Source organism: Osmia lignaria, unplaced genomic scaffold (genome assembly GCF_051020975.1).
Source record: "Osmia lignaria lignaria isolate PbOS001 unplaced genomic scaffold, iyOsmLign1 scaffold0006, whole genome shotgun sequence".
Taxonomy (NCBI): Eukaryota; Metazoa; Arthropoda; class Insecta; order Hymenoptera; family Megachilidae; genus Osmia; species Osmia lignaria.
Genome location: NW_027478163.1, coordinates 16,987,641 through 17,059,729, shown reverse-complemented (window position 1 = coordinate 17,059,729; position 72,089 = coordinate 16,987,641).

Below are 72,089 nucleotides of genomic sequence, written 5' to 3'. Positions count from 1 at the left end.
CAAGAAGAAGAAATATCTCGAAATATGTCCGTCAGGCCCCTTCCCTTGAGATAAATCTGCAAATATCTCGCAAACGAAGCGAGCTATGGCAGAATGTTAAGAGACGTTTTTTGTAGAGAATTATGTTTCCTACAATTTATGTTCTATGATATTTTTTGATCAGAAGCGTAGTTCTCGAGATATATCGAGATATTTAAAAGTTCCGAAGCCGCACCAACATAATAGGGATACAGAAACACCGTGGCCCCTTTCTTTGAGATAACTCTGCACTAGTGCGAGCTGTAAATGCCACTTCCAGCTTAGCTGTGCAGAAGAAGAACAACAAGAAGAAGAAATATCTCGAAATATGTCCGTCAGGCCCCTTCCCTTGAGATATATCTGCAAATATCTCGGAAACGAAGCGAGCTATGGCAAAATGTTAAGAGACCTTTTTTGTAGAGAATTATGTTTCCTACAATTTATGTTCTATGATATTTTTTGATCAGAAGCGTAGTTTTCGAGATATATCGAGATATTTAAAAGTTCCGAAGCCGCACCAACATAATAGAGATACAGAAACACCGTGGCCCCTTTCTTTGAGATAACTGTGCACTAGTGCGAGCCGCAAATGCCACTTCCAGCTTAGCTGTGCAGAAGAAGAACAACAAGAAGAAGAAATATCTCGAAATATGTCCGTCAGGCCCCTTCCCTTGAGATATATCTGCAAATATCTCGGAAACGAAGCGAGCTATGGCAAAATGTTAAGAGACCGTTTTTGTAGAGAATTAAGTTTCCTACTTTTTATGTTCTATGATATTTTTTGATCAGACGCGTAGTTCTCGAGATATATCAAGATATTTAAAAGTTCCGAAGCCGCACCAACATAATAGAGATACAGAAACACCGTGGCCCCTTTCTTTGAGATAACTCTGCACTATTGCGAGCTGCAAATGCCACTCCCAGCTTAGCTGTGCAGAAGAAGAACAACAAGAAGAAGAAATATCTCGAAATATGTCCGTCAGGCCCCTTCCCTTGAGATAAATCTGCAAATATCTCGGAAACGAAGCGAGCTATGGCAAAATGTTAAGAGACCTTTTTTGTAGAGAATTAAGTTTCCTACTTTTTATGTTCTATGATATTTTTTGATCAGATGCGTAGTTCTCGAGATATATCAAGATATTTAAAAGTTCCGAAGCCGCACCAACATAATAGAGATACAGAAACACCGTGGCCCCTTTCTTTGAGATAACTCTGCACTATTCCGAGCTGTAAATGCCACTTCCCGCTTAGCTGTGCAGAAGAAGAACAACAAGAAGAAGAAATATCTCGAAATATGTCCGTCAGGCCCCTTCCCTTGAGATATATCTGCAAATATCTCGGAAACGAAGCGAGCTATGGCAAAATGTTAAGAGACCGTTTTTGTAGAGAATTATGTTTCCTACAATTTATGTTCTATGATATTTTTTGTTCGGAAGCGTAGTTTTCGAGATATATCGAGATATTTAAAAGTTCCGAAGCCGCACCAACATAATAGAGATACAGAAACACCGTGGCCCCTTTCTTTGAGATAACTGTGCACTAGTGCGAGCCGCAAATGCCACTTCCAGCTTAGCTGTGCAGAAGAAGAACAACAAGAAGAAGAAATATCTCGAAATATGTCCGTCAGGCCCCTTCCCTTGAGATATATCTGCAAATATCTCGGAAACGAAGCGAGCTATGGCAAAATGTTAAGAGACCGTTTTTGTAGAGAATTAAGTTTCCTACTTTTTATGTTCTATGATATTTTTTGATCAGACGCGTAGTTCTCGAGATATATCAAGATATTTAAAAGTTCCGAAGCCGCACCAACATAATAGAGATACAGAAACACCGTGGCCACTTTCTTTGAGATAACTCTGCACTATTGCGAGCTGCACATGCCACTTCCAGCTTAGCTGTGCAGAAGAAGAACAACAAGAAGAAGAAATATCTCGAAATATGTCCGTCAGGCCCCTTCCCTTGAGATATATCTGCAAATATCTCGGAAACGAAGCGAGCTATGGCAAAATGTTAAGAGACTTTTTTGTCGAGAATTATGTTTCCTACAATTTATGTTCTATGATATTTTTTGATCAGAAGCGTAGTTTTCGAGATATATCGAGATATTTAAAAGTTCCGAAGCCGCACCAACATAATAGAGATACAGAAACACCGTGGCCCCTTTCTTTGAGATAACTCTGCACTATTGCGAGCTGGAAATGCCACTTCCAGTTTAGCTGTGCAGAAGAAGAACCACAAGAAGAAGAAATATCTCGAAATATGTCCGTTAGTCCCCTTCCCTTGAGATAAATCTGCAAATATCTCGGAAACGAAGCGAGCTATGGCAAAATGTTAAGAGACCTTTTTTGTAGAGAATTAAGTTTCCTACTTTTTATGTTCTATGATATTTTTTGATCAGATGCGTAGTTCTCGAGATATATCAAGATATTTAAAAGTTCCGAAGCCGCACCAACATAATAGAGATACAGAAACACCGTGGCCCCTTTCTTTGAGATAACTCTGCACTATTGCGAGCTGCAAATGCCACTTCCAGCTTAGCTGTGCAGAAGAAGAACAACAAGAAGAAGAAATATCTCGAAATATGTCCGTCAGGCCCCTTCCCTTGAGATATATCTGCAAATATCTCGGAAACGAAGCGAGCTATGGCAAAATGTTAAGAGACCGTTTTTGTAGAGAATTAAGTCTCCTACTTTTTATGTTCTATGATATTTTTTGATCAGACGCGTAGTTCTCGAGATATATCAAGATATTTAAAAGTTCCGAAGCCGCACCAACATAATAGAGATACAGAAACACCGTGGCCCCTTTCTTTGAGATAACTCTGCACTATTGCGAGCTGCAAATGCCACTTCCAGCTTAGCTGTGCAGAAGAAGAACAACAAGAAGAAGAAATATCTCGAAATATGTCCGTCAGGCCCCTTCTCTTGAGATATATCTGCAAATATCTCGGAAACGAAGCGAGCTATGGCAAAATGTTAAGAGACCGTTTTTGTAGAGAATTAAGTTTCCTACTTTTTATGTTCTATGATATTTTTTGATCAGACGCGTAGTTCTCGAGATATATCAAGATATTTAAAAGTTCCGAAGCCGCACCAACATAATAGAGATACAGAAACACCGTGGCCCCTTTCTTTGAGATAACTCTGCACTATTCCGAGCTGTAAATGCCACTTCCAGGTAAGCTGTGCAGAAGAAGAACAACAAGAAGAAGAAATATCTCGAAATATGTCCGTCAGGCCCCTTCCCTTGAGATATATCTGCAAATATCTCGGAAACGAAGCGAGCTATGGCAAAATGTTAAGAGACCTTTTTTGTAGAGAATTATGTTTCCTACAATTTATGTTCTATGATATTTTTTGATCTGAAGCGTAGTTTTCGAGATATATCGAGATATTTAAAAGTTCCGAAGCCGCACCAACATAATAGAGATACAGAAACACCGTGGCCCCTTTCTTTGAGATAACTCTGCACTATTGCGAGCTGGAAATGCCACTTCCAGTTTAGCTGTGCAGAAGAAGAACAACAAGAAGAAGAAATATCTCGAAATATGTCCGTCAGGCCCCTTCCCTTGAGATAAATCTGCAAATATCTCGGAAACGAAGCGAGCTATGGCAAAATGTTAAGAGACCTTTTTTGTAGAGAATTAAGTTTCCTACTTTTTATGTTCTATGATATTTTTTGATCAGATGCGTAGTTCTCGAGATATATCAAGATATTTAAAAGTTCCGAAGCCGCACCAACATAATAGAGATACAGAAACACCGTGGCCCCTTTCTTTGAGATAACTCTGCACTATTCCGAGCTGTAAATGCCACTTCCAGCTTAGCTGTGCAGAAGAAGAACAACAAGAAGAAGAAATATCTCGAAATATGTCCGTCAGGCCCCTTCCCTTGAGATATATCTGCAAATATCTCGGAAACGAAGCGAGCTATGGCAAAATGTTAAGAGACCTTTTTTGTAGAGAATTATGTTTCCTACAATTTATGTTCTATGATATTTTTTGATCAGAAGCGTAGTTTTCGAGATATATCGAGATATTTAAAAGTTCCGAAGCCGCACCAACATAATAGAGATACAGAAACACCGTGGCCCCTTTCTTTGAGATAACTGTGCACTAGTGCGAGCCGCAAATGCCACTTCCAGCTTAGCTGTGCAGAAGAAGAACAACAAGAAGAAGAAATATCTCGAAATATGTCCGTCAGGCCCCTTCCCTTGAGATATATCTGCAAATATCTCGGAAACGAAGCGAGCTATGGCAAAATGTTAAGAGACCTTTTTTGTCGAGAATTATGTTTCCTACAATTTATGTTCTATGATATTTTTTGATCAGAAGCGTAGTTTTCGAGATATATCGAGATATTTAAAAGTTCCGAAGCCGCACCAACATAATAGAGATACAGAAACACCGTGGCCCCTTTCTTTGAGATAACTCTGCACTATTGCGAGCTGGAAATGCCACTTCCAGTTTAGCTGTGCAGAAGAAGAACAACAAGAAGAAGAAATATCTCGAAATATGTCCGTTAGTCCCCTTCCCTTGAGATAAATCTGCAAATATCTCGGAAACGAAGCGAGCTATGGCAAAATGTTAAGAGACCTTTTTTGTAGAGAATTAAGTTTCCTACTTTTTATGTTCTATGATATTTTTTGATCAGATGCGTAGTTCTCGAGATATATCAAGATATTTAAAAGTTCCGAAGCCGCACCAACATAATAGAGATACAGAAACACCGTGGCCCCTTTCTTTGAGATAACTGTGCACTAGTGCGAGCCGCAAATGCCACTTCCAGCTTAGCTGTGCAGAAGAAGAACAACAAGAAGAAGAAATATCTCGAAATATGTCCGTCAGGCCCCTTCCCTTGAGATATATCTGCAAATATCTCGGAAACGAAGCGAGCTATGGCAAAATGTTAAGAGACCGTTTTTGTAGAGAATTAAGTTTCCTACTTTTTATGTTCTATGATATTTTTTGATCAGACGCGTAGTTCTCGAGATATATCAAGATATTTAAAAGTTCCGAAGCCGCACCAACATAATAGAGATACAGAAACACCGTGGCCCCTTTCTTTGAGATAACTCTGCACTATTGCGAGCTGCAAATGCCACTTCCAGCTTAGCTGTGCAGAAGAAGAACAACAAGAAGAAGAAATATCTCGAAATATGTCCGTCAGGCCCCTTCCCTTGAGATATATCTGCAAATATCTCGGAAACGAAGCGAGCTATGGCAAAATGTTAAGAGACCGTTTTTGTAGAGAATTAAGTTTCCTACTTTTTATGTTCTATGATATTTTTTGATCAGACGCGTAGTTCTCGAGATATATCAAGATATTTAAAAGTTCCGAAGCCGCACCAACATAATAGAGATACAGAAACACCGTGGCCCCTTTCTTTGAGATAACTCTGCACTATTGCGAGCTGCAAATGCCACTTCCAGCTTAGCTGTGCAGAAGAAGAACAACAAGAAGAAGGAATATCTCGAAATATGTCCGTCAGGCCCCTTCCCTTGAGATAAATCTGCAAATATCTCGGAAACGAAGCGAGCTATGGCAAAATGTTAAGAGACGTTTTTTGTAGAGAATTAAGTTTCCTACTTTTTATGTTCTATGATATTTTTTGATCAGATGCGTAGTTCTCGAGATATATCAAGATATTTAAAAGTTCCGAAGCCGCACCAACATAATAGAGATACAGAAACACCGTGGCCCCTTTCTTTGAGATAACTCTGCACTATTCCGAGCTGTAAATGCCACTTCCAGCTTAGCTGTGAAGAAGAAGAACAACAAGAAGAAGAAATATCTCGAAATATGTCCGTCAGGCCCCTTCCCTTGAGATATATCTGCAAATATCTCGGAAACGAAGCGAGCTATGGCAAAATGTTAAGAGACCTTTTTTGTAGAGAATTATGTTTCCTACAATTTATGTTCTATGATATTTTTTGATCAGAAGCGTAGTTTTCGAGATATATCGAGATATTTAAAAGTTCCGAAGCCGCACCAACATAATAGAGATACAGAAACACCGTGGCCCCTTTCTTTGAGATAACTGTGCACTAGTGCGAGCCGCAAATGCCACTTCCAGCTTAGCTGTGCAGAAGAAGAACAACAAGAAGAAGAAATATCTCGAAATATGTCCGTCAGGCCCCTTCCCTTGAGATATATCTGCAAATATCTCGGAAACGAAGCGAGCTATGGCAAAATGTTAAGAGACCGTTTTTGTAGAGAATTAAGTTTCCTACTTTTTATGTTCTATGATATTTTTTGATCAGACGCGTAGTTCTCGAGATATATCAAGATATTTAAAAGTTCCGAAGCCGCACCAACATAATAGAGATACAGAAACACCGTGGCCCCTTTCTTTGAGATAACTCTGCACTATTGCGAGCTGCAAATGCCACTTCCAGCTTAGCTGTGCAGAAGAAGAACAACAAGAAGAAGAAATATCTCGAAATATGTCCGTCAGGCCCCTTCCCTTGTGATATATCAGCAAATATCTCGGAAACGAAGCGAGCTATGGCAAAATGTTAAGAGACCTTTTTTGTCGAGAATTATGTTTCCTACAATTTATGTTCTATGATATTTTTTGATCAGAAGCGTAGTTCTCGAGATATATCGAGATATTTAAAAGTTCCGAAGCCGCACCAACATAATAGGGATACAGAAACACCGTGGCCCCTTTCTTTGAGATAACTCTGCACTAGTGCGAGCCGCAAATGCCACTTCCAGCTTAGCTGTGCAGAAGAAGAACAACAAGAAGAAGAAATATCTCGAAATATGTCCGTCAGGCCCCTTCCCTTGAGATAAATCTGCAAATATCTCGGAAACGAAGCGAGCTATGGCAAAATGTTTACAGACGTTTTTGTAGAGAATTAAGTTTCCTACTTTTTATGTTCTATGATATTTTTTGATCAGATGCGTAGTTCTCGAGATATATCAAGATATTTAAAAGTTCCGAAGCCGCACCAACATAATAGAGATACAGAAACACCGTGGCCCCTTTCTTTGAGATAACTCTGCACTATTCCGAGCTGTAAATGCCACTTCCAGCTTAGCTGTGCAGAAGAAGAACAACAAGAAGAAGAAATATCTCGAAATATGTCCGTCAGGCCCCTTCCCTTGAGATATATCTGCAAATATCTCGGAAACGAAGCGAGCTATGGCAAAATGTTAAGAGACCTTTTTTGTCGAGAATTATGTTTCCTACAATTTATGTTCTATGATATTTTTTGATCAGAAGCGTAGTGGTCGAGATATATCGAGATATTTAAAAGTTCCGAAGCCGCACCAACATAATAGAGATACAGAAACACCGTGGCCCCTTTCTTTGAGATAACTCTGCACTATTGCGCGCTGCAAATGCCACTTCCAGCTTAGCTGTGCAGAAGAAGAACAACAAGAAGAAGAAATATCTCGAAATATGTCCGTCAGGCCCCTTCCCTTGAGATAAATCTGCAAATATCTCGGAAACGAAGCGAGCTATGGCAAAATGTTTACAGACGTTTTTGTAGAGAATTAAGTTTCCTACTTTTTATGTTCTATGATATTTTTTGATCAGATGCGTAGTTCTCGAGATATATCAAGATATTTAAAAGTTCCGAAGCCGCACCAACATAATAGAGATACAGAAACACCGTGGCCCCTTTCTTTGAGATAACTCTGCACTATTCCGAGCTGTAAATGCCACTTCCAGCTTAGCTGTGCAGAAGAAGAACAACAAGAAGAAGAAATATCTCGAAATATGTCCGTCAGGCCCCTTCCCTTGAGATATATCTGCAAATATCTCGGAAACGAAGCGAGCTATGGCAAAATGTTAAGAGACCTTTTTTGTCGAGAATTATGTTTCCTACAATTTATGTTCTATGATATTTTTTGATCAGAAGCGTAGTGGTCGAGATATATCGAGATATTTAAAAGTTCCGAAGCCGCACCAACATAATAGAGATACAGAAACACCGTGGCCCCTTTCTTTGAGATAACTCTGCACTATTGCGCGCTGCAAATGCCACTTCCAGCTTAGCTGTGCAGAAGAAGAACAACAAGAAGAAGAAATATCTCGAAATATGTCCGTCAGGCCCCTTCCCTTGAGATAAATCTGCAAATATCTCGGAAACGAAGCGAGCTATGGCAAAATGTTAAGAGACCTTTTTTGTAGAGAATTAAGTTTCCTACTTTTTATGTTGTATGATATTTTTTGATCAGATGCGTAGTTCTCGAGATATATCAAGATATTTAAAAGTTCCGAAGCCGCACCAACATAATAGAGATACAGAAACACCGTGGCCCCTTTCTTTGAGATAACTCTGCACTATTGCGAGCTGCAAATGCCACTTCCAGCTTAGCTGTGCAGAGGAAGAACAACAAGAAGAAGAAATATCCCGAAATATGTCCGTCAGGCCCCTTCCCTTGAGATATATCTGCAAATATCTCGGAAACGAAGCGAGCTATGGCAAAATGTTAAGAGACCTTTTTTGTCGAGAATTATGTTTCCTACAATTTATGTTCTATGATATTTTTTGATCAGAAGCGTAGTGGTCGAGATATATCGAGATATTTAAAAGTTCCGAAGCCGCACCAACATAATAGAGATACAGAAACACCGTGGCCCCTTTCTTTGAGATAACTGTGCACTAGTGCGAGCCGCAAATGCCACTTCCAGCTTAGCTGTGCAGAAGAAGAACAACAAGAAGAAGAAATATCTCGAAATATGTCCGTCAGGCCCCTTCCCTTGAGATATATCTGCAAATATCTCGGAAACGAAGCGAGCTATGGCAAAATGTTAGGAGACCGTTTTTGTAGAGAATTAAGTTTCCTACTTTTTATGTTCTATGATATTTTTTGATCAGACGCGTAGTTCTCGAGATATATCAAGATATTTAAAAGTTCCGAAGCCGCACCAACATAATAGAGATACAGAAACACCGTGGCCCCTTTCTTTGAGATAACTCTGCACTATTGCGCGCTGCAAATGCCACTTCCAGCTTAGCTGTGCAGAAGAAGAACAACAAGAAGAAGAAATATCTCGAAATATGTCCGTCAGGCCCCTTCCCTTGAGATATATCTGCAAATATCTCGGAAAGGAAGCGAGCTATGGCAAAATGTTAAGAGACCTTTTTTGTCGAGAATTATGTTTCCTACAATTTATGTTCTATGATATTTTTTGATCAGAAGCGTAGTGGTCGAGATATATCGAGATATTTAAAAGTTCCGAAGCCGCACCAACATAATAGAGATACAGAAACACCGTGGCCCCTTTCTTTGAGATAACTGTGCACTAGTGCGAGCCGCAAATGCCACTTCCAGCTTAGCTGTGCAGAAGAAGAACAACAAGAAGAAGAAATATCTCGAAATATGTCCGTCAGGCCCCTTCCCTTGAGATATATCTGCAAATATCTCGGAAACGAAGCGAGCTATGGCAAAATGTTAGGAGACCGTTTTTGTAGAGAATTAAGTTTCCTACTTTTTATGTTCTATGATATTTTTTGATCAGACGCGTAGTTCTCGAGATATATCAAGATATTTAAAAGTTCCGAAGCCGCACCAACATAATAGAGATACAGAAACACCGTGGCCCCTTTCTTTGAGATAACTCTGCACTATTGCGAGCTGCAAATGCCACTTCCAGCTTAGCTGTGCAGAAGAAGAACAACAAGAAGAAGAAATATCTCGAAATATGTCCGTCAGGCCCCTTCCCTTGAGATATATCTGCAAATATCTCGGAAACGAAGCGAGCTATGGCAAAATGTTAAGAGACCTTTTTTGTCGAGAATTATGTTTCCTACAATTTATGTTCTATGATATTTTTTGATCAGAAGCGTAGTTTTCGAGATATATCGAGATATTTAAAAGTTCCGAAGCCGCACCAACATAATAGAGATACAGAAACACCGTGGCCGCTTTCTTTGAGATAACTCTGCACTATTGCGAGCTGGAAATGCCACTTCCAGTTTAGCTGTGCAGAAGAAGAACAACAAGAAGAAGAAATATCTCGAAATATGTCCGTTAGTCCCCTTCCCTTGAGATAAATCTGCAAATATCTCGGAAACGAAGCGAGCTATGGCAAAATGTTAAGAGACCTTTTTTGTAGAGAATTAAGTTTCCTACTTTTTATGTTCTATGATATTTTTTGATCAGATGCGTAGTTCTCGAGATATATCAAGATATTTAAAAGTTCCGAAGCCGCACCAACATAATAGAGATACAGAAACACCGTGGCCCCTTTCTTTGAGATAACTCTGCACTATTCCGAGCTGTGAATGCCACTTCCAGCTTAGCTGTGCAGAAGAAGCACAACAAGAAGAAGAAATATCTCGAAATATGTCCGTCAGGCCCCTTCCCTTGAGATATATCTGCAAATATCTCGGAAACGAAGCGAGCTATGGCAAAATGTTAAGAGACCTTTTTTGTCGAGAATTATGTTTCCTACAATTTATGTTGTATGATATTTTTTGATCAGAAGCGTAGTTTTCGAGATATATCGAGATATTTAAAAGTTCCGAAGCCGCACCAACATAATAGAGATACAGAAACACCGTGGCCCCTTTCTTTGAGATAACTCTGCACTATTGCGAGCTGGAAATGCCACTTCCAGTTTAGCTGTGCAGAAGAAGAACAACAAGAAGAAGAAATATCTCGAAATATGTCCGTTAGTCCCCTTCCCTTGAGATAAATCTGCAAATATCTCGGAAACGAAGCGAGCTATGGCAAAATGTTAAGAGACCTTTTTTGTAGAGAATTAAGTTTCCTACTTTTTATGTTCTATGATATTTTTTGATCAGATGCGTAGTTCTCGAGATATATCAAGATATTTAAAAGTTCCGAAGCCGCACCAACATAATAGAGATACAGAAACACCGTGGCCCCTTTCTTTGAGATAACTCTGCACTATTCCGAGCTGTAAATGCCACTTCCAGCTTAGCTGTGCAGAAGAAGAACAACAAGAAGAAGAAATATCTCGAAATATGTCCGTCAGGCCCCTTCCCTTGAGATATATCTGCAAATATCTCGGAAACGAAGCGAGCTATGGCAAAATGTTAAGAGACCTTTTTTGTCGAGAATTATGTTTCCTACAATTTATGTTCTATGATATTTTTTGATCAGAAGCGTAGTTTTCGAGATATATCGAGATATTTAAAAGTTCCGAAGCCGCACCAACATAATAGAGATACAGAAACACCGTGGCCCCTTTCTTTGAGATACCTCTGCACTATTGCGAGCTGGAAATGCCACTTCCAGTTTAGCTGTGCAGAAGAAGAACAACAAGAAGAAGAAATATCTCGAAATATGTCCGTTAGTCCCCTTCCCTTGAGATAAATCTGCAAATATCTCGGATACGAAGCGAGCTATGGCAAAATGTTAAGAGACCTTTTTTGTAGAGAATTAAGTTTCCTACTTTTTATGTTCTATGATATTTTTTGATCAGATGCGTAGTTCTCGAGATATATCAAGATATTTAAAAGTTCCGAAGCCGCACCAACATAATAGAGATACAGAAACACCGTGGCCCCTTTCTTTGAGATAACTCTGCACTATTCCGAGCTGTAAATGCCACTTCCAGCTTAGCTGTGCAGAAGAAGAACAACAAGAAGAAGAAATATCTCGAAATATGTCCGTCAGGCCCCTTCCCTTGAGATATATCTGCAAATATCTCGGAAACGAAGCGAGCTATGGCAAAATGTTAAGAGACCTTTTTTGTAGAGAATTATGTTTCCTACAATTTATGTTCTATGATATTTTTTGATCAGAAGCGTAGTTTTCGAGATATATCGAGATATTTAAAAGTTCCGAAGCCGCACCAACATAATAGAGATACAGAAACACCGTGGCCCCTTTCTTTGAGATAACTGTGCACTAGTGCGAGCCGCAAATGCCACTTCCAGCTTAGCTGTGCAGAAGAAGAACAACAAGAAGAAGAAATATCTCGAAATATGTCCGTCAGGCCCCTTCCCTTGAGATATATCTGCAAATATCTCGGAAACGAAGCGAGCTATGGCAAAATGTTAAGAGACCGTTTTTGTAGAGAATTAAGTTTCCTACTTTTTATGTTCTATGATATTTTTTGATCAGACGCGTAGTTCTCGAGATATATCAAGATATTTAAAAGTTCCGAAGCCGCACCAACATAATAGAGATACAGAAACACCGTGGCCCCTTTCTTTGAGATAACTCTGCACTATTGCGAGCTGCAAATGCCACTTCCAGCTTAGCTGTGCAGAAGAAGAACAACAAGAAGAAGAAATATCTCGAAATATGTCCGTCAGGCCCCTTCCCTTGAGATATATCTGCAAATATCTCGGAAACGAAGCGAGCTATGGCAAAATGTTAAGACACCTTTCTTGTCGAGAATTATGTTTCCTACAATTTATGTTCTATGATATTTTTTGATCAGAAGCGTAGTTTTCGAGATATATCGAGATATTTAAAAGTTCCGAAGCCGCAACCAACATAATAGAGATACAGAAACACCGTGGCCCCTTTCTTTGAGATAACTCTGCACTATTGCGAGCTGGAAATGCCACTTCCAGTTTAGCTGTGCAGAAGAAGAACAACAAGAAGAAGAAATATCTCGAAATATGTCCGTTAGTCCCCTTCCCTTGAGATAAATCTGCAAATATCTCGGAAACGAAGCGAGCTATGGCAAAATGTTAAGAGACCTTTTTTGTAGAGAATTAAGTTTCCTACTTTTTATGTTCTATGATATTTTTTGATCAGATGCGTAGTTCTCGAGATATATCAAGATATTTAAAAGTTCCGAAGCCGCACCAACATAATAGAGATACAGAAACACCGTGGCCCCTTTCTTTGAGATAACTCTGCACTAGTGCGAGCCGCAAATGCCACTTCCAGCTTAGCTGTGCAGAAGAAGAACAACAAGAAGAAGAAATATCTCGAAATATGCCCGTCAGGCCCCTTCCATTGAGATAAATCTGCAAATATCTCGGAAACGAAGCGAGCTATGGCAAAATGTTAAGAGACCTTTTTTGTAGAGAATTAAGTTTCCTACTTTTTATGTTCGATGATATTTTTTGATCAGATGCGTAGTTCTCGAGATATATCAAGATATTTAAAAGTTCCGAAGCTGCACCCACATAATAGAGGTACAGAAACACCGTGGCCTCTTTCTTTGAGATAACTCTGCACTATTGCGAGCTGCAAATGCCACTTCCAGCTTAGCTGTGCAGAAGAAGAACAACAAGAAGAAGAAACATCTCGAAATATGTCCGTCAGGCCCCTTCCCTTGAGATAAATCTGCAAATATCTCGGAAACGAAGCGAGCTATGGCAAAATGTTTAGAGACCTTTCTTGTAGAGAATTAAGTTTCCTACTTTTTATGTAGTATGATATTTTTTGATCAGATGCGTAGTTCTCGAGATATATCAAGATATTTAAAAGTTCCGAAGCCGCACCAACATAATAGAGATACAGAAACACCGTGGCCCCTTTCTTTGAGATAACTCTGCACTATTGCGCGCTGCAAATGCCACTTCCAGCTTAGCTGTGCAGAAGAAGAACAACAAGAAGAAGAAATATCTCGAAATATGTCCGTCAGGCCCCTTCCCTTGAGATAAATCTGCAAATATCTCGGAAACGAAGCGAGCTATGGCAAAATGTTAAGAGACGTTTTTTGTAGAGAATTCAGTTTCCTACAATTTATGTTCTATGATATTTTTTGATCAGAAGCGTAGTTTTCGAGATATATCGAGATATTTAAAAGTTCCGAAGCCGCACCAACATAATAGAGATACAGAAACACCGTGGCCCCTTTCTTTGAGATAACTCTGCACTAGTGCGAGCCGCAAATGCCACTTCCAGCTTAGCTGTGCAGAAGAAGAACAACAAGAAGAAGAAATATCTCGAAATATGTCCGTCAGGCCCCTTCCCTTGAGATAAATCTGCAAATATCTCGGAAACGAAGCGAGCTATGGAAGAATGTTAAGAGACGTTTTTTGTAGAGAATTATGTTTCCTACTTTTTATGTTCTATGATATTTTTCGATCAGAGGCGTAGTTCTCGAGATATATCAAGATATTTAAAAGTTCCGAAGCCGCACCAACATAATAGAGATACAGAAACACCGTGGCCCCTTTCTTTGAGATAACTCTGCACTATTGCGCGCTGCAAATGCCACTTCCAGCTTAGCTGTGCAGAAGAAGAACAACAAGAAGAAGAAATATCTCGAAATATGTCCGTCAGGCCCCTTCCCTTGAGATAAATCTGCAAATATCTCGGAAACGAAGCGAGCTATGGCAAAATGTTAAGAGACCTTTTTTGTAGAGAATTAAGTTTCCTACTTTTTATGTTCTATGATATTTTTTGATCGGATGCGTAGTTCTCGAGATATATCAAGATATTTAAAAGTTCCGAAGCCGCACCAACATAATAGAGATACAGAAACACCGTGGCCCCTTTCTTTGAGATAACTCTGCACTATTGCGCGCTGCAAATGCCACTTCCAGCTTAGCTGTGCAGAAGAAGAACAACCAGAAGAAGAAATATCTCGAAATATGCCCGTCAGGCCCCTTCCATTGAGATAAATCGGCAAATATCTCGGAAACGAAGCGAGCTATGGCAAAATGTTAAGAGACCTTTTTTGTAGAGAATTAAGTTTCCTACTTTTTATGTTCTATGATATTTTTTGATCAGATGCGTAGTTCTCGAGATATATCCAGATATTTAAAAGTTCCGAAGCGGCACCAAGATAATAGAGATACAGAAACACCGTGGCCCCTTTCTTTGAGGTAACTCTGCACTATTGCGAGCTGCAAATGCCACTTCCAGCTTAGCTGTGCAGAAGAAGAACAACAAGAAGAAGAAATATCTCGAAATATGTCCGTCAGGCCCCTTCCCTTGAGATAAATCTGCAAATATCTCGGAAACCAAGCGAGCTATGGCAAAATGTTAAGAGACCTTATTTGTAGAGAACTAAGTTTCCTACTTTTTATGTTCTACGATATTTTTTGATCAGAAGCGTAGTTTTCGAGATATATCGAGATATTTAAAAGTTCCGAAGCCGCACCAACATAATAGAGATACAGAAACACCGTGGCCCCTTTCTTTGAGATAACTCTGCACTAGTGCGAGCCGCAAATGCCACTTCCAGCTTAGCTGTGCAGAAGAAGAACAACAAGAAGAAGAAATATCTCGAAATATGCCCGTCAGGCCCCTTCAATTGAGATAAATCTGCAAATATCTCGGAAACGAAGCGAGCTATGGCAAAATGTTAAGAGACCTTTTTTGTAGAGAATTAAGTTTCCTACTTTTTATGTTCTATGATATTTTTTGATCAGATGCGTAGTTCTCGAGATATATCAAGATATTTAAAAGTTCCGAAGCCGCACCAACATAATAGAGATACAGAAACACCGTGGCCCCTTTCTTTGAGATAACTCTGCACTACTGCGAGCTGCAAATGCCACTTCCAGCTTAGCTGTGCAGAAGAAGAACAACAAGAAGAAGAAATATCTCGAAATATGTCCGTCAGACCCCTTCCCTTGAGATAAATCTGCAAATATCTCGGAAACGAAGCGAGCTATGGCAAAATGTTAAGAGACCTTTTTTGTAGAGAATTAAGTTTCCTACTTTTTATGTTCGATGATATTTTTTGATCAGATGCGTAGTTCTCGAGATATATCAAGATATTTAAAAGTTCCGAAGCTGCACCCACATAATAGAGGTACAGAAACACCGTGGCCTCTTTCTTTGAGATAACTCTGCACTATTGCGAGCTGCAAATGCCACTTCCAGCTTAGCTGTGCAGAAGAAGAACAACAAGAAGAAGAAACATCTCGAAATATGTCCGTCAGGCCCCTTCCCTTGAGATAAATCTGCAAATATCTCGGAAACGAAGCGAGCTATGGCAAAATGTTTAGAGACCTTTCTTGTAGAGAATTAAGTTTCCTACTTTTTATGTAGTATGATATTTTTTGATCAGATGCGTAGTTCTCGAGATATATCAAGATATTTAAAAGTTCCGAAGCCGCACCAACATAATAGAGATACAGAAACACCGTGGCCCCTTTCTTTGAGATAACTCTGCACTATTGCGCGCTGCAAATGCCACTTCCAGCTTAGCTGTGCAGAAGAAGAACAACAAGAAGAAGAAATATCTCGAAATATGTCCGTCAGGCCCCTTCCCTTGAGATAAATCTGCAAATATCTCGGAAACGAAGCGAGCTATGGCGAAATGTTAAGAGACGTTTTTTGTAGAGAATTCAGTTTCCTACAATTTATGTTCTATGATATTTTTTGATCAGAAGCGTAGTTTTCGAGATATATCGAGATATTTAAAAGTTCCGAAGCCGCACCAACATAATAGAGATACAGAAACACCGTGGCCCCTTTCTTTGAGATAACTCTGCACTAGTGCGAGCCGCAAATGCCACTTCCAGCTTAGCTGTGCAGAAGAAGAACAACAAGAAGAAGAAATATCTCGAAATATGTCCGTCAGGCCCCTTCCCTTGAGATAAATCTGCAAATATCTCGGAAACGAAGCGAGCTATGGAAGAATGTTAAGAGACGTTTTTTGTAGAGAATTATGTTTCCTACTTTTTATGTTCTATGATATTTTTCGATCAGAGGCGTAGTTCTCGAGATATATCAAGATATTTAAAAGTTCCGAAGCCGCACCAACATAATAGAGATACAGAAACACCGTGGCCCCTTTCTTTGAGATAACTCTGCACTATTGCGCGCTGCAAATGCCACTTCCAGCTTAGCTGTGCAGAAGAAGAACAACCAGAAGAAGAAATATCTCGAAATATGCCCGTCAGGCCCCTTCCATTGAGATAAATCGGCAAATATCTCGGAAACGAAGCGAGCTATGGCAAAATGTTAAGAGACCTTTTTTGTAGAGAATTAAGTTTCCTACTTTTTATGTTCTATGATATTTTTTGATCAGATGCGTAGTTCTCGAGATATATCCAGATATTTAAAAGTTCCGAAGCGGCACCAAGATAATAGAGATACAGAAACACCGTGGCCCCTTTCTTTGAGGTAACTCTGCACTATTGCGAGCTGCAAATGCCACTTCCAGCTTAGCTGTGCAGAAGAAGAACAACAAGAAGAAGAAATATCTCGAAATATGTCCGTCAGGCCCCTTCCCTTGAGATAAATCTGCAAATATCTCGGAAACCAAGCGAGCTATGGCAAAATGTTAAGAGACCTTATTTGTAGAGAACTAAGTTTCCTACTTTTTATGTTCTACGATATTTTTTGATCAGAAGCGTAGTTTTCGAGATATATCGAGATATTTAAAAGTTCCGAAGCCGCACCAACATAATAGAGATACAGAAACACCGTGGCCCCTTTCTTTGAGATAACTCTGCACTAGTGCGAGCCGCAAATGCCACTTCCAGCTTAGCTGTGCAGAAGAAGAACAACAAGAAGAAGAAATATCTCGAAATATGTCCGTCAGGCCCCTTCCCTTGAGATAAATCTGCAAATATCTCGGAAACGAAGCGAGCTATGGAAGAATGTTAAGAGACGTTTTTTGTAGAGAATTATGTTTCCTACTTTTTATGTTCTATGATATTTTTCGATCAGAGGCGTAGTTCTCGAGATATATCAAGATATTTAAAAGTTCCGAAGCCGCACCAACATAATAGAGATACAGAAACACCGTGGCCCCTTTCTTTGAGATAACTCTGCACTATTGCGCGCTGCAAATGCCACTTCCAGCTTAGCTGTGCAGAAGAAGAACAACAAGAAGAAGAAATATCTCGAAATATGTCCGTCAGGCCCCTTCCCTTGAGATAAATCTGCAAATATCTCGGAAACGAAGCGAGCTATGGCAAAATGTTAAGAGACCTTTTTTGTAGAGAATTAAGTTTCCTACTTTTTATGTTCTATGATATTTTTTGATCGGATGCGTAGTTCTCGAGATATATCAAGATATTTAAAAGTTCCGAAGCCGCACCAACATAATAGAGATACAGAAACACCGTGGCCCCTTTCTTTGAGATAACTCTGCACTATTGCGCGCTGCAAATGCCACTTCCAGCTTAGCTGTGCAGAAGAAGAACAACCAGAAGAAGAAATATCTCGAAATATGCCCGTCAGGCCCCTTCCATTGAGATAAATCGGCAAATATCTCGGAAACGAAGCGAGCTATGGCAAAATGTTAAGAGACCTTTTTTGTAGAGAATTAAGTTTCCTACTTTTTATGTTCTATGATATTTTTTGATCAGATGCGTAGTTCTCGAGATATATCCAGATATTTAAAAGTTCCGAAGCGGCACCAAGATAATAGAGATACAGAAACACCGTGGCCCCTTTCTTTGAGGTAACTCTGCACTATTGCGAGCTGCAAATGCCACTTCCAGCTTAGCTGTGCAGAAGAAGAACAACAAGAAGAAGAAATATCTCGAAATATGTCCGTCAGGCCCCTTCCCTTGAGATAAATCTGCAAATATCTCGGAAACCAAGCGAGCTATGGCAAAATGTTAAGAGACCTTATTTGTAGAGAACTAAGTTTCCTACTTTTTATGTTCTACGATATTTTTTGATCAGAAGCGTAGTTTTCGAGATATATCGAGATATTTAAAAGTTCCGAAGCCGCACCAACATAATAGAGATACAGAAACACCGTGGCCCCTTTCTTTGAGATAACTCTGCACTAGTGCGAGCCGCAAATGCCACTTCCAGCTTAGCTGTGCAGAAGAAGAACAACAAGAAGAAGAAATATCTCGAAATATGCCCGTCAGGCCCCTTCAATTGAGATAAATCTGCAAATATCTCGGAAACGAAGCGAGCTATGGCAAAATGTTAAGAGACCTTTTTTGTAGAGAATTAAGTTTCCTACTTTTTATGTTCTATGATATTTTTTGATCAGATGCGTAGTTCTCGAGATATATCAAGATATTTAAAAGTTCCGAAGCCGCACCAACATAATAGAGATACAGAAACACCGTGGCCCCTTTCTTTGAGATAACTCTGCACTACTGCGAGCTGCAAATGCCACTTCCAGCTTAGCTGTGCAGAAGAAGAACAACAAGAAGAAGAAATATCTCGAAATATGTCCGTCAGACCCCTTCCCTTGAGATAAATCTGCAAATATCTCGGAAACGAAGCGAGCTATGGCAAAATGTTAAGAGACCTTTTTTGTAGAGAATTAAGTTTCCTACTTTTTATGTTCGATGATATTTTTTGATCAGATGCGTAGTTCTCGAGATATATCAGGATATTTAAAAGTTCCGAAGCTGCACCCACATAATAGAGGTACAGAAACACCGTGGCCTCTTTCTTTGAGATAACTCTGCACTATTGCGAGCTGCAAATGCCACTTCCAGCTTAGCTGTGCAGAAGAAGAACAACAAGAAGAAGAAACATCTCGAAATATGTCCGTCAGGCCCCTTCCCTTGAGATAAATCTGCAAATATCTCGGAAACGAAGCGAGCTATGGCAAAATGTTTAGAGACCTTTCTTGTAGAGAATTAAGTTTCCTACTTTTTATGTAGTATGATATTTTTTGATCAGATGCGTAGTTCTCGAGATATATCAAGATATTTAAAAGTTCCGAAGCCGCACCAACATAATAGAGATACAGAAACACCGTGGCCCCTTTCTTTGAGATAACTCTGCACTATTGCGCGCTGCAAATGCCACTTCCAGCTTAGCTGTGCAGAAGAAGAACAACAAGAAGAAGAAATATCTCGAAATATGTCCGTCAGGCCCCTTCCCTTGAGATAAATCTGCAAATATCTCGGAAACGAAGCGAGCTATGGCGAAATGTTAAGAGACGTTTTTTGTAGAGAATTCAGTTTCCTACAATTTATGTTCTATGATATTTTTTGATCAGAAGCGTAGTTTTCGAGATATATCGAGATATTTAAAAGTTCCGAAGCCGCACCAACATAATAGAGATACAGAAACACCGTGGCCCCTTTCTTTGAGATAACTCTGCACTAGTGCGAGCCGCAAATGCCACTTCCAGCTTAGCTGTGCAGAAGAAGAACAACAAGAAGAAGAAATATCTCGAAATATGTCCGTCAGGCCCCTTCCCTTGAGATAAATCTGCAAATATCTCGGAAACGAAGCGAGCTATGGAAGAATGTTAAGAGACGTTTTTTGTAGAGAATTATGTTTCCTACTTTTTATGTTCTATGATATTTTTCGATCAGAGGCGTAGTTCTCGAGATATATCAAGATATTTAAAAGTTCCGAAGCCGCACCAACATAATAGAGATACAGAAACACCGTGGCCCCTTTCTTTGAGATAACTCTGCACTATTGCGCGCTGCAAATGCCACTTCCAGCTTAGCTGTGCAGAAGAAGAACAACAAGAAGAAGAAATATCTCGAAATATGTCCGTCAGGCCCCTTCCCTTGAGATAAATCTGCAAATATCTCGGAAACGAAGCGAGCTATGGCAAAATGTTAAGAGACCTTTTTTGTAGAGAATTAAGTTTCCTACTTTTTATGTTCTATGATATTTTTTGATCGGATGCGTAGTTCTCGAGATATATCAAGATATTTAAAAGTTCCGAAGCCGCACCAACATAATAGAGATACAGAAACACCGTGGCCCCTTTCTTTGAGATAACTCTGCACTATTGCGCGCTGCAAATGCCACTTCCAGCTTAGCTGTGCAGAAGAAGAACAACCAGAAGAAGAAATATCTCGAAATATGCCCGTCAGGCCCCTTCCATTGAGATAAATCGGCAAATATCTCGGAAACGAAGCGAGCTATGGCAAAATGTTAAGAGACCTTTTTTGTAGAGAATTAAGTTTCCTACTTTTTATGTTCTATGATATTTTTTGATCAGATGCGTAGTTCTCGAGATATATCCAGATATTTAAAAGTTCCGAAGCGGCACCAAGATAATAGAGATACAGAAACACCGTGGCCCCTTTCTTTGAGGTAACTCTGCACTATTGCGAGCTGCAAATGCCACTTCCAGCTTAGCTGTGCAGAAGAAGAACAACAAGAAGAAGAAATATCTCGAAATATGTCCGTCAGGCCCCTTCCCTTGAGATAAATCTGCAAATATCTCGGAAACCAAGCGAGCTATGGCAAAATGTTAAGAGACCTTATTTGTAGAGAACTAAGTTTCCTACTTTTTATGTTCTACGATATTTTTTGATCAGAAGCGTAGTTTTCGAGATATATCGAGATATTTAAAAGTTCCGAAGCCGCACCAACATAATAGAGATACAGAAACACCGTGGCCCCTTTCTTTGAGATAACTCTGCACTAGTGCGAGCCGCAAATGCCACTTCCAGCTTAGCTGTGCAGAAGAAGAACAACAAGAAGAAGAAATATCTCGAAATATGCCCGTCAGGCCCCTTCAATTGAGATAAATCTGCAAATATCTCGGAAACGAAGCGAGCTATGGCAAAATGTTAAGAGACCTTTTTTGTAGAGAATTAAGTTTCCTACTTTTTATGTTCTATGATATTTTTTGATCAGATGCGTAGTTCTCGAGATATATCAAGATATTTAAAAGTTCCGAAGCTGCACCCACATAATAGAGGTACAGAAACACCGTGGCCTCTTTCTTTGAGATAACTCTGCACTATTGCGAGCTGCAAATGCCACTTCCAGCTTAGCTGTGCAGAAGAAGAACAACAAGAAGAAGAAACATCTCGAAATATGTCCGTCAGGCCCCTTCCCTTGAGATAAATCTGCAAATATCTCGGAAACGAAGCGAGCTATGGCAAAATGTTTAGAGACCTTTCTTGTAGAGAATTAAGTTTCCTACTTTTTATGTAGTATGATATTTTTTGATCAGATGCGTAGTTCTCGAGATATATCAAGATATTTAAAAGTTCCGAAGCCGCACCAACATAATAGAGATACAGAAACACCGTGGCCCCTTTCTTTGAGATAACTCTGCACTATTGCGCGCTGCAAATGCCACTTCCAGCTTAGCTGTGCAGAAGAAGAACAACAAGAAGAAGAAATATCTCGAAATATGTCCGTCAGGCCCCTTCCCTTGAGATAAATCTGCAAATATCTCGGAAACGAAGCGAGCTATGGAAGAATGTTAAGAGACGTTTTTTGTAGAGAATTATGTTTCCTACTTTTTATGTTCTATGATATTTTTCGATCAGAGGCGTAGTTCTCGAGATATATCAAGATATTTAAAAGTTCCGAAGCCGCACCAACATAATAGAGATACAGAAACACCGTGGCCCCTTTCTTTGAGATAACTCTGCACTATTGCGCGCTGCAAATGCCACTTCCAGCTTAGCTGTGCAGAAGAAGAACAACAAGAAGAAGAAATATCTCGAAATATGTCCGTCAGGCCCCTTCCCTTGAGATAAATCTGCAAATATCTCGGAAACGAAGCGAGCTATGGCAAAATGTTAAGAGACCTTTTTTGTAGAGAATTAAGTTTCCTACTTTTTATGTTCTATGATATTTTTTGATCGGATGCGTAGTTCTCGAGATATATCAAGATATTTAAAAGTTCCGAAGCCGCACCAACATAATAGAGATACAGAAACACCGTGGCCCCTTTCTTTGAGATAACTCTGCACTATTGCGCGCTGCAAATGCCACTTCCAGCTTAGCTGTGCAGAAGAAGAACAACAAGAAGAAGAAATATCTCGAAATATGCCCGTCAGGCCCCTTCCATTGAGATAAATCGGCAAATATCTCGGAAACGAAGCGAGCTATGGCAAAATGTTAAGAGACCTTTTTTGTAGAGAATTAAGTTTCCTACTTTTTATGTTCTATGATATTTTTTGATCAGATGCGTAGTTCTCGAGATATATCAAGATATTTAAAAGTTCCGAAGCCGCACCAACATAATAGAGATACAGAAACACCGTGGCCCCTTTCTTTGAGATAACTCTGCACTATTGCGCGCTGCAAATGCCACTTCCAGCTTAGCTGTGCAGAAGAAGAACAACAAGAAGAAGAAATATCTCGAAATATGTCCGTCAGGCCCCTTCCCTTGAGATAAATCTGCAAATATCTCGGAAACGAAGCGAGCTATGGCGAAATGTTAAGAGACGTTTTTTGTAGAGAATTCAGTTTCCTACAATTTATGTTCTATGATATTTTTTGATCAGAAGCGTAGTTTTCGAGATATATCGAGATATTTAAAAGTTCCGAAGCCGCACCAACATAATAGAGATACAGAAACACCGTGGCCCCTTTCTTTGAGATAACTCTGCACTAGTGCGAGCCGCAAATGCCACTTCCAGCTTAGCTGTGCAGAAGAAGAACAACAAGAAGAAGAAATATCTCGAAATATGTCCGTCAGGCCCCTTCCCTTGAGATAAATCTGCAAATATCTCGGAAACGAAGCGAGCTATGGAAGAATGTTAAGAGACGTTTTTTGTAGAGAATTATGTTTCCTACTTTTTATGTTCTATGATATTTTTCGATCAGAGGCGTAGTTCTCGAGATATATCAAGATATTTAAAAGTTCCGAAGCCGCACCAACATAATAGAGATACAGAAACACCGTGGCCCCTTTCTTTGAGATAACTCTGCACTATTGCGCGCTGCAAATGCCACTTCCAGCTTAGCTGTGCAGAAGAAGAACAACAAGAAGAAGAAATATCTCGAAATATGTCCGTCAGGCCCCTTCCCTTGAGATAAATCTGCAAATATCTCGGAAACGAAGCGAGCTATGGCAAAATGTTAAGAGACCTTTTTTGTAGAGAATTAAGTTTCCTACTTTTTATGTTCTATGATATTTTTTGATCGGATGCGTAGTTCTCGAGATATATCAAGATATTTAAAAGTTCCGAAGCCGCACCAACATAATAGAGATACAGAAACACCGTGGCCCCTTTCTTTGAGATAACTCTGCACTATTGCGCGCTGCAAATGCCACTTCCAGCTTAGCTGTGCAGAAGAAGAACAACCAGAAGAAGAAATATCTCGAAATATGCCCGTCAGGCCCCTTCCATTGAGATAAATCGGCAAATATCTCGGAAACGAAGCGAGCTATGGCAAAATGTTAAGAGACCTTTTTTGTAGAGAATTAAGTTTCCTACTTTTTATGTTCTATGATATTTTTTGATCAGATGCGTAGTTCTCGAGATATATCCAGATATTTAAAAGTTCCGAAGCGGCACCAAGATAATAGAGATACAGAAACACCGTGGCCCCTTTCTTTGAGGTAACTCTGCACTATTGCGAGCTGCAAATGCCACTTCCAGCTTAGCTGTGCAGAAGAAGAACAACAAGAAGAAGAAATATCTCGAAATATGTCCGTCAGGCCCCTTCCCTTGAGATAAATCTGCAAATATCTCGGAAACCAAGCGAGCTATGGCAAAATGTTAAGAGACCTTATTTGTAGAGAACTAAGTTTCCTACTTTTTATGTTCTACGATATTTTTTGATCAGAAGCGTAGTTTTCGAGATATATCGAGATATTTAAAAGTTCCGAAGCCGCACCAACATAATAGAGATACAGAAACACCGTGGCCCCTTTCTTTGAGATAACTCTGCACTAGTGCGAGCCGCAAATGCCACTTCCAGCTTAGCTGTGCAGAAGAAGAACAACAAGAAGAAGAAATATCTCGAAATATGCCCGTCAGGCCCCTTCAATTGAGATAAATCTGCAAATATCTCGGAAACGAAGCGAGCTATGGCAAAATGTTAAGAGACCTTTTTTGTAGAGAATTAAGTTTCCTACTTTTTATGTTCTATGATATTTTTTGATCAGATGCGTAGTTCTCGAGATATATCAAGATATTTAAAAGTTCCGAAGCTGCACCCACATAATAGAGGTACAGAAACACCGTGGCCTCTTTCTTTGAGATAACTCTGCACTATTGCGAGCTGCAAATGCCACTTCCAGCTTAGCTGTGCAGAAGAAGAACAACAAGAAGAAGAAACATCTCGAAATATGTCCGTCAGGCCCCTTCCCTTGAGATAAATCTGCAAATATCTCGGAAACGAAGCGAGCTATGGCAAAATGTTTAGAGACCTTTCTTGTAGAGAATTAAGTTTCCTACTTTTTATGTAGTATGATATTTTTTGATCAGATGCGTAGTTCTCGAGATATATCAAGATATTTAAAAGTTCCGAAGCCGCACCAACATAATAGAGATACAGAAACACCGTGGCCCCTTTCTTTGAGATAACTCTGCACTATTGCGCGCTGCAAATGCCACTTCCAGCTTAGCTGTGCAGAAGAAGAACAACAAGAAGAAGAAATATCTCGAAATATGTCCGTCAGGCCCCTTCCCTTGAGATAAATCTGCAAATATCTCGGAAACGAAGCGAGCTATGGAAGAATGTTAAGAGACGTTTTTTGTAGAGAATTATGTTTCCTACTTTTTATGTTCTATGATATTTTTCGATCAGAGGCGTAGTTCTCGAGATATATCAAGATATTTAAAAGTTCCGAAGCCGCACCAACATAATAGAGATACAGAAACACCGTGGCCCCTTTCTTTGAGATAACTCTGCACTATTGCGCGCTGCAAATGCCACTTCCAGCTTAGCTGTGCAGAAGAAGAACAACAAGAAGAAGAAATATCTCGAAATATGTCCGTCAGGCCCCTTCCCTTGAGATAAATCTGCAAATATCTCGGAAACGAAGCGAGCTATGGCAAAATGTTAAGAGACCTTTTTTGTAGAGAATTAAGTTTCCTACTTTTTATGTTCTATGATATTTTTTGATCGGATGCGTAGTTCTCGAGATATATCAAGATATTTAAAAGTTCCGAAGCCGCACCAACATAATAGAGATACAGAAACACCGTGGCCCCTTTCTTTGAGATAACTCTGCACTATTGCGCGCTGCAAATGCCACTTCCAGCTTAGCTGTGCAGAAGAAGAACAACAAGAAGAAGAAATATCTCGAAATATGCCCGTCAGGCCCCTTCCATTGAGATAAATCGGCAAATATCTCGGAAACGAAGCGAGCTATGGCAAAATGTTAAGAGACCTTTTTTGTAGAGAATTAAGTTTCCTACTTTTTATGTTCTATGATATTTTTTGATCAGATGCGTAGTTCTCGAGATATATCAAGATATTTAAAAGTTCCGAAGCCGCACCAACATAATAGAGATACAGAAACACCGTGGCCCCTTTCTTTGAGATAACTCTGCACTATTGCGAGCTGCAAATGCCACTTCCAGCTTAGCTGTGCAGAAGAAGAACAACAAGAAGAAGAAATATCTCGAAATATGTCTGTCAGGCCCCTTCCCTTGAGATAAATCTGCAAATATCTCGGAAACGAAGCGAGCTATGGCAAAATGTTTAGAGACCTTTTTTGTAGAGAATTAAGTTTCCTACTTTTTATGTTCTATGATATTTTTTGATCAGATGCGTAGTTCTCGAGATATATCAAGATATTTAAAAGTTCCGAAGCCGCACCAACATAATAGAGATACAGAAACACCGTGGCCCCTTTCTTTGAGATAACTCTGCACTACTGCGAGCTGCAAATGCCACTTCCAGCTTAGCTGTGCAGAAGAAGAACAACAAGAAGAAGAAATATCTCGAAATATGTCCGTCAGGCCCCTTCCCTTGAGATAAATATGCAAATATCTCGGAAACGAAGCGAGCTATGGCAAAATGTTAACAGACCTTTTTTGTAGAGAATTAAGTTTCCTACTTTTTATGTTCTATAATATTTTTTGATCAGATGCGTTGTTCTCGAGATATATCAAGATATTTAAAAGTTCCGAAGCCGCACCAACATAATAGAGATACAGAAACACCGTGGCCCCTTTCTTTGAGATAACTCTGCACTATTGCGAGCTGCAAATGCCACTTCCAGCTTAGCTGTGCAGAAGAAGAACAACAAGAAGAAGAAATATCTCGAAATATGTCCGTCAGGCCCCTTCCCTTGAGATAAATCTGCAAATATCTCGGAAACCAAGCGAGCTATGGCAAAATGTTAAGAGACCTTATTTGTAGAGAATTAAGTTTCCTACTTTCTATGTTCTGCGATATTTTTTGATTAGATGCGTAGTTCTCGAGATATATCAAGATATTTAAAAGTTCCGAAGCCGCACCAACATAATAGAGACAGAAACACCGTGGCCCCTTTCTTTGAGATAACTCTGCACTATTGCGAACTGCAAATGCCACTTCCAGTTTAGCTGTGCAGAAGAAGAAGAACAAGAAGAAGAAATATCTCGAAATATGTCCGTCAGACCCCTTCCCTTGAGATAAATCTGCAAATATCTCGGAAACGAAGCGAGCTATGGCAAAATGTTAAGAGACCTTTTTTGTAGAGAATTAAGTTTCCTACTTTTTATGTTCTATGATATTTTTTGATCAGATGCGTAGTTCTCGAGATATATCGAGATATTTAAAAGTTCCGAAGCCGCACCAACATAATAGAGATACAGAAACACCGTGGCCCCTTTCTTTGAGATAACTCTGCACTAGTGCGAGCCGCAAATGCCACTTCCAGCTTAGCTGTGCAGAAGAAGAACAACAAGAAGAAGAAATATGGCGAAATATGTCCGTCAGGCCCCTTCCCTTGAGATAAATATGCAAATATCTCGGAAACGAAGCGAGCTATGGCAAAATGTTAAGAGACCTTTTTTGTAGAGAATTAAGTTTCCTACTTTTTATGTTCTATGATATTTTTTGATCAGATGCGTTGTTCTCGAGATATATCAAGATATTTAAAAGTTCCGAAGCCGCACCAACATAATAGAGATACAGAAACACCGTGGCCCCTTTCTTTGAGATAACTCTGCACTATTGCGAGCTGCAAATGCCACTTCCAGCTTAGCTGTGCAGAAGAAGAACAACAAGAAGAAGAAATATCTCGAAATATGTCTGTCAGGCCCCTTCCCTTGAGATATATCTGCAAATATCTCGGAAACGAAGCGAGCTATGGCAAAATGTTGAGAGACCTTTTTTGTAGAGAATTAAGTTTCCTACTTTTTATGTTCTATGATATTTTTTGATCGGATGCGTAGTTCTCGAGATATATCAAGATATTTAAAAGTTCCGAAGCTGCACCCACATAATAGAGGTACAGAAACACCGTGGCCTCTTTCTTTGAGATAACTCTGCACTATTGCGAGCTGCAAATGCCACTTCCAGCTTAGCTGTGCAGAAGAAGAACAACAAGAAGAAGAAACATCTCGAAATATGTCCGTCAGGCCCCTTCCCTTGAGATAAATCTGCAAATATCTCGGAAACGAAGCGAGCTATGGCAAAATGTTTAGAGACCTTTCTTGTAGAGAATTAAGTTTCCTACTTTTTATGTAGTATGATATTTTTTGATCAGATGCGTAGTTCTCGAGATATATCAAGATATTTAAAAGTTCCGAAGCCGCACCAACATAATAGAGATACAGAAACACCGTGGCCCCTTTCTTTGAGATAACTCTGCACTATTGCGCGCTGCAAATGCCACTTCCAGCTTAGCTGTGCAGAAGAAGAACAACAAGAAGAAGAAATATCTCGAAATATGTCCGTCAGGCCCCTTCCCTTGAGATAAATCTGCAAATATCTCGGAAACGAAGCGAGCTATGGCAAAATGTTAAGAGACGTTTTTTGTAGAGAATTAAGTTTCCTACAATTTATGTTCTGTGATATTTTTTGATCAGAAGCGTAGTTTTCGAGATATATCGAGATATTTAAAAGTTCCGAAGCCGCACCAACATAATAGAGATACAGAAACACCGTGGCCCCTTTCTTTGAGATAACTCTGCACTAGTGCGAGCCGCAAATGCCACTTCCAGCTTAGCTGTGCAGAAGAAGAACAACAAGAAGAAGAAATATCTCGAAATATGTCCGTCAGGCCCCTTCCCTTGAGATAAATATGCAAATATCTCGGAAACGAAGCGAGCTATGGCAAAATGTTAAGAGACCTTTTTTGTAGAGAATTAAGTTTCCTACTTTTTATGTTCTATGATATTTTTTGATCAGATGCGTTGTTCTCGAGATATATCAAGATATTTAAAAGTTCCGAAGCCGCACCAACATAATAGAGATACAGAAACACCGTGGCCCCTTTCTTTGAGATAACTCTGCACTATTGCGCGCTGCAAATGCCACTTCCAGCTTAGCTGTGCAGAAGAAGAACAACAAGAAGAAGAAATATCTCGAAATATGCCCGTCAGGCCCCTTCCATTGAGATAAATCTGCAAATATCTCGGAAACGAAGCGAGCTATGGCAAAATGTTAAGAGACCTTTTTTGTAGAGAATTAAGTTTCCTACTTTTTATGTTCGATGATATTTTTTGATCAGATGCGTAGTTCTCGAGATATATCAAGATATTTAAAAGTTCCGAAGCTGCACCCACATAATAGAGGTACAGAAACACCGTGGCCTCTTTCTTTGAGATAACTCTGCACTATTGCGAGCTGCAAATGCCACTTCCAGCTTAGCTGTGCAGAAGAAGAACAACAAGAAGAAGAAACATCTCGAAATATGTCCGTCAGGCCCCTTCCCTTGAGATAAATCTGCAAATATCTCGGAAACGAAGCGAGCTATGGCAAAATGTTTAGAGACCTTTCTTGTAGAGAATTAAGTTTCCTACTTTTTATGTAGTATGATATTTTCTGATCAGATGCGTAGTTCTCGAGATATATCAAGATATTTAAAAGTTACGAAGCCGCACCAACATAATAGAGATACAGAAACACCGTGGCCCCTTTCTTTGAGATAACTCTGCACTATTGCGCGCTGCAAATGCCACTTCCAGCTTAGCTGTGCAGAAGAAGAACAACAAGAAGAAGAAATATCTCGAAATATGTCCGTCAGGCCCCTTCCCTTGAGATAAATCTGCAAATATCTCGGAAACGAAGCGAGCTATGGCAAAATGTTAAGAGACCTTTTTTGTAGAGAATTATGTTTCCTACTTTTTATGTTCTATGATATTTTTTGATCAGATGCGTAGTTCTCGAGATATATCAAGATATTTAAAAGTTCCGAAGCCGCACCAACATAATAGAGATACAGAAACACCGTGGCCCCTTTCTTTGAGATAACTCTGCACTACTGCGAGCTGCAAATGCCACTTCCAGCTTAGCTGTGCAGAAGAAGAACAACAAGAAGAAGAAATATCTCGAAATATGTCCGTCAGACCCCTTCCCTTGAGATAAATCTGCAAATATCTCGGAAACGAAGCGAGCTATTGCAAAATGTTAAGAGACCTTTTTTGTAGAGAATTAAGTTTCCTACTTTTTATGTTCTATGATATTTTTTGATCAGATGCGTTGTTCTCGAGATATATCAAGATATTTAAAAGTTCCGAAGCCGCACCAACATAATAGAGATACAGAAACACCGTGGCCCCTTTCTTTGAGATAACTCTGCACTATTGCGAGCTGCAAATGCCACTTCCAGCTTAGCTGTGCAGAAGAAGAACAACAAGAAGAAGAAATATCTCGAAATATGTCTGTCAGGCCCCTTCCCTTGAGATAAATCTGCAAATATCTCGGAAACGAAGCGAGCTATGGCAAAATGTTTAGAGACCTTTTTTGTAGAGAATTAAGTTTCCTACTTTTTATGTTCTATGATATTTTTTGATCAGATGCGTAGTTCTCGAGATATATCAAGATATTTAAAAGTTCCGAAGCCGCACCAACATAATAGAGATACAGAAACACCGTGGCCCCTTTCTTTGAGATAACTCTGCACTACTGCGAGCTGCAAATGCCACTTCCAGCTTAGCTGTGCAGAAGAAGAACAACAAGAAGAAGAAATATCTCGAAATATGTCCGTCAGGCCCCTTCCCTTGAGATAAATATGCAAATATCTCGGAAACGAAGCGAGCTATGGCAAAATGTTAACAGACCTTTTTTGTAGAGAATTAAGTTTCCTACTTTTTATGTTCTATAATATTTTTTGATCAGATGCGTTGTTCTCGAGATATATCAAGATATTTAAAAGTTCCGAAGCCGCACCAACATAATAGAGATACAGAAACACCGTGGCCCCTTTCTTTGAGATAACTCTGCACTATTGCGAGCTGCAAATGCCACTTCCAGCTTAGCTGTGCAGAAGAAGAACAACAAGAAGAAGAAATATCTCGAAATATGTCCGTCAGGCCCCTTCCCTTGAGATAAATCTGCAAATATCTCGGAAACCAAGCGAGCTATGGCAAAATGTTAAGAGACCTTATTTGTAGAGAATTAAGTCTCCTACTTTCTATGTTCTGCGATATTTTTTGATTAGATGCGTAGTTCTCGAGATATATCAAGATATTTAAAAGTTCCGAAGCCGCACCAACATAATAGAGACAGAAACACCGTGGCCCCTTTCTTTGAGATAACTCTGCACTATTGCGAACTGCAAATGCCACTTCCAGTTTAGCTGTGCAGAAGAAGAAGAACAAGAAGAAGAAATATCTCGAAATATGTCCGTCAGACCCCTTCCCTTGAGATAAATCTGCAAATATCTCGGAAACGAAGCGAGCTATGGCAAAATGTTAAGAGACCTTTTTTGTAGAGAATTAAGTTTCCTACTTTTTATGTTCTATGATATTTTTTGATCAGATGCGTAGTTCTCGAGATATATCGAGATATTTAAAAGTTCCGAAGCCGCACCAACATAATAGAGATACAGAAACACCGTGGCCCCTTTCTTTGAGATAACTCTGCACTAGTGCGAGCCGCAAATGCCACTTCCAGCTTAGCTGTGCAGAAGAAGAACAACAAGAAGAAGAAATATGGCGAAATATGTCCGTCAGGCCCCTTCCCTTGAGATAAATATGCAAATATCTCGGAAACGAAGCGAGCTATGGCAAAATGTTAGGAGACCTTTTTTGTAGAGAATTAAGTTTCCTACTTTTTATGTTCTATGATATTTTTTGATCAGATGCGTTGTTCTCGAGATATATCAAGATATTTAAAAGTTCCGAAGCCGCACCAACATAATAGAGATACAGAAACACCGTGGCCCCTTTCTTTGAGATAACTCTGCACTATTGCGAGCTGCAAATGCCACTTCCAGCTTAGCTGTGCAGAAGAAGAACAACAAGAAGAAGAAATATCTCGAAATATGTCTGTCAGGCCCCTTCCCTTGAGATATATCTGCAAATATCTCGGAAACGAAGCGAGCTATGGCAAAATGTTGAGAGACCTTTTTTGTAGAGAATTAAGTTTCCTACTTTTTATGTTCTATGATATTTTTTGATCGGATGCGTAGTTCTCGAGATATATCAAGATATTTAAAAGTTCCGAAGCTGCACCCACATAATAGAGGTACAGAAACACCGTGGCCTCTTTCTTTGAGATAACTCTGCACTATTGCGAGCTGAAAATGCCACTTCCAGCTTAGCTGTGCAGAAGAAGAACAACAAGAAGAAGAAACATCTCGAAATATGTCCGTCAGGCCCCTTCCCTTGAGATAAATCTGCAAATATCTCGGAAACGAAGCGAGCTATGGCAAAATGTTTAGAGACCTTTCTTGTAGAGAATTAAGTTTCCTACTTTTTATGTAGTATGATATTTTTTGATCAGATGCGTAGTTCTCGAGATATATCAAGATATTTAAAAGTTCCGAAGCCGCACCAACATAATAGAGATACAGAAACACCGTGGCCCCTTTCTTTGAGATAACTCTGCACTATTGCGCGCTGCAAATGCCACTTCCAGCTTAGCTGTGCAGAAGAAGAACAACAAGAAGAAGAAATATCTCGAAATATGTCCGTCAGGCCCCTTCCCTTGAGATAAATCTGCAAATATCTCGGAAACGAAGCGAGCTATGGCAAAATGTTAAGAGACGTTTTTTGTAGAGAATTAAGTTTCCTACAATTTATGTTCTATGATATTTTTTGATCAGAAGCGTAGTTTTCGAGATATATCGAGATATTTAAAAGTTCCGAAGCCGCACCAACATAATAGAGATACAGAAACACCGTGGCCCCTTTCTTTGAGATAACTCTGCACTATTGCGAGCTGCAAATGCCACTCCCAGCTTAGCTGTGCAGAAGAAGAACAACAAGAAGAAGAAATATCTCGAAATATGTCCGTCAGGCCCCTTCCCTTGAGATATATCTGCAAATATCTCGGAAACGAAGCGAGCTATGGCAAAATCTTAAGAGACCTTTTTTGTAGAGAATTAAGTTTCCTACTTTTTATGTTCTATGATATTTTTTGATCGGATGCGTAGTTCTCGAGATATATCAAGATATTTAAAAGTTCCGAAGCCGCACCAACATAATAGAGATACAGAAACACCGTGGCCCCTTTCTTTGAGATAACTCTGCACTACTGCGAGCTGCAAATGCCACTTCCAGCTTAGCTGTGCAGAAGAAGAACAACAAGAAGAAGAAATATCTCGAAATATGTCCGTCAGGCCCCTTCCCTTGAGATAAATCTGCAAATATCTCGGAAACCAAGCGAGCTATGGCAAAATGTTAAGAGACATTATTTGTAGAGAATTAAGTCTCCTACTTTCTATGTTCTGCGATATTTTTTGATTAGATGCGTAGTTCTCGAGATATATCAAGATATTTAAAAGTTCCGAAGCCGCACCAACATAATAGAGACAGAAACACCGTGGCCCCTTTCTTTGAGATAACTCTGCACTATTGCGAACTGCAAATGCCACTTCCAGTTTAGCTGTGCAGAAGAAGAAGAACAAGAAGAAGAAATATCTCGAAATATGTCCGTCAGACCCCTTCCCTTGAGATAAATCTGCAAATATCTCGGAAACGAAGCGAGCTATGGCAAAATGTTAAGAGACCTTTTTTGTAGAGAATTAAGTTTCCTACTTTTTATGTTCTATGATATTTTTTGATCAGATGCGTAGTTCTCGAGATATATCGAGATATTTAAAAGTTCCGAAGCCGCACCAACATAATAGAGATACAGAAACACCGTGGCCCCTTTCTTTGAGATAACTCTGCACTAGTGCGAGCCGCAAATGCCACTTCCAGCTTAGCTGTGCAGAAGAAGAACAACAAGAAGAAGAAATATGGCGAAATATGTCCGTCAGGCCCCTTCCCTTGAGATAAATATGCAAATATCTCGGAAACGAAGCGAGCTATGGCAAAATGTTAAGAGACCTTTTTTGTAGAGAATTAAGTTTCCTACTTTTTATGTTCTATGATATTTTTTGATCAGATGCGTTGTTCTCGAGATATATCAAGATATTTAAAAGTTCCGAAGCCGCACCAACATAATAGAGATACAGAAACACCGTGGCCCCTTTCTTTGAGATAACTCTGCACTATTGCGAGCTGCAAATGCCACTTCCAGCTTAGCTGTGCAGAAGAAGAACAACAAGAAGAAGAAATATCTCGAAATATGTCTGTCAGGCCCCTTCCCTTGAGATATATCTGCAAATATCTCGGAAACGAAGCGAGCTATGGCAAAATGTTGAGAGACCTTTTTTGTAGAGAATTAAGTTTCCTACTTTTTATGTTCTATGATATTTTTTGATCGGATGCGTAGTTCTCGAGATATATCAAGATATTTAAAAGTTCCGAAGCTGCACCCACATAATAGAGGTACAGAAACACCGTGGCCTCTTTCTTTGAGATAACTCTGCACTATTGCGAGCTGCAAATGCCACTTCCAGCTTAGCTGTGCAGAAGAAGAACAACAAGAAGAAGAAACATCTCGAAATATGTCCGTCAGGCCCCTTCCCTTGAGATAAATCTGCAAATATCTCGGAAACGAAGCGAGCTATGGCAAAATGTTTAGAGACCTTTCTTGTAGAGAATTAAGTTTCCTACTTTTTATGTAGTATGATATTTTTTGATCAGATGCGTAGTTCTCGAGATATATCAAGATATTTAAAAGTTCCGAAGCCGCACCAACATAATAGAGATACAGAAACACCGTGGCCCCTTTCTTTGAGATAACTCTGCACTATTGCGCGCTGCAAATGCCACTTCCAGCTTAGCTGTGCAGAAGAAGAACAACAAGAAGAAGAAATATCTCGAAATATGTCCGTCAGGCCCCTTCCCTTGAGATAAATCTGCAAATATCTCGGAAACGAAGCGAGCTATGGCAAAATGTTAAGAGACGTTTTTTGTAGAGAATTAAGTTTCCTACAATTTATGTTCTACGATATTTTTTGATTAGATGCGTAGTTCTCGAGATATATCAAGATATTTAAAAGTTCCGAAGCCGCACCAACATAATAGAGATACAGAAACACCGTGGCCCCTTTCTTTGAGATAACTCTGCACTATTGCGAACTGCAAATGCCACTTCCAGCTTAGCTGTGCAGAAGAAGAACAACAAGAAGAAGAAATATCTCGAAATATGTCCGTCAGGCCAGTTCCTTTGAGCTGAATCTGCAAATATCTCGGAAACGAAGCGAGCTATGGCAAAATGTTAAGAGACGTTTTTTGTAGAGAATTATGTTTCCTACAATTTATGTTCTATGATATTTTTTGATCAGATGCGTAGTTCTCGAGATATATCGAGATATTTAAAAGTTCCGAAGCCGCACCAACATAATAGAGATACAGAAACACCGTGGCCCCTTTCTTTGAGATAACTCTGCACTAGTCCGAGCCGCAAATGCCACTTCCAGCTTAGCTGTGCAGAAGAAGAACAACAAGAAGAAGAAATATCTCGAAATATGTCCGTCAGGCGCCTTCCCTTGAGATAAATCTGCACATATCTCGGAAACGAAGCGAGCTATGGCAAAATGTTAAGAGACGTGTTTTGTAGAGAATTATGTTTCCTACAATCTATGTTCTATGATATTTTTTGATCAGAAGCGTAGTTTTCGAGATATATCGAGATATTTAAAAGTTCCGAAGCCGCACCAACATAATAGAGATACAGAAACACCGTGGCCCCTTTCTTTGAGATAACTCTGCACTAGTGCGAGCCGCAAATGCCACTTCCAGCTTAGCTGTGCAGAAGAAGAACAACAAGAAGAAGAAATATCTCGAAATATGTCCGTCAGGCCCCTTCCCTTGAAATATATCTGCAAATATCTCGGAAACGAAGCGAGCTATGGCAAAATGTTAAGAAACCGTTTTTGTAGAGAATTAAGTTTCCTACTTTTTATGTTCTATGATATTTTTTGATCGGACGCGTAGTTCTCGAGATATATCAAGATATTTAAAAGTTCCGAAGCCGCACAATCATAATAGAGATACAGAAACACCGTGGCCCCTTTCTTTGAGATAACTCTGCACTAGTGCGAGCCGCAAATGCCACTTCCAGCTTAACTGTGCAGAAGAAGAACAACAAGAAGAAGAAATATCTCGAAATATGTCCGTCAGGCCCCTTCCCTTGAGATAAATCTGCAAATATCTCGGAAACGAAGCGAGCTATGGCAAAATGTTAAGAGACCTTATTTGTAGAGAATTAAGTTTCCTACTTTTTATGTTCTACGATATTTTTTGATTAGATGCGTAGTTCTCGAGATATATCAAGATATTCAAAAGTTCCGAAGCCGCACCAACATAATAGAGATACAGAAACACCGTGGCCCCTTTCTTTGAGATAACTCTGCACTATTGCGAACTGCAAATGCCACTTCCAGCTTAGCTGTGCAGAAGAAGAACAACAAGAAGAAGAAATATCTCGAAATATGTCCGTCAGGCCAGTTCCTTTGAGCTGAATCTGCAAATATCTCGGAAACGAAGCGAGCTATGGCAAAATGTTAAGAGACGTTTTTTGTAGAGAATTATGTTTCCTACAATTTATGTTCTATGATATTTTTTGATCAGACGCGTAGTTCTCGAGATATATCAAGATATTTAAAAGTTCCGAAGCCGCACCAACATAATAGAGATACAGAAACACCGTGGCCCCTTTCTTTGAGATAACTCTGCACTATTGCGAGCTGCAAATGCCACTTCCAGCTTAGCTGTGCAGAAGAAGAACAACAAGAAGAAGAAATATCTCGAAATATGTCCGTCAGGCCCCTTCCCTTGAGATAAATCTGCACATATCTCGGAAACGAAGCGAGCTATGGCAAAATGTTAAGAGACGTGTTTTGTAGAGAATTATGTTTCCTACAATCTATGTTCTATGATATTTTTTGATCAGAAGCGTAGTTTTCGAGATATATCGAGATATTTAAAAGTTCCGAAGCCGCACCAACATAATAGAGATACAGAAACACCGTGGCCCCTTTCTTTGAGATAACTCTGCACCAGTGCGAGCCGCAAATGCCACTTCCAGCTTAGCTGTGCAGAAGAAGAACAACAAGAAGAAGAAATATCTCGAAATATGTCCGTCAGACCCCTTCCCTTGAGATGAATCTGCAAATATCGCGGAAACGAAGCGAGCTATGGCAAAATGTTAAGAGACCTTTTTTGTAGAGAATAATGTTTCCTACAATTTACGTTCTATGATATTTTTTGATCAGAAGCGTAGTTTTCGAGATATATCGAGATATTTAAAAGTTCCGAAGACGCACCAACATAATAGAGATACAGAAACACCGTGGCCCCTTTCTTTGAGATAACTGTGCACTAGTGCGAGCCGCAAATGCCACTTCCAGCTTAGCTGTGCAGAAGAAGAACAACAAGAAGAAGAAATATCTCGAAATATGTCCGTCAGACCCCTTCCCTTGAGATAAATCTGCAAATATCTCGGAAACGAAGCGAGCTATGGCAAAATGTTAAGAGACCTTTTTTGTAGAGAATTATGTTTCTTACTTTTTATGTTCTATGATATTTTTTGATCAGACGCGTAGTTCTCGAGATATATCAAGATATTTAAAAGTTCCGAAGCCGCACCAACATAATAGAGATACAGAAACACCGTGGCCCCTTTCTTTGAGATAACTCTGCACTAGTGCGAGCCGCAAATGCCACTTCCAGCTTAGCTGTGCAGAAGAAGAACAACAAGAAGAAGAAATATCTCGAAATATGTCCGTCAGGCCCCTTCCCTTGAGATAAATATGCAAATATCTCGGAAACGAAGCGAGCTATGGCAAAATGTTAAGAGACCTTTTTTGTAGAGAATTAAGTTTCCTACTTTTTATGTTCGATGATATTTTTTGATCAGATGCGTAGTTCTCGAGATATATCAAGATATTTAAAAGTTCCGAAGCTGCACCAACATAATAGAGGTACAGAAACACCGTGGCCTCTTTCTTTGAGATAACTCTGCACTACTGCGAGCTGCAAATGCCACTTCGAGCTTAGCTGTGCAGAAGAAGGACAACAAGAAGAAGAAATATCTCGAAATATGTCCGTCAGACCCCTTCCCTTGAGATGAATCTGCAAATATCTCGGAAACGAAGCGAGCTATGGCAAAATGTTAAGAGACCTTTTTTGTAGAGAATAATGTTTCCTACAATTTACGTTCTATGATATTTTTTGATCAGAAGCGTAGTTTTCGAGATATATCGAGATATTTAAAAGTTCCGAAGACGCACCAACATAATAGAGATACAGAAACACCGTGGCCCCTTTCTTTGAGATAACTGTGCGCTAGTGCGAGCCGCAAATGCCACTTCCAGCTTAGCTGTGCAGAAGAAGAACAGCAAGAAGAAGAAATATCTCGAAATATGTCCGTCAGGCCCCTTCCCTTGAGATATATCTGCAAATATCTCGGAAACGAAGTGAGCTATGGCAAAATATTAAGAGACCGTTTTTGTAGAGAATTAACTTTCCTACTTTTTATGTTCTATGACATTTTTTGATCAGACGCGTAGTTCTCGAGATATATCAAGATATTTAAAAGTTCCGAAGCCGCACCAACATAATAGAGATACAGAAACACCGTGGCCCCTTTCTTTGAGATAACTCTGCACTATTGCGAGCTGCAAATGCCACTTCCAGCTTAGCTGTGCAGAAGAAGAACAACAAGAAGAAGAAATATCTCGAAATATGTCCGTCAGGCCAGTTCCTTTGAGCTGAATCTGCAAATATCTCGGAAACGAAGCGAGCTATGGCAAAATGTTAAGAGACGTTTTTTGTAGAGAATTATGTTTCCTACAATTTATGTTCTATGATATTTTTTGATCAGAAGCGTAGTTTTCGAGATATATCGAGATATTTAAAAGTTCCGAAGACGCACCAACATAATAGAGATACAGAAACACCGTGGCCCCTTTCTTTGAGATAACTGTGCACTAGTGCGAGCCGCAAATGCCACTTCCAGCTTAGCTGTGCAGAAGAAGAACAACAAGAAGAAGAAATATCTCGAAATATGCCCGTCAGGCCCCTTCCCTTGAAATATATCTGCAAATATCTCGGAAACGAAGCGAGCTATGGCAAAATGTTAAGAGACCGTTTTTGTAGAGAATTAAGTTTCCTACTTTTTATGTTCTATGATATTTTTTGATCAGACGCGTAGTTCTCGAGATATATCGAGATATTTAAAAGTTCCGAAGCCGCACCAACATAATAGAGATACAGAAACACCGTGGCCCCTTTCTTTGAGATAACTCTGCACTGTTGCGAGCTGTAAATGCCACTTCCAGCTTAGCTGTGCAGAAGAAGAACAACAAGAAGAAGAAATATCTCGAAATATGTCCGTCAGACCCCTTCCCTTGAGATATATCTGCAAATATCTCGGAAACGAAGCGAGCTATGGCAAAATGTTAAGAGACCTTTTTTGTAGAGAATTATGCTTCCTACAATTTATGTTCTATGATATTTTTTGATCAGATGCGTAGTTCTCGAGATATATCAAGATATTTAAAAGTTCCGAAGCCGCACCAACATAATAGAGATACAGAAACACCGTGGCCCCTTTCTTTGAGATATCTCCGCACTATTGCGAGCTGCAAATGCCACTTCCAGCTTAGCTGTGCAGAAGAAGAACAACAAGAAGAAGAAATATCTCGAAATATGTCCGTCAGGCCACTTCCCTTGAGATAAATCTGCAAATATCTCGGAAACGAAGCGAGCTATGGCAAAATGTTAAGAGACCTTTTTTGTAGAGAATTAAGTTTCCTACTTTTTATGTTCGATGATATTTTTTGATCAGATGCGTAGTTCTCGAGATATATCAAGATATTTAAAAGTTCCGAAGCTGCACCAACATAATAGAGGTACAGAAACACCGTGGCCTCTTTCTTTGAGATAACTCTGCACTATTGCGAGCTGCAAATGCCACTTCGAGCTTAGCTGTGCAGAAGAAGAACAACAAGAAGAAGAAATATCTCGAAATATGTCCGTCAGACCCCTTCCCTTGAGATGAATCTGCAAATATCGCGGAAACGAAGCGAGCTATGGCAAAATGTTAAGAGACCTTTTTTGTAGAGAATAATGTTTCCTACAATTTACGTTCTATGATATTTTTTGATCAGAAGCGTAGTTTTCGAGATATATCGAGATATTTAAAAGTTCCGAAGACGCACCAACATAATAGAGATACAGAAACACCGTGGCCCCTTTCTTTGAGATAACTGTGCACTAGTGCGAGCCGCAAATGCCACTTCCAGCTTAGCTGTGCAGAAGAAGAACAACAAGAAGAAGAAATATCTCGAAATATGTCCGTCAGGCCCCTTCCCTTGAGATAAATATGCAAATATCTCGGAAACGAAGCGAGCTATGGCAAAATGTTAAGAGACCTTTTTTGTAGAGAATTAAGTTTCCTACTTTTTATGTTCGATGATATTTTTTGATCAGATGCGTAGTTCTCGAGATATATCAAGATATTTAAAAGTTCCGAAGCTGCACCAACATAATAGAGGTACAGAAACACCGTGGCCTCTTTCTTTGAGATAACTCTGCACTATTGCGAGCTGCAAATGCCACTTCGAGCTTAGCTGTGCAGAAGAAGGACAACAAGAAGAAGAAATATCTCGAAATATGTCCGTCAGACCCCTTCCCTTGAGATGAATCTGCAAATATCTCGGAAACGAAGCGAGCTATGGCAAAATGTTAAGAGACCTTTTTTGTAGAGAATAATGTTTCCTACAATTTACGTTCTATGATATTTTTTGATCAGAAGCGTAGTTTTCGAGATATATCGAGATATTTAAAAGTTCCGAAGACGCACCAACATAATAGAGATACAGAAACACCGTGGCCCCTTTCTTTGAGATAACTGTGCGCTAGTGCGAGCCGCAAATGCCACTTCCAGCTTAGCTGTGCAGAAGAAGAACAACAAGAAGAAGAAATATCTCGAAATATGTCCGTCAGGCCCCTTCCCTTGAGATATATCTGCAAATATCTCGGAAACGAAGTGAGCTATGGCAAAATATTAAGAGACCGTTTTTGTAGAGAATTAAGTTTCCTACTTTTTATGTTCTATGACATTTTTTGATCAGACGCGTAGTTCTCGAGATATATCAAGATATTTAAAAGTTCCGAAGCCGCACCAACATAATAGAGATACAGAAACACCGTGGCCCCTTTCTTTGAGATAACTCTGCACTATTGCGAGCTGCAAATGCCACTTCCAGCTTAGCTGTGCAGAAGAAGAACAACAAGAAGAAGAAATATCTCGAAATATGTCCGTCAGGCCAGTTCCTTTGAGCTGAATCTGCAAATATCTCGGAAACGAAGCGAGCTATGGCAAAATGTTAAGAGACGTTTTTTGTAGAGAATTATGTTTCCTACAATTTATGTTCTATGATATTTTTTGATCAGAAGCGTAGTTTTCGAGATATATCGAGATATTTAAAAGTTCCGAAGACGCACCAACATAATAGAGATACAGAAACACCGTGGCCCCTTTCTTTGAGATAACTGTGCACTAGTGCGAGCCGCAAATGCCACTTCCAGCTTAGCTGTGCAGAAGAAGAACAACAAGAAGAAGAAATATCTCGAAATATGCCCGTCAGGCCCCTTCCCTTGAAATATATCTGCAAATATCTCGGAAACGAAGCGAGCTATGGCAAAATGTTAAGAGACCGTTTTTGTAGAGAATTAAGTTTCCTACTTTTTATGTTCTATGATATTTTTTGATCAGACGCGTAGTTCTCGAGATATATCGAGATATTTAAAAGTTCCGAAGCCGCACCAACATAATAGAGATACAGAAACACCGTGGCCCCTTTCTTTGAGATAACTCTGCACTGTTGCGAGCTGTAAATGCCACTTCCAGCTTAGCTGTGCAGAAGAAGAACAACAAGAAGAAGAAATATCTCGAAATATGTCCGTCAGGCCCCTTCCCTTGAGATATATCTGCAAATATCTCGGAAACGAAGCGAGCTATGGCAAAATGTTAAGAGACCGTTTTTGTAGAGAATTAAGTTTCCTACTTTTTATGTTCTATGATATTTTTTGATCAGACGCGTAGTTCTCGAGATATATCGAGATATTTAAAAGTTCCGAAGCCGCACCAACATAATAGAGATACAGAAACACCGTGGCCCCTTTCTTTGAGATAACTCTGCACTGTTGCGAGCTGTAAATGCCACTTCCAGCTTAGCTGTGCAGAAGAAGAACAACAAGAAGAAGAAATATCTCGAAATATGTCCGTCAGACCCCTTCCCTTGAGATATATCTGCAAATATCTCGGAAACGAAGCGAGCTATGGCAAAATGTTAAGAGACCTTTTTTGTAGAGAATTATGCTTCCTACAATTTATGTTCTATGATATTTTTTGATCAGATGCGTAGTTCTCGAGATATATCAAGATATTTAAAAGTTCCGAAGCCGCACCAACATAATAGAGATACAGAAACACCGTGGCCCCTTTCTTTGAGATATCTCCGCACTATTGCGAGCTGCAAATGCCACTTCCAGCTTAGCTGTGCAGAAGAAGAACAACAAGAAGAAGAAATATCTCGAAATATGTCCGTCAGGCCACTTCCCTTGAGATAAATCTGCAAATATCTCGGAAACGAAGCGAGCTATGGCAAAATGTTAAGAGACCTTTTTTGTAGAGAATTAAGTTTCCTACTTTTTATGTTCGATGATATTTTTTGATCAGATGCGTAGTTCTCGAGATATATCAAGATATTTAAAAGTTCCGAAGCTGCACCAACATAATAGAGGTACAGAAACACCGTGGCCTCTTTCTTTGAGATAACTCTGCACTATTGCGAGCTGCAAATGCCACTTCGAGCTTAGCTGTGCAGAAGAAGAACAACAAGAAGAAGAAATATCTCGAAATATGTCCGTCAGACCCCTTCCCTTGAGATGAATCTGCAAATATCGCGGAAACGAAGCGAGCTATGGCAAAATGTTAAGAGACCTTTTTTGTAGAGAATAATGTTTCCTACAATTTACGTTCTATGATATTTTTTGATCAGAAGCGTAGTTTTCGAGATATATCGAGATATTTAAAAGTTCCGAAGACGCACCAACATAATAGAGATACAGAAACACCGTGGCCCCTTTCTTTGAGATAACTGTGCACTAGTGCGAGCCGCAAATGCCACTTCCAGCTTAGCTGTGCAGAAGAAGAACAACAAGAAGAAGAAATATCTCGAGATATGTCCGTCAGGCCCCTTCCCTTGAGATAAATCTGCAAATATCTCGGAAACGAAGCGAGCTATGGCAAAATGTTAAGAGACCTTTTTTGTAGGGAATTATGTTTCTTACTTTTTATGTTCTATGATATTTTTTGATCAGACGCGTAGTTCTCGAGATATATCAAGATATTTAAAAGTTCCGAAGCCGCACCAACATAATAGAGATACAGAAACACCGTGGCCCCTTTCTTTGAGATAACTGTGCACTAGTGCGAGCCGCAAATGCCACTTCCAGCTTAGCTGTGCAGAAGAAGAACAACAAGAAGAAGAAATATCTCGAAATATGTCCGTCAGGCCCCTTCCCTTGAGATAAATATGCAAATATCTCGGAAACGAAGCGAGCTATGGCAAAATGTTAAGAGACCTTTTTTGTAGAGAATTAAGTTTCCTACTTTTTATGTTCGATGATATTTTTTGATCAGATGCGTAGTTCTCGAGATATATCAAGATATTTAAAAGTTCCGAAGCTGCACCAACATAATAGAGGTACAGAAACACCGTGGCCTCTTTCTTTGAGATAACTCTGCACTATTGCGAGCTGCAAATGCCACTTCGAGCTTAGCTGTGCAGAAGAAGGACAACAAGAAGAAGAAATATCTCGAAATATGTCCGTCAGACCCCTTCCCTTGAGATGAATCTGCAAATATCTCGGAAACGAAGCGAGCTATGGCAAAATGTTAAGAGACCTTTTTTGTAGAGAATAATGTTTCCTACAATTTACGTTCTATGATATTTTTTGATCAGAAGCGTAGTTTTCGAGATATATCGAGATATTTAAAAGTTCCGAAGACGCACCAACATAATAGAGATACAGAAACACCGTGGCCCCTTTCTTTGAGATAACTGTGCGCTAGTGCGAGCCGCAAATGCCACTTCCAGCTTAGCTGTGCAGAAGAAGAACAACAAGAAGAAGAAATATCTCGAAATATGTCCGTCAGGCCCCTTCCCTTGAGATATATCTGCAAATATCTCGGAAACGAAGTGAGCTATGGCAAAATATTAAGAGACCGTTTTTGTAGAGAATTAAGTTTCCTACTTTTTATGTTCTATGACATTTTTTGATCAGACGCGTAGTTCTCGAGATATATCAAGATATTTAAAAGTTCCGAAGCCGCACCAACATAATAGAGATACAGAAACACCGTGGCCCCTTTCTTTGAGATAACTCTGCACTATTGCGAGCTGCAAATGCCACTTCCAGCTTAGCTGTGCAGAAGAAGAACAACAAGAAGAAGAAATATCTCGAAATATGTCCGTCAGGCCAGTTCCTTTGAGCTGAATCTGCAAATATCTCGGAAACGAAGCGAGCTATGGCAAAATGTTAAGAGACGTTTTTTGTAGAGAATTATGTTTCCTACAATTTATGTTCTATGATATTTTTTGATCAGAAGCGTAGTTTTCGAGATATATCGAGATATTTAAAAGTTCCGAAGACGCACCAACATAATAGAGATACAGAAACACCGTGGCCCCTTTCTTTGAGATAACTGTGCACTAGTGCGAGCCGCAAATGCCACTTCCAGCTTAGCTGTGCAGAAGAAGAACAACAAGAAGAAGAAATATCTCGAAATATGCCCGTCAGGCCCCTTCCCTTGAAATATATCTGCAAATATCTCGGAAACGAAGCGAGCTATGGCAAAATGTTAAGAGACCGTTTTTGTAGAGAATTAAGTTTCCTACTTTTTATGTTCTATGATATTTTTTGATCAGACGCGTAGTTCTCGAGATATATCGAGATATTTAAAAGTTCCGAAGCCGCACCAACATAATAGAGATACAGAAACACCGTGGCCCCTTTCTTTGAGATAACTCTGCACTGTTGCGAGCTGTAAATGCCACTTCCAGCTTAGCTGTGCAGAAGAAGAACAACAAGAAGAAGAAATATCTCGAAATATGTCCGTCAGGCCCCTTCCCTTGAGATATATCTGCAAATATCTCGGAAACGAAGCGAGCTATGGCAAAATGTTAAGAGACCTTTTTTGTAGAGAATTATGCTTCCTACAATTTATGTTCTATGATATTTTTTGATCAGATGCGTAGTTCTCGAGATATATCAAGATATTTAAAAGTTCCGAAGCCGCACCAACATAATAGAGATACAGAAACACCGTGGCCCCTTTCTTTGAGATAACTCTGCACTAGTGCGAGCCGCAAATGCCACTTCCAGCTTAGCTGTGCAGAAGAAGAACAACAAGAAGAAGAAATATCTCGAAATATGTCCGTCAGGCCCCTTCCCTTGAGATAAATATGCAAATATCTCGGAAACGAAGCGAGCTATGGCAAAATGTTAAGAGACCTTTTTTGTAGAGAATTAAGTTTCCTACTTTTTATGTTCTATGATATTTTTTGATCAGATGCGTTGTTCTCGAGATATATCAAGATATTTAAAAGTTCCGAAGCCGCACCAACATAATAGAGATACAGAAACACCGTGGCCCCTTTCTTTGAGATAACTCTGCACTATTGCGCGCTGCAAATGCCACTTCCAGCTTAGCTGTGCAGAAGAAGAACAACAAGAAGAAGAAATATCTCGAAATATGCCCGTCAGGCCCCTTCCATTGAGATAAATCTGCAAATATCTCGGAAACGAAGCGAGCTATGGCAAAATGTTAAGAGACCTTTTTTGTAGAGAATTAAGTTTCCTACTTTTTATGTTCGATGATATTTTTTGATCAGATGCGTAGTTCTCGAGATATATCAAGATATTTAAAAGTTCCGAAGCTGCACCCACATAATAGAGGTACAGAAACACCGTGGCCTCTTTCTTTGAGATAACTCTGCACTATTGCGAGCTGCAAATGCCACTTCCAGCTTAGCTGTGCAGAAGAAGAACAACAAGAAGAAGAAACATCTCGAAATATGTCCGTCAGGCCCCTTCCCTTGAGATAAATCTGCAAATATCTCGGAAACGAAGCGAGCTATGGCAAAATGTTTAGAGACCTTTCTTGTAGAGAATTAAGTTTCCTACTTTTTATGTAGTATGATATTTTCTGATCAGATGCGTAGTTCTCGAGATATATCAAGATATTTAAAAGTTACGAAGCCGCACCAACATAATAGAGATACAGAAACACCGTGGCCCCTTTCTTTGAGATAACTCTGCACTATTGCGCGCTGCAAATGCCACTTCCAGCTTAGCTGTGCAGAAGAAGAACAACAAGAAGAAGAAATATCTCGAAATATGTCCGTCAGGCCCCTTCCCTTGAGATAAATCTGCAAATATCTCGGAAACGAAGCGAGCTATGGCAAAATGTTAAGAGACGTTTTTTGTAGCGAATTAAGTTTCCTACAATTTATGTTCTATGATATTTTTTGATCAGAAGCGTAGTTTTCGAGATATATCGAGATATTTAAAAGTTCCGAAGCCGCACCAACATAATAGAGATACAGAAACACCGTGGCCCCTTTCTTTGAGATAACTCTGCACTATTGCGAGCTGCAAATGCCACTCCCAGCTTAGCTGTGCAGAAGAAGAACAACAAGAAGAAGAAATATCTCGAAATATGTCCGTCAGGCCCCTTCCCTTGAGATATATCTGCAAATATCTCGGAAACGAAGCGAGCTATGGCAAAATGTTAAGAGACCTTTTTTGTAGAGAATTAAGTTTCCTACTTTTTATGTTCTATGATATTTTTTGATCGGATGCGTAGTTCTCGAGATATATCAAGATATTTAAAAGTTCCGAAGCCGCACCAACATAATAGAGATACAGAAACACCGTGGCCCCTTTCTTTGAGATAACTCTGCACTACTGCGAGCTGCAAATGCCACTTCCAGCTTAGCTGTGCAGAAGAAGAACAACAAGAAGAAGAAATATCTCGAAATATGTCCGTCAGACCCCTTCCCTTGAGATAAATCTGCAAATATCTCGGAAACGAAGCGAGCTATGGCAAAATGTTAAGAGACCTTTTTTGTAGAGAATTAAGTTTCCTACTTTTTATGTTCTATGATATTTTTTGATCAGATGCGTAGTTCTCGAGATATATCGAGATATTTAAAAGTTCCGAAGCCGCACCAACATAATAGAGATACCGAAACACCGTGGCCCCTTTCTTTGAGATAACTCTGCACTAGTGCGAGCCGCAAATGCCACTTCCAGCTTAGCTGTGCAGAAGAAGAACAACAAGAAGAAGAAATATCTCGAAATATGTCCGTCAGGCCCCTTCCCTTGAGATAAATATGCAAATATCTCGGAAACGAAGCGAGCTATGGCAAAATGTTAACAGACCTTTTTTGTAGAGAATTAAGTTTCCTACTTTTTATGTTCTATGATATTTTTTGATCAGATGCGTTGTTCTCGAGATATATCAAGATATTTAAAAGTTCCGAAGCCGCACCAACATAATAGAGATACAGAAACACCGTGGCCCCTTTCTTTGAGATAACTCTGCACTATTGCGAGCTGCAAATGCCACTTCCAGCTTAGCTGTGCAGAAGAAGAACAACAAGAAGAAGAAATATCTCGAAATATGTCCGTCAGGCCCCTTCCCTTGAGATATATCTGCAAATATCTCGGAAACCAAGCGAGCTATGGCAAAATGTTAAGAGACCTTATTTGTAGAGAATTAAGTTTCCTACTTTTTATGTTCTACGATATTTTTTGATTAGATGCGTAGTTCTCGAGATATATCAAGATATTTAAAAGTTCCGAAGCCGCACCAACATAATAGAGATACAGAAACACCGTGGCCCCTTTCTTTGAGATAACTCTGCACTATTGCGAACTGCAAATGCCACTTCCAGCTTAGCTGTGCAGAAGAAGAACAACAAGAAGAAGAAATATCTCGAAATATGTCCGTCAGGCCAGTTCCTTTGAGCTGAATCTGCAAATATCTCGGAAACGAAGCGAGCTATGGCAAAATGTTAAGAGACGTTTTTTGTAGAGAATTATGTTTCCTACAATTTATGTTCTATGATATTTTTTGATCAGATGCGTAGTTCTCGAGATATATCGAGATATTTAAAAGTTCCGAAGCCGCACCAACATAATAGAGATACAGAAACACCGTGGCCCCTTTCTTTGAGATAACTCTGCACTAGTCCGAGCCGCAAATGCCACTTCCAGCTTAGCTGTGCAGAAGAAGAACAACAAGAAGAAGAAATATCTCGAAATATGTCCGTCAGGCCCCTTCCCTTGAGATAAATCTGCACATATCTCGGAAACGAAGCGAGCTATGGCAAAATGTTAAGAGACGTGTTTTGTAGAGAATTATGTTTCCTACAATCTATGTTCTATGATATTTTTTGATCAGAAGCGTAGTTTTCGAGATATATCGAGATATTTAAAAGTTCCGAAGCCGCACCAACATAATAGAGATACAGAAACACCGTGGCCCCTTTCTTTGAGATAACTCTGCACTAGTGCGAGCCGCAAATGCCACTTCCAGCTTAGCTGTGCAGAAGAAGAACAACAAGAAGAAGAAATATCTCGAAATATGTCCGTCAGGCCCCTTCCCTTGAAATATATCTGCAAATATCTCGGAAACGAAGCGAGCTATGGCAAAATGTTAAGAAACCGTTTTTGTAGAGAATTAAGTTTCCTACTTTTTATGTTCTATGATATTTTTTGATCGGACGCGTAGTTCTCGAGATATATCAAGATATTTAAAAGTTCCGAAGCCGCACAATCATAATAGAGATACAGAAACACCGTGGCCCCTTTCTTTGAGATAACTCTGCACTAGTGCGAGCCGCAAATGCCACTTCCAGCTTAACTGTGCAGAAGAAGAACAACAAGAAGAAGAAATATCTCGAAATATGTCCGTCAGGCCCCTTCCCTTGAGATAAATCTGCAAATATCTCGGAAACGAAGCGAGCTATGGCAAAATGTTAAGAGACCTTTTTTGTAGAGAATTAAGTTTCCTACTTTTTATGTTCTATGATATTTTTTGATCAGATGCGTAGTTCTCGAGATATATCAAGATATTTAAAAGTTCCGAAGCCGCACCAACATAATAGCGATACAGAAACACCGTGGCCCCTTTCTTTGAGATAACTCTGCACTATTGCGAGCTGCAAATGCCACTTCCAGCTTAGCTGTGCAGAGGAAGAACAACAAGAAGAAGAAATATCTCGAAATATGTCCGTCAGGCCAGTTCCTTTGAGTTGAATCTGCAAATATCTCGGAAACGAAGCGAGCTATGGCAAAATGTTAAGAGACCTTTTTTGTAGAGAATTAAGTTTCCTACTTTTTGTGTTCTATGATATTTTTTGATCAGACGCGTAGTTCTCGAGATATATCAAGATATTTAAAAGTTCCGAAGCCGCACCAACATAATAGAGATACAGAAACACCGTGGCCCCTTTCTTTGAGATAACTCTGCACTATTGCGAGCTGCAAATGCCACTTCCAGCTTAGCTGTGCAGAAGAAGAACAACAAGAAGAAGAAATATCTCGAAATATGTCCGTCAGGCCCCTTCCCTTGAGATATATCTGCAAATATCTCGGAAACGAAGCGAGCTATGGCAAAATCTTAAGAGACCTTTTTTGTAGAGAATTATGTTTCCCACAATTTAGGTTCTATGGTATTTTTTGATCAGAAGCGTAGTTTTCGAGATATATCGAGATATTTAAAAGTTCCGAAGCCGCACCAACATAATAGAGATACAGAAACACCGTGGCCCCTTTCATTGAGATAACTCTGCACTAGTGCGAGCCGCAAATGCCACTTCCAGCTTAGCTGTGCAGAAGAAGAACAACAAGAAGAAGAAATATCTCGAAATATGTCCGTCAGGCCCCTTCCCTTGAGATAAATCTGCAAATATCTCGGAAACGAAGCGAGCTATGGCAAAATGTTAAGAGACGTTTTTTGTAGAGAATTATGTTTCCTACAATTTATGTTCTATGATATTTTTTGATCAGAAGCGTAGTTTTCGAGATATATCGAGATACTTAAAAGTTCCGAAGCCGCACCAACATAATAGAGATACAGAAACACCGTGGCCCCTTTCTTTGAGATAACTGTGCACTAGTGCGAGCCGCAAATGCCACTTCCAGCTTAGCTGTGCAGAAGAAGAACAACAAGAAGAAGAAATATCTCGAAATATGTCCGTCAGGCCCCTTCCCTTGAGATAAATCTGCAAATATCTCGGAAACGAAGCGAGCTATGGCAAAATGTTAAGAGACGTTTTTTGTAGAGAATTATGTTTCCTACAATTTATGTTCTATGATATTTTTTGATCAGAAGCGTAGTTTTCGAGATATATCGAGATACTTAAAAGTTCCGAAGCCGCACCAACATAATAGAGATACAGAAACACCGTGGCCCCTTTCTTTGAGATAACTGTGCACTAGTGCGAGCCGCAAATGCCACTTCCAGCTTAGCTGTGCAGGAGAAGAACAACAAGAAGAAGAAATATCTCGAAATATGTCCGTCAGGCCCCTTCCCTTGAGATAAATCTGCAAATATCTCGGAAACGAAGCGAGCTATGGCAAAATGTTAAGAGACCTTTTTTGTAGAGAATTATGTTTCTTACTTTTTATGTTCTATGATATTTTTTGATCAGACGCGTAGTTCTCGAGATATATCAAGATATTTAAAAGTTCCAAAGCCGCACCAACATAATAGAGATACAGAAACACCGTGGCCCCTTTCTTTGAGATATCTCCGCACTATTGCGAGCTGCAAATGCCACTTCCAGCTTAGCTGTGCAGAAGAAGAACAACAAGAAGAAGAAATATCTCGAAATATGTCCGTCAGGCCACTTCCCTTGAGATAAATCTGCAAATATCTCGGAAACGAAGCGAGCTATGGCAAAATGTTAAGAGACCTTTTTTGTAGAGAATTAAGTTTCCTACTTTTTATGTTCGATGATATTTTTTGATCAGATGCGTAGTTCTCGAGATATATCAAGATATTTAAAAGTTCCGAAGCTGCACCAACATAATAGAGGTACAGAAACACCGTGGCCTCTTTCTTTGAGATAACTCTGCACTATTGCGAGCTGCAAATGCCACTTCGAGCTTAGCTGTGCAGAAGAAGAACAACAAGAAGAAGAAATATCTCGAAATATGTCCGTCAGACCCCTTCCCTTGAGATGTATCTGCAAATATCGCGGAAACGAAGCGAGCTATGGCAAAATGTTAAGAGACCTTTTTTGTAGAGAATAATGTTTCCTACAATTTACGTTCTATGATATTTTTTGATCAGAAGCGTAGTTTTCGAGATATATCGAGATATTTAAAAGTTCCGAAGACGCACCAACATAATAGAGATACAGAAACACCGTGGCCCCTTTCTTTGAGATAACTGTGCACTAGTGCGAGCCGCAAATGCCACTTCCAGCTTAGCTGTGCAGAAGAAGAACAACAAGAAGAAGAAATATCTCGAGATATGTCCGTCAGGCCCCTTCCCTTGAGATAAATCTGCAAATATCTCGGAAACGAAGCGAGCTATGGCAAAATGTTAAGAGACCTTTTTTGTAGAGAATTATGTTTCTTACTTTTTATGTTCTATGATATTTTTTGATCAGACGCGTAGTTCTCGAGATATATCAAGATATTTAAAAGTTCCGAAGCCGCACCAACATAATAGAGATACAGAAACACCGTGGCCCCTTTCTTTGAGATAACTCTGCACTAGTGCGAGCCGCAAATGCCACTTCCAGCTTAGCTGTGCAGAAGAAGAACAACAAGAAGAAGAAATATCTCGAAATATGTCCGTCAGGCCCCTTCCCTTGAGATAAATATGCAAATATCTCGGAAACGAAGCGAGCTATGGCAAAATGTTAAGAGACCTTTTTTGTAGAGAATTAAGTTTCCTACTTTTTATGTTCGATGATATTTTTTGATCAGATGCGTAGTTCTCGAGATATATCAAGATATTCAAAAGTTCCGAAGCTGCACCAACATAATAGAGGTACAGAAACACCGTGGCCTCTTTCTTTGAGATAACTCTGCACTACTGCGAGCTGCAAATGCCACTTCGAGCTTAGCTGTGCAGAAGAAGGACAACAAGAAGAAGAAATATCTCGAAATATGTCCGTCAGACCCCTTCCCTTGAGATGAATCTGCAAATATCTCGGAAACGAAGCGAGCTATGGCAAAATGTTAAGAGACCTTTTTTGTAGAGAATAATGTTTCCTACAATTTACGTTCTATGATATTTTTTGATCAGAAGCGTAGTTTTCGAGATATATCGAGATATTTAAAAGTTCCGAAGACGCACCAACATAATAGAGATACAGAAACACCGTGGCCCCTTTCTTTGAGATAACTGTGCGCTAGTGCGAGCCGCAAATGCCACTTCCAGCTTAGCTGTGCAGAAGAAGAACAACAAGAAGAAGAAATATCTCGAAATATGTCCGTCAGGCCCCTTCCCTTGAGATATATCTGCAAATATCTCGGAAACGAAGTGAGCTATGGCAAAATATTAAGAGACCGTTTTTGTAGAGAATTAAGTTTCCTACTTTTTATGTTCTATGACATTTTTTGATCAGACGCGTAGTTCTCGAGATATATCAAGATATTTAAAAGTTCCGAAGCCGCACCAACATAATAGAGATACAGAAACACCGTGGCCCCTTTCTTTGAGATAACTCTGCACTATTGCGAGCTGCAAATGCCACTTCCAGCTTAGCTGTGCAGAAGAAGAACAACAAGAAGAAGAAATATCTCGAAATATGTCCGTCAGGCCAGTTCCTTTGAGCTGAATCTGCAAATATCTCGGAAACGAAGCGAGCTATGGCAAAATGTTAAGAGACGTTTTTTGTAGAGAATTATGTTTCCTACAATTTATGTTCTATGATATTTTTTGATCAGAAGCGTAGTTTTCGAGATATATCGAGATATTTAAAAGTTCCGAAGACGCACCAACATAATAGAGATACAGAAACACCGTGGCCCCTTTCTTTGAGATAACTGTGCACTAGTGCGAGCCGCAAATGCCACTTCCAGCTTAGCTGTGCAGAAGAAGAACAACAAGAAGAAGAAATATCTCGAAATATGCCCGTCAGGCCCCTTCCCTTGAAATATATCTGCAAATATCTCGGAAACGAAGCGAGCTATGGCAAAATGTTAAGAGACCGTTTTTGTAGAGAATTAAGTTTCCTACTTTTTATGTTCTATGATATTTTTTGATCAGACGCGTAGTTCTCGAGATATATCGAGATATTTAAAAGTTCCGAAGCCGCACCAACATAATAGAGATACAGAAACACCGTGGCCCCTTTCTTTGAGATAACTCTGCACTGTTGCGAGCTGTAAATGCCACTTCCAGCTTAGCTGTGCAGAAGAAGAACAACAAGAAGAAGAAATATCTCGAAATATGTCCGTCAGGCCCCATCCCTTGAGATATATCTGCAAATATCTCGGAAACGAAGCGAGCTATGGCAAAATGTTAAGAGACCTTTTTTGTAGAGAATTATGCTTCCTACAATTTATGTTCTATGATATTTTTTGATCAGATGCGTAGTTCTCGAGATATATCAAGATATTTAAAAGTTCCGAAGCCGCACCAACATAATAGAGATACAGAAACACCGTGGCCCCTTTCTTTGAGATAACTCTGCACTAGTGCGAGCCGCAAATGCCACTTCCAGCTTAGCTGTGCAGAAGAAGAACAACAAGAAGAAGAAATATCTCGAAATATGTCCGTCAGGCCCCTTCCCTTGAGATAAATCTGCAAATATCTCGGAAACGAAGCGAGCTATGGCAAAATGTTAAGAGACCTTTTCTGTAGAGAATTATGTTTCCTACAATTTATGTTCTATGATATTTTTTGATCAGAAGCGTAGTTTTCCAGATATATCGAGATATTTAAAAGTTCCGAAGCCGCACCAACATAATAGAGATACAGAAACACCGTGGCCCCTTTCTTTGAGATAACTCTGCACTAGTGCGAGCTGCAAATGCCACTTCCAGCTTAGCTGTGCAGAAGAAGAACAACAAGAGGAAGAAATATCTCGAAATATGTCCGTCAGGCCCCTTCCCTTGAGATAAATCTGCAAATATCTCGGAAACGAAGCGAGCTATGGCAAAATGTTAAGAGACCTTTTTTGTAGAGAATTAAGTTTCCTACTTTTTATGTTCTATGATATTTTTTGATCAGATGCGTAGTTCTCGAGATATATCAAGATATTTAAAAGTTCCGAAGCCGCACCAACATAATAGAGATACAGAAACACCGTGGCCCCTCTCTTTGAGATAACTCTGCACTATTGCGAGCTGCAAATGCCACTTCCAGCTTAGCTGTGCAGAGGAAGAACAACAAGAAGAAGAAATATCTCGAAATATGTCCGTCAGGCCAGTTCCTTTGAGCTGAATCTGCAAATATCTCGGAAACGAAGCGAGCTATGGCAAAATGTTAAGAGACGTTTTTTGTAGAGAATTATGTTTCCTACAATTTATGTTCTATGATATTTTTTGATCAGAAGCGTAGTTTTCGAGATATATCGAGATATTTAAAAGTTCCGAAGCCGCACCAACATAATAGGGATACAGAAACACCGTGGCCCCTTTCTTTGAGATAACTCTGCACTAGTGCGAGCCGCAAATGCCACTTCCAGCTTAGCTGTGCAGAAGAAGAACAACAAGAAGAAGAAATATCTCGAAATATGTCCGTCAGGCCCCTTCCCTTGAGATAAATCTGCAAATATCTCGGAAACGAAGCGAGCTATGGCAAAATGTTAAGAGACCTTTTTTGTAGAGAATTATGTTTTCTACAATTTATGTTCTATGATATTTTTTGATCAGAAGCGTAGTTTTCGAGATATATCGAGATATTTAAAAGTTCCGAAGCCGCACCAACATAATAGAGATGCAGAAACACCGTGGCCCCTTTCTTTGAGATAACTCTGCACTAGTGCGAGCTGTAAATGCCACTTCCAGCTTAGCTGTGCAGAAGAAGAACAACAAGAAGAAGAAATATCTCGAAATATGTCCGTCAGGCCCCTTCCCTTGAGATATATCTGCAAATATCTCGGAAACGAAGCGAGCTATGGCAAAATGTTAAGAGACCTTTTTTGTAGAGAATTATGCTTCCTACAATTTATGTTCTATGATATTTTTTGATCAGATGCGTAGTTCTCGAGATATATCAAGATATTTAAAAGTTCCGAAGCCGCACCAACATAATAGAGATACAGAAACACCGTGGCCCCTTTCTTTGAGATAACTCTGCACTAGTGCGAGCCGCAAATGCCACTTCCAGCTTAGCTGTGCAGAAGAAGAACAACAAGAAGAAGAAATATCTCGAAATATGTCCGACAGGCCCCTTCCCTTGAGATAAATCTGCAAATATCTCGGAAACGAAGCGAGCTATGGCAAAATGTTAAGAGACCTTTTTTGTAGAGAATTATGTTTTCTACAATTTATGTTCTATGATATTTTTTGATCAGAAGCGTAGTTTTCGAGATATATCGAGATATTTAAAAGTTCCGAAGCCGCACCAACATAATAGAGATACAGAAACACCGTGGCCCCTTTCTTTGAGATAACTCTGCACTATTGCGAGCTGCAAATGCCACGTCCAGCTTAGCTGTGCAGAGGAAGAACAACAAGAAGAAGAAATATCTCGAAATATGTCCGTCAGGCCAGTTCCTTTGAGCTGAATCTGCAAATATCTCGGAAACGAAGCGAGCTATGGCAAAATGTTAAGAGACGTTTTTTGTAGAGAATTATGTTTCCTACAATTTATGTTCTATGATATTTTTTGATCAGAAGCGTAGTTTTCGAGATATATCGAGATATTTAAAAGTTCCGAAGCCGCACCAACATAATAGGGATACAGAAACGCCGTGGCCCCTTTCTTTGAGATAACTCTGCACTAGTGCGAGCCGCAAATGCCACTTCCAGCTTAGCTGTGCAGAAGAAGAACAACAAGAAGAAGAAATATCTCGAAATATGTCCGTCAGGCCCCTTCCCTTGAGATAAATCTGCAAATATCTCGGAAACGAAGGGAGCTATGGCAAAATGTTAAGAGACCTTTTTTGTAGAGAATTATGTTTTCTACAATTTATGTTCTATGATATTTTTTGATCAGAAGCGTAGTTTTCGAGATATATCGAGATATTTAAAAGTTCCGAAGCCGCACCAACATAATAGAGATACAGAAACACCGTGGCCCCTTTCTTTGAGATAACTCTGCACTAGTGCGAGCTGTAAATGCCACTTCCAGCTTAGCTGTGCAGAAGAAGAACAACAAGAAGAAGAAATATCTCGAAATATGTCCGTCAGGCCCCTTCCCTTGAGATATATCTGCAAATATCTCGGAAACGAAGCGAGCTATGGCAAAATGTTAAGAGACCTTTTTTGTAGAGAATTATGCTTCCTACAATTTATGTTCTATGATATTTTTTGATCAGATGCGTAGTTCTCGAGATATATCAAGATATTTAAAAGTTCCGAAGCCGCACCAACATAATAGAGATACAGAAACACCGTGGCCCCTTTCTTTGAGATAACTCTGCACTAGTGCGAGCCGCAAATGCCACTTCCAGCTTAGCTGTGCAGAAGAAGAACAACAAGAAGAAGAAATATCTCGAAATATGTCCGACAGGCCCCTTCCCTTGAGATAAATCTGCAAATATCTCGGAAACGAAGCGAGCTATGGCGAAATGTTAAGAGACCTTTTTTGTAGAGAATTAAGTTTCCTACTTTTTATCTTGTATGATATTTTTTGATCAGATGCGTAGTTCTCGAAATATAGCAAGATATTTAAAAGTTCCGAAGCCGCACCAACATAATAGAGATACAGAAACACCGTGGCCCCTCTCTTTGAGATAACTCTGCACTATTGCGAGCTGCAAATGCCACTTCCAGCTTAGCTGTGCAGAGGAAGAACAACAAGAAGAAGAAATATCTCGAAATATGTCCGTCAGGCCAGTTCCTTTGAGCTGAATCTGCAAATATCTCGGAAACGAAGCGAGCTATGGCAAAATGTTAAGAGACGTTTTTTGTAGAGAATTATATTTCCTACAATTTATGTTCTATGATATTTTTTGATCAGAAGCGTAGTTTTCGAGATATATCGAGATATTTAAAAGTTCCGAAGCCGCACCAACATAATAGGGATACAGAAACACCGTGGCCCCTTTCTTTGAGATAACTCTGCACTATTGCGCGCTGCAAATGCCACTTCCAGCTTAGCTGTGCAGAAGAAGAACAACAAAAAGAAGAAATATCTCGAAATATTTCCGTCAGGCCCCTTCCCTTGAGATAAATCTGCAAATATCTCGGAAACGAAGCGAGCTATGGCAAAATGTTAAGAGACCTTTTTTGTAGAGAATTATGTTTTCTACAATTTATGTTCTATGATATTTTTTGATCAGAAGCGTAGTTTTCGAGATATATCGAGATATTTAAAAGTTCCGAAGCCGCACCAACATAATAGAGATACAGAAACACCGTGGCCCCTTTCTTTGAGATAACTCTGCACTAGTGCGAGCTGCAAATGCCACTTCCAGCTTAGCTGTGCAGAAGAAGAACAACAAGAAGAAGAAATATCTCGAAATATGTCCGTCAGGCCCCTTCCCTTGAGATAAATCTGCAAATATCTCGGAAACGAAGCGAGCTATGGCAAAATGTTAAGAGACCTTTTTTGTAGAGAATTAAGTTTCCTACTTTTTATGTTCTATGATATTTTTTGATCAGATGCGTAGTTCTCGAGATATATTAAGATACTTAAAAGTTCCGAAGCCGCACCAACATAATAGAGATACAGAAACACCGTGGCCCCTTTCTTTGAGATAACTCTGCACTAGTGCGAGCCGCAAATGCCATTTCCAGCTTAGCTGTGCAGAAGAAGAATAACAAGAAGAAGAAATATCTCGAAATATGTCCGTCAGGCCCCTTCCCTTGAGATAAATCTGCAAATATCTCGGAAACGAAGCGAGCTATGGCAAAATGTTAAGAGACCTTTTCTGTAGAGAATTATGTTTCCTACAATTTATGTTCTATGATATTTTTTGATCAGAAGCGTAGTTTTCGAGATATATCGAGATATTTAAAAGTTCCGAAGCCGCACCAACATAATAGGGATACAGAAACACCGTGGCCCCTTTCTTTGAGATAACTCTGCACTAGTGCGAGCCGCAAATGCCACTTCCAGCTTAGCTGTGCAGAAGAAGAACAACAAGAAGAAGAAATATCTCGAAATATGTCCGTCAGGCCCCTTCCCTTGAGAAAAAAATGTAAATATCTCGGAAACGAAGCGAGCTATGGCAAAATGTTAAGAGACCTTTTCTGTAGAGAATTATGTTTCCTACAATTTATGTTCTATGATATTTTTTGATCAGAAGCGTAGTTTTCGAGATATATCGAGATATTTAAAAGTTCCGAAGCCGCACCAACATAATAGAGATACAGAAACACCGTGGCCCCTTTCTTTGAGATAACTCTGCACTAGTGCGAGCTGCAAATGCCACTTCCAGCTTAGCTGTGCAGAAGAAGAACAACAAGAAGAAGAAATATCTCGAAATATGTCCGTCAGGCCCCTTCCCTTGAGATAAATCTGCAAATATCTCGGAAACGAAGCGAGCTATGGCAAAATGTTAAGAGACCTTTTTTGTAGAGAATTAAGTTTCCTACTTTTTATGTTCTATGATATTTTTTGATCAGATGCGTAGTTCTCGAGATATATCAAGATATTTAAAAGTTCCGAAGCCGCACCAACATAATAGAGATACAGAAACACCGTGGCCCCTTTCTTTGAGATAACTCTGCACTATTGCGAGCTGCAAATGCCACTTCCAGCTTAGCTGTGCAGAGGAAGAACAAGAAGAAGAAGAAGTATCTCGAAATATGTCCGTCAGGCCCGTTCCTTTGAGCTGAATCTGCAAATATCTCGGAATCGAAGCGAGCTATGGCAAAATGTTAAGAGACGTTTTTTGTAGAGAATTATGTTTCCTACAATTTATTTTCTATGATATTTTTTGATCAGAAGCGTAGTTTTCGAGATATATCGAGATATTTAAAAGTTCCGAAGCCGCACCAACATAATAGAGATACAGAAACACCGTGGCCCCTTTCTTTGAGATAACTCTGCACTAGTGCGAGCCGCAAATGCCACTTCCAGCTTAGCTGTGCAGAAGAAGAACAACAAGAAGAAGAAATATCTCGAAATATGTCCGACAGGCCCCTTCCCTTGAGATAAATCTGCAAATATCTCGGAAACGAAGCGAGCTATGGCGAAATGTTAAGAGACCTTTTTTGTAGAGAATTAAGTTTCCTACTTTTTATCTTCTATGATATTTTTTGATCAGATGCGTAGTTCTCGAAATATATCAAGATATTTAAAAGTTCCGAAGCCGCACGAACATAATAGAGATACAGAAACACCGTGGCCCCTCTCTTTGAGATAACTCTGCACTATTGCGAGCTGCAAATGCCACTTCCAGCTTAGCTGTGCAGAAGAAGAACAACAAGAAGAAGAAATATCTCGAAATATGTCCGTCACGCCCCTTCCCTTGAGATAAATCTGCAAATATCTCGGAAACGAAGCGAGCTATGGCAAAATGTTTAGAGACCTTTCTTGTAGAGAATTAAGTTTCCTACTTTTTATGTAGTATGATATTTTTTGATCAGATGCGTAGTTCTCGAGATATATCAAGATATTCAAAAGTTCCGAAGCCGCACCAACATAATAGAGATACAGAAACACCGTGGCCCCTTTCTTGGAGATAACTCTGCACTATTGCGCGCTGCAAATGCCACTTCCAGCTTAGCTGTGCAGAAGAAGAACAACAAAAAGAAGAAATATCTCGAAATATTTCCGTCAGGCCCCTTCCCTTGAGATAAATCTGCAAATATCTCGGAAACGAAGCGAGCTATGGCAAAATGTTAAGAGATCTTTTTTGTAGAGAATTAAGTTTCCCACTTTTTATGTTCTATGATATTTTTTGATCAGAGGCGTAGTTCTCGAGATATATCAAGATATTTAAAAGTTCCGAAGCCGCACCAACATAATAGAGATACAGAAACACCATGGCCCCTTTCTTTGAGATAACTCTGCACGATTGCGAGCTGGAAATGCCACTTCCAGTTTAGCTGTGCAGAAGAAGAACAACAAGAAGAAGAAATATCTCGAAATATGTCCATCAGGACCCTTCCCTTAAGATAAATCTGCAAATATCTCGGAAACGAAGCGAGCTATGGCAAAATGTTAAGAGACCTTTTTTGTAAAGAATTATGTTTCCTACAATTTATGTTCTATGATATTTTTTGATCAGAAGCGTAGTTCTCGAGATATATCGAGATATTTAAAAGTTCCGAAGCCGCACCAACATAATAGAGATACGTGGCCCCTTTCTTTGGGATAACTCTGCACTATTGCGAGCTGCAAATGCCACTTCCAGCTTAGCTGTGCAGAAGAAGAACAACAAGAAGAAGAAATATCTCGAAATATGTCCGTCAGGCCACTTCCCTTGAGATAAATCTGCAAATATCTCGGAAACGAAGCGAGCTATGGCAAAATGTTAAGAGACCTTTTTTGTAGAGAATTAAGTTTCCTACTTTTTATGTTCGATGATATTTTTTGATCAGATGCGTAGTTCTCGAGATATATCAAGATATTTAAAAGTTCCGAAGCTGCACCAACATAATAGAGGTACAGAAACACCGTGGCCTCTTTCTTTGAGATAACTCTGCACTATTGCGAGCTGCAAATGCCACTTCGAGCTTAGCTGTGCAGAAGAAGAACAACAAGAAGAAGAAATATCTCGAAATATGTCCGTCAGACCCCTTCCCTTGAGATGAATCTGCAAATATCTCGGAAACGAAGCGAGCTATGGCAAAATGTTAAGAGACCTTTTTTGTAGAGAATAATGTTTCCTACAATTTACGTTCTATGATATTTTTTGATCAGAAGCGTAGTTCTCGAGATATATCAAGATATTTAAAAGTTCCGAAGCCGCACCAACATAATAGAGATACAGAAACACCGTGGCCCCTTTCTTTGAGATAACTCTGCACTAGTGCGAGCCGCAAATGCCACTTCCAGCTTAGCTGTGCAGAAGAAGAACAACAAGAAGAAGAAATATCTCGAAATATGTCCGTCAGGCCCCTTCCCTTGAGATAAATATGCAAATATCTCGGAAACGAAGCGAGCTATGGCAAAATGTTAAGAGACCGTTGTTGTAGAGAATTAAGTTTCCCACTTTTTATGTTCTATGATATTTTTTGATCAGACGCGTAGTTCTCGAGATATATCAAGATATTTAAAAGTTCCGAAGCCGCACCAACATAATAGAGATACAGAAACACCGTGGCCCCTTTCTTTGAGATAACTCTGCACTAGTGCGAGCCGCAAATGCCACTTCCAGCTTAGCTGTGCAGAAGAAGAACAACAAGAAGAAGAAATATCTCGAAATATGTCCGTCAGGCCCCTTCCCTTGAGATAAATATGCAAATATCTCGGAAACGAAGCGAGCTGTGGCAAAATGTTAAGAGACCGTTGTTGTAGAGAATTAAGTTTCCTACTTTTTATGTTCTATGATATTTTTTGATCAGATGCGTAGTTCTCGAGATATATCAAGATATTTAAAAGTTCCGAAGCCGCACCAACATAATAGAGATACAGAAACACCGTGGCCCCTTTCTTTGAGATAACTCTGCACTAGTGCGAGCCGCAAATGCCACTTCCAGCTTAGCTGTGCAGAAGAAGAACAACAAGAAGAAGAAATATCTCGAAATATGTCCGTCAGGCCCCTTCCCTTGAGATAAATCTGCAAATATCTCGGAAACGAAGAGAGCTATGGCAAAATGTTAAGAGACCTTTTTTGTAGAGAATTAAGTTTCCTACTTTTTATGTTCTATGATATTTTTTGATCAGAGGCGTAGTTCTCGAGATATATCAAGATACTTAAAAGTTCCGAAGCCGCACCAACATAATAGAGATACAGAAACACCATGGCCCCTTTCTTTGAGATAACTCTGCACGATTGCGAGCTGGAAATGCCACTTCCAGTTTAGCTGTGCAGAAGAAGAACAACAAGAAGAAGAAATATCTCGAAATATGTCCATCAGGACCCTTCCCTTAAGATAAATCTGCAAATATCTCGGAAACGAAGCGAGCTATGGCAAAATGTTAAGAGACCTTTTTTGTAAAGAATTATGTTTCCTACAATTTATGTTCTATGATATTTTTTGATCAGAAGCGTAGTTTTCGAGATATATCGAGATATTTAAAAGTTCCGAAGCCGCACCAACATAATAGAGATACGTGGCCCCTTTCTTTGGGATAACTCTGCACTATTGCGAGCTGCAAATGCCACTTCCAGCTTAGCTGTGCAGAAGAAGAACAACAAGAAGAAGAAATATCTCGAAATATGTCCGTCAGGCCCCTTCCCTTGAGATAAATATGCAAATATCTCGGAAACGAAGCGAGCTATGGCAAAATGTTAAGAGACCTTTTTTGTAGAGAATTATGTTTCCTACAATTTATGTTCTATGATATTTTTTGATCAGAAGCGTAGTTTTCGAGATATATCGAGATATTTAAAAGTTCCGAAGCCGCACCAACATAATAGAGATACAGAAACACCGTGGCCCCTTTCTTTGAGATAACTCTGCACTAGTGCGAGCCGCAAATGCCACTTCCAGCTTAGCTGTGCAGAAGAAGAACAACAAGAAGAAGAAATATCTCGAAATATGTCCGTCAGGCCCCTTCCCTTGAGATAAATATGCAAATATCTCGGAAACGAAGCGAGCTATGGCAAAATGTTAAGAGACCTTTTTTGTAGAGAATTAAGTTTCCTACTTTTTATGTTCTATGATATTTTTTGATCAGATGCTTAGTTCTCGAGATATATCAAGATATTTAAAAGTTCCGAAGCCGCACCAACATAATAGAGATACAGAAACACCGTGGCCCCTTTCTTTGAGATAACTCTGCACTATTGCGAGCTGCAAATGCCACTTCCAGCTTAGCTGTGCAGAGGAAGAACAAGAAGAAGAAGAAGTATCTCGAAATATGTCCGTCAGGCCCGTTCCTTTGAGCTGAATCTGCAAATATCTCGGAATCGAAGCGAGCTATGGCAAAATGTTAAGAGACCTTTTTTGTAGAGAATTAAGTTTCCTACTTTTTATGTTCTATGATATTTTTTGATCAGATGCGTAGTTCTCGAGATATATCAAGATATTTAAAAGTTCCGAAGCCGCACCAACATAATAGAGATACAGAAACACCGTGGCCCCTTTCTTTGAGATAACTCTGCACTATTGCGAGCTGCAAATGCCACTTCCAGCTTAGCTGTGCAGAGGAAGAACAAGAAGAAGAAGAAGTATCTCGAAATATGTCCGTCAGGCCCGTTCCTTTGAGCTGAATCTGCAAATATCTCGGAATCGAAGCGAGCTATGGCAAAATGTTAAGAGACGTTTTTTGTAGAGAATTATGTTTCCTACAATTTATTTTCTATGATATTTTTTGATCAGAAGCGTAGTTTTCGAGATATATCGAGATATTTAAAAGTTCCGAAGCCGCACCAACATAATAGAGATACAGAAACACCGTGGCCCCTTTCTTTGAGATAACTCTGCACTAGTGCGAGCCGCAAATGCCACTTCCAGCTTAGCTGTGCAGAAGAAGAACAACAAGAAGAAGAAATATCTCGAAATATATCCGTCAGGCCCCTTCCCTTGAGATAAATCTGCAAATATCTCGGAAACGAAGCGAGCTATGGCAAAATGTTAAGAGACCTTTTTTGTAGAGAATTAAGTTTCCTACTTTTTATGTTCTATGATATTTTTTGATCAGATGCGTAGTTCTCGAGATATATCAAGATATTTAAAAGTTCCGAAGCCGCACCAACATAATAGAGATACAGAAACACCGTGGCCCCTTTCTTTGAGATAACTCTGCACTATTGCGAGCTGGAAATGCCACTTCCAGTTTAGCTGTGCAGAAGAAGAACAACAAGAAGAAGAAATATCTCGAAATATGTCCGTTAGGCCCCTTCCCTTGAGATAAATCTGCAAATATCTCGGAAAGGAAGCGAGCTATGGCAAAATGTTAAGAGACCTTTTTTGTAGAGAATTAAGTTTCCTACTTTTTATGTTCTATGATATTTTTTGATCAGAAGCGTAGTTTTCGAGATATATCGAGATATTTAAAAGTTCCGAAGCCGCACCAACATAATAGAGATACAGAAACACCGTGGCCCCTTTCTTTGAGATAACTCTGCACTAGTGCGAGCCGCAAATGCCACTTCCAGCTTAGCTGTGCAGAAGAAGAACAACAAGAAGAAGAAATATCTCGAAATATGTCCGTCAGGCCCCTTCCCTTGAGATAAATATGCAAATGTCTCGGAAACGAAGCGAGCTATGGCAAAATGTTAAGAGACCTTTTTTGTAGAGAATTAAGTTTCCTACCTTCTATGTTCTATGATATTTTTTGATCAGATGCGTAGTTCTCGAGATATATCAAGATATTTAAAAGTTCCGAAGCCGCACCAACATAATAGAGATACAGAAACACCGTGGCCCCTTTCTTTGAGATAACTCTGCACTATTGCGAGCTGCAAATGCCACTTCCAGCTTAGCTGTGTAGAGGAAGAACAACAAGAAGAAGGAATATCTCGAAATATGTCCGTCAGGCCCCTTCCCTTGAGATATATCTGCAAATATCTCGGAAACGAAGCGAGCTATGGCAAAATGTTAAGAGACCTTTTTTGTAGAGAATTATGTTTCCTACAATTTATGGTCTATGATATTTTTTGATCAGAAGCGTAGTTTTCGAGATATATCGAGATATTTAAAAGTTCCGAAGCCGCACCAACATAATAGAGATACAGAAACACCGTGGCCCCTTTCTTTGAGATAACTCTGCACTAGTGCGAGCCGCAAATGCCACTTCCAGCTTAGCTGTGCAGAAGAAGAACAACAAGAAGAAGAAATATCTCGAAATATGTCCGTCAGGCCCCTTCCCTTGAGATAAATATGCAAATATCTCGGAAACGAAGCGAGCTATGGCAAAATGTTAAGAGACCTTTTTTGTAGAGAATTAAGTTTCCTACTTTTTATGTTCTATGATATTTTTTGATCAGATACGTAGTTCTCGAGATATATCAAGATATTTAAAAGTTCCGAAGCCGCACCAACATAATAGAGATACAGAAACACCGTGGCCCCTTTCTTTGAGATAACTCTGCACTAGTGCGAGCTGCAAATGCCACTTCCAGCTTAGCTGTGCAGAAGAAGAACAACAAGAAGAAGAAATATCTCGAAATATGTCCGTCAGGCCCCTTCCCTTGAGATAAATCTGCAAATATCTCGGAAACGAAGCGAGCTATGGCAAAATGTTAAGAGACCTTTTTTGTAGAGAATTAAGTTTCCTACTTTTTATGTTCTATGATATTTTTTGATCAGATGCGTAGTTCTCGAGATATATCAAGATATTTAAAAGTTCCGAAGCCGCACCAACATAATAGAGATACAGAAACACCGTGGCCCCTTTCTTTGAGATAACTCTGCACTATTGCGAGCTGCAAATGCCACTTCCAGCTTAGCTGTGCAGAGGAAGAACAAGAAGAAGAAGAAGTATCTCGAAATATGTCCGTCAGGCCCGTTCCTTTGAGCTGAATCTGCAAATATCTCGGAATCGAAGCGAGCTATGGCAAAATGTTAAGAGACGTTTTTTGTAGAGAATTATGTTTCCTACAATTTATTTTCTATGATATTTTTTGATCAGAAGCGTAGTTTTCGAGATATATCGAGATATTTAAAAGTTCCGAAGCCGCACCAACATAATAGAGATACAGAAACACCGTGGCCCCTTTCTTTGAGATAACTCTGCACTAGTGCGAGCCGCAAATGCCACTTCCAGCTTAGCTGTGCAGAAGAAGAACAACAAGAAGAAGAAATATCTCGAAATATGTCCGACAGGCCCCTTCCCTTGAGATAAATCTGCAAATATCTCGGAAACGAAGCGAGCTATGGCGAAATGTTAAGAGACCTTTTTTGTAGAGAATTAAGTTTCCTACTTTTTATCTTCTATGATATTTTTTGATCAGATGCGTAGTTCTCGAAATATATCAAGATATTTAAAAGTTCCGAAGCCGCACGAACATAATAGAGATACAGAAACACCGTGGCCCCTCTCTTTGAGATAACTCTGCACTATTGCGAGCTGCAAATGCCACTTCCAGCTTAGCTGTGCAGAAGAAGAACAACAAGAAGAAGAAATATCTCGAAATATGTCCGTCACGCCCCTTCCCTTGAGATAAATCTGCAAATATCTCGGAAACGAAGCGAGCTATGGCAAAATGTTTAGAGACCTTTCTTGTAGAGAATTAAGTTTCCTACTTTTTATGTAGTATGATATTTTTTGATCAGATGCGTAGTTCTCGAGATATATCAAGATATTCAAAAGTTCCGAAGCCGCACCAACATAATAGAGATACAGAAACACCGTGGCCCCTTTCTTGGAGATAACTCTGCACTATTGCGCGCTGCAAATGCCACTTCCAGCTTAGCTGTGCAGAAGAAGAACAACAAAAAGAAGAAATATCTCGAAATATTTCCGTCAGGCCCCTTCCCTTGAGATAAATCTGCAAATATCTCGGAAACGAAGCGAGCTATGGCAAAATGTTAAGAGATCTTTTTTGTAGAGAATTAAGTTTCCCACTTTTTATGTTCTATGATATTTTTTGATCAGAGGCGTAGTTCTCGAGATATATCAAGATATTTAAAAGTTCCGAAGCCGCACCAACATAATAGAGATACAGAAACACCATGGCCCCTTTCTTTGAGATAACTCTGCACGATTGCGAGCTGGAAATGCCACTTCCAGTTTAGCTGTGCAGAAGAAGAACAACAAGAAGAAGAAATATCTCGAAATATGTCCATCAGGACCCTTCCCTTAAGATAAATCTGCAAATATCTCGGAAACGAAGCGAGCTATGGCAAAATGTTAAGAGACCTTTTTTGTAAAGAATTATGTTTCCTACAATTTATGTTGTATGATATTTTTTGATCAGAAGCGTAGTTTTCGAGATATATCGAGATATTTAAAAGTTCCGAAGCCGCACCAACATAATAGAGATACGTGGCCCCTTTCTTTGGGATAACTCTGCACTATCGCGAGCTGCAAATGCCACTTCCAGCTTAGCTGTGCAGAAGAAGAACAACAAGAAGAAGAAATATCTCGAAATATGTCCGTCAGGCCACTTCCCTTGAGATAAATCTGCAAATATCTCGGAAACGAAGCGAGCTATGGCAAAATGTTAAGAGACCTTTTTTGTAGAGAATTAAGTTTTCTACTTTTTATGTTGGATGATATTTTTTGATCAGATGCGTAGTTCTCGAGATATATCAAGATATTTAAAAGTTCCGAAGCTGCACCAACATAATAGAGGTACAGAAACACCGTGGCCTCTTTCTTTGAGATAACTCTGCACTATTGCGAGCTGCAAATGCCACTTCGAGCTTAGCTGTGCAGAAGAAGAACAACAAGAAGAAGAAATATCTCGAAATATGTCCGTCAGACCCCTTCCCTTGAGATGAATCTGCAAATATCTCGGAAACGAAGCGAGCTATGGCAAAATGTTAAGAGACCTTTTTTGTAGAGAATTAAGTTTCCTACTTTTTATGTTCTATGATATTTTTTGATCAGATGCTTAGTTCTCGAGATATATCAAGATATTTAAAAGTTCCGTAGCCGCACCAACATAATAGAGATACAGAAACACCGTGGCCTCTTTCTGTGAGATAACTCTGCAATATTCCGAGCTGCAAATGCCACTTCCAGCTTAGCTGTGCAGAGGAAGAACAACAAGAAGAAGAAATATCTCGAAATATGTCCGTCAGGCCAGTTCCTTTGAGCTGAATATGCAAATATCTCGGAAACGAAGCGAGCTATGGCAAAATGTTAAGAGAGCTTTTTTGTAGAGAATTAAGTTTCCTACTTTTTATGTTCTATGATATTTTTTGATCAGATGCGTGGTTCTCGAGATATATCAAGATATTTAAAAGTTCCGAAGCCGCACCAACATAATAGAGATACAGAAACACCGTGGCCCCTTTCTTTGAGATAACTCTGCACTAGTGCGAGCGGCAAATGCCACTTCCAGCTTAGCTGTGCAGAAGAAGAACAACAAGAAGAAGAAATATCTCGAAATATGTCCGTCAGGCCACTTCCCTTGAGATAAATCTGCAAATATCTCGGAAACGAAGCGAGCTATGGCAAAATGTTAAGAGACCTTTTTTGTAGAGAATTATGTTTCCTACTTTTTATGTTCGATGATATTTTATGATCAGATGCGTAGTTCTCGAGATATATCAAGATATTTAAAAGTTCCGAAGCTGCACCAACATAATAGAGGTACAGAATCACCGTGGCCTCTTTCTTTGAGATAACTCTGCACTATTGCGAGCTGCAAATGCCACTTCGAGCTTAGCTGTGCAGAAGAAGAACAACAAGAAGAAGAAATATCTCGAAATATGTCCGTCAGACCCCTTCCCTTGAGATGAATCTGCAAATATCTCGGAAACGAAGCGAGCTATGGCAAAATGTTAAGAGACCTTTTTTGTAGAGAATTATGTTTCCTACAATTTATGTTCTATGATATTTTTTGATCAGAAGCGTAGTTTTCGAGATATATCGAGATATTTAAAAGTTCCGAAGCCGCACCAACATAATAGAGATACAGAAACACCGTGGCCCCTTTCTTTGAGATAACTCTGCACTAGTGCGAGCCGCAAATGCCACGTCCAGCTTAGCTGTGCAGAGGAAGAACAACAAGAAGAAGAAATATCTCGAAATATGTCCGTCAGGCCAGTTCCTTTGAGCTGAGTCTGCAAATATCTCGGAAACGAAGCGAGCTATGGCAAAATGTTAAGAGACCTTTTTTGTAGAGAATTAAGTTTCCTACTTTTTATGTTCGATGATACTTTTTGATCAGATGCGTAGTTCTCGAGATATATCAAGATATTTAAAAGTTCCGAAGCTGCACCAACATAATAGAGGTACAGAAACACCGTGGCCTCTTTCTTTGAGATAACTCTGCACTATTGCGAGCTGCAAATGCCACTTCGAGCTTAGCTGTGCAGAAGAAGAACAACAAGAAGAAGAAATATCTCGAAATTTGTCCGTCAGACCCCTTCCCTTGAGATGAATCTGCAAATATCTCGGAAACGAAGCGAGCTATGGCAAAATGTTAAGAGACCTTTTTTGTAGAGAATTATGTTTCCTAGAATTTATGTTCTATGATATTTTTTGATCAGAAGCGTAGTTTTCGAGATATATCGAGATATTTAAAAGTTCCGAAGCCGCACCAACATAATAGAGATACAGAAACACCGTGGCCCCTTTCTTTGAGATAACTCTGCACTAGTGCGAGCCGCAAATGCCACTTCCAGCTTAGCTGTGCAGAAGAAGAACAACAAGAAGAAGAAATATCTCGAAATATGTCCGTCAGGCCCCTTCCCTTGAGATAAATATGCAAATATCTCGGAAACGAAGCGAGCTATGGCAAAATGTTAAGAGACCTTTTTTGTAGAGAATTAAGTTTCCTACTTTTTATGTTCTATGATATTTTTTGATCAGATGCTTAGTTCTCGAGATATATCAAGATATTTAAAAGTTCCGAAGCCGCACCAACATAATAGAGATACAGAAACACCGTGGCCCCTTTCTGTGAGATAACTCTGCAATATTACGAGCTGCAAATGCCACTTCCAGCTTAGCTGTGCAGAGGAAGAACAACAAGAAGAAGAAATATCTCGAAATATGTCCGTCAGGCCAGTTCCTTTGAGCTGAGTCTGCAAATATCTCGGAAACGAAGCGAGCTATGGCAAAATGTTAAGAGACCTTTTTTGTAGAGAATTAAGTTTCCTACTTTTTATGTTCGATGATATTTTTTGATCAGATGCGTAGTTCTCGAGATATATCAAGATATTTAAAAGTTCCGAAGCTGCACCAACATAATAGAGGTACAGAAACACCGTGGCCTCTTTCTTTGAGATAACTCTGCACTATTGCGAGCTGCAAATGCCACTTCGAGCTTAGCTGTGCCGAAGAAGAACAACAAGAAGAAGAAATATCTCGAAATTTGTCCGTCAGACCCCTTCCCTTGAGATGAATCTGCAAATATCTCGGAAACGAAGCGAGCTATGGCAAAATGTTAAGAGACCTTTTTTGTAGAGAATTATGTTTCCTACAATTTATGTTCTATGATATTTTTTGATCAGAAGCGTAGTTTTCGAGATATATCGAGATATTTAAAAGTTCCGAAGCCGCACCAACATAATAGAGATACAGAAACACCGTGGCCCCTTTCTTTGAGATAACTCTGCACTAGTGCGAGCCGCAAATGCCACTTCCAGCTTAGCTGTGCAGAAGAAGAACAACAAGAAGAAGAAATATCTCGAAATATGTCCGTCAGGCCCCTTCCCTTGAGATAAATATGCAAATATCTCGGAAACGAAGCGAGCGATGGCAAAATGTTAAGAGACCTTTTTTGTAGAGAATTAAGTTTCCTACTTTTTATGTTCTATGATATTTTTTGATCAGATGCGTAGTTCTCGAGATATATCAAGATATTTAAAAGTCCCGAAGCCGCACCAACATAATAGAGATACAGAAACACCGTGGCCCCTTTCTTTGAGATAACTCTGCACTAGTGCGAGCCGCAAATGCCACTTCCAGCTTAGCTGTGCAGAAGAAGAACAACAAGAAGAAGAAATATCTCGAAATATATCCGTCAGGCCCCTTCCCTTGAGATAAATCTGCAAATATCTCGGAAACGAAGCGAGCTATGGCAAAATGTTAAGAGACCTTTTTTGTAGAGAATTAAGTTTCCTACTTTTTATGTTCTATGATATTTTTTGATCAGATGCGTAGTTCTCGAGATATATCAAGATATTTAAAAGTTCCGAAGCCGCACCAACATAATAGAGATACAGAAACACCGTGGCCCCTTTCTTTGAGATAACTCTGCACCATTGCGAGCTGGAAATGCCACTTCCAGTTTAGCTGTGCAGAAGAAGAACAACAAGAAGAAGAAATATCTCGAAATATGTCCGTTAGGCCCCTTCCCTTGAGATAAATCTGCAAATATCTCGGAAACGAAGCGAGCTATGGCAAAATGTTAAGAGACCTTTTTTGTAGAGAATTAAGTTTCCTACTTTTTATGTTCTATGATATTTTTTGATCAGAAGCGTAGTTTTCGAGATATATCGAGATATTTAAAAGTTCCGAAGCCGCACCAACATAATAGAGATACAGAAACACCGTGGCCCCTTTCTTTGAGATAACTCTGCACTAGTGCGAGCCGCAAATGCCACTTCCAGCTTAGCTGTGCAGAAGAAGAACAACAAGAAGAAGAAATATCTCGAAATATGTCCGTCAGGCCCCTTCCCTTGAGATAAATATGCAAATATCTCGGAAACGAAGCGAGCTATGGCAAAATGTTAAGAGACCTTTTTTGTAGAGAATTAAGTTTCCTACCTTCCATGTTCTATGATATTTTTTGATCAGATGCGTAGTTCTCGAGATATATCAAGATATTTAAAAGTTCCGAAGCCGCACCAACATAATAGAGATACAGAAACACCGTGGCCCCTTTCTTTGAGATAACTCTGCACTATTGCGAGCTGCAAATGCCACTTCCAGCTTAGCTGTGTAGAGGAAGAACAACAAGAAGAAGGAATATCTCGAAATATGTCCGTCAGGCCCCTTCCCTTGAGATATATCTGCAAATATCTCGGAAACGAAGCGAGCTATGGCAAAATGTTAAGAGACCTTTTTTGTAGAGAATTATGTTTCCTACAATTTATGTTCTATGATATTTTTTGATCAGAAGCGTAGTTTTCGAGATATATCGAGATATTTAAAAGTTCCGAAGCCGCACCAACATAATAGAGATACAGAAACACCGTGGCCCCTTTCTTTGAGATAACTCTGCACTAGTGCGAGCCGCAAATGCCACTTCCAGCTTAGCTGTGCAGAAGAAGA